Raw genomic sequence first — 70,209 nt, forward strand, 5'->3', positions numbered from 1 at the left:
GCTCAACCTAGCCGTACCTGTGGGCTGCCCTGCTTCAACCCCAGGGATGCCTCTCGTGAGCCTGAGCCTCCACAGGTGCCTTGGGAAGTGCTCCTCACCCCTGCACTGAGTATGCAGGACTCAGCGCTCCTTTCCTGATCCCCTTCTTCATGGGGTGGGAGAACGGATCCAGCCCTGGGCACAAGAAGGTAGGCACCAGGCTTGGGGAGACCAGAGAGATGCCAATTCTGAAGACAGGAGGAGCTGGAAAAATTAGGTCAGTGGGGGCAGGTTGCAGCAGACACAGATGCAACAGGAGAGACCCCGAGGCAGGTCAGTCTAAGGGGAGGGTGGAATTTAGACGAGCAGGCAGCTCCTCAGGAAATAATACTGAAGGCACAAAGAAATCTCCTAGTGCGGAAGGAGGATGTGCAGCATGATGGGAATTCAGCTGAATCATAAATTCCTTAATCCCCTGAAGTTTAAGAAAGAATTACAGAAAGAAAACAAGTTATTCAAATTCCAGGGGATTAATGTAAAACTGCAGCACAAGCATCTGGGGAGCAACTGGAAAGCTGAAGCGCAGATGCCTGTACCGAGGGATGAGAATCACCAGGGGAACACAACTGTAAGCGCTCAGAGGTGCATCTGCTCCAGCACCAGCCTTGGCTTAAGCAGCCTCTGTCACCCCCCATCACCGCTGCCCCCTCCCCAGCCCCCAACCGCTGCACTAGCACAGGGTGGGGGGGACACATGCAGTGGGGGCTGCTTACACCAATAAATTAATAACAACAAAATAAATTAAAAATAAACAAAAATAAATTAAATAAGATAATGCTAACAAACTGTGCATCCTACTGCAGCCTAAATAAACCGGAGGCTTCCAGAGGTGGATTTCATCGACCCAACTTGTCCTAGCACAATGTGTTTGGAATATCGGACAAAGCCATCTCGCAGCCATCCATCGAGATGCCCAAGAGGGAGGTGGCTCCCTGGGCAAGGGCAAGCAGTGCTGATCTTAAAAGAGGGAGAGGAATAAGCCCTGGGGTTATTTCCTGGAAAAAAATACTGGTAGAATTAAAGAGTTTTAAGCATGAGAAAGATACTAAGACAATGCATCAAGATTGTTTTAATCAAATTTGTTCTGCATAAATTTATTTGCTTTCCCTCCATGGCAGGAGTTTCTCCTCCCTGAGAGCAGAGCAGCTGCAGATGTTGGAACTCTTGACTTTAGTAAGGTTTTTGGCACCATCTCAAGTACCATTTGTGTAAATAAGCGAGGTAGGGAGTGTGGTTCCTGCCAGTGCCAAGCGCTGCCCCTGACAGTGGCAGCAGGGACAAGGCAGCAGAGCAGGAGGGTTGTCACTGCTGGCCATGGCTTGGCACAGGTCTGGGGAGCACCGTACATCTCTATGGGCATACAGACCTCGAGCTGGGGGTCTGCTCTTGTAAAGCTTCTGGGAGGCAGACAAAAAACTGGATGGAGATTCATGATCAGAGCAAAACTGCATGGGGTGTTGCGTGTGAGTCCACAGGAGTCTGGTCTAAGCCAGGTTTATTAAAGATTTGGATGTTGAAATGCAGAGGATGCTCACAAGAGATTCAGGGACTGCAAGTGTGGTGGCCACGGGTAGGGGACAGGATCTGATCTTGGAGTTATCTAGGAAAAAAAAAAAATCGACAGGATGCAATTCAACCAGAACAAGAACAGCATATGGCAATGACACAGAAGTAAACAACTGCACAAATACAGGGAGGAAATTGCCCGTTCAGTAATCACTCTGCAAAAACCCAAACACTCTGGAGTAATGACAGATTATGAACGGGTGGCATCAACATATTGCTGTGAAAAAGGAAGCCTCTAGCTGGGACTTGCAAAAAAGAGTGACACCTGGACAACACGGAAAGAAACTCCCCTGCTCCAGCTGTCATCGTTGGAGCTCGGCTACTGTACCGTGTCTGCTCTTGGCACTCCAGAGCCCAAAAGACAAGAGAGAGAATGACTGACAGTCCAGAAACGTGATGTCTGACTAAGCATTGAAGGAACCAACATAGCTTAATTTAGGAAAGACGACTGGGCTAGACAAGATGTTGGCCCTCAAACAGGTAAAAAAAATGCTTCTAGAAAGAAATGTAATAGGGGGAAAGGAGGGGAAGGCAAGGCAAGGCAAGGGCAAGGGCAAGGGCAAGGCAAGGCTGTCTTCAGGGAAGTTCAGCTCCGCTCTGGATTTGATACCAAGCCCTGGTCGCGTGATAGCAGCTCTTCCCCAATCACTCTCAGGAAACCACTCACTCAAGGCTTCCTCGTATGTTGTGAATTCACAAGGTTTGCCTGCAGCTCCGTGCTCCTCCAGGGCCCTGGTTTTTGAGCAGGCAATAGGGGAAACAGTGTCAGAGCTCTGCCCCTCGAGCCCCCATCTGCACCACAGGACATGGGCACTTGGGTCCTGCAGTCACTGTCACCTCTCCTCTCTCCCCACGACAAGTGTCTGATACACAGAGACATTTCCCACTGTTCCCGCACAGTAATCCTGGCCCGTGTGGCTATCAGACAGTCTTGGGGAAAACATCTTGGTCGTGACTAATTTTAATTATGATCTTGTAGCCTGAGCTCCACCTGCCTGGGCTTGTTTTGTTTAAGAAGGATCCAGGAAGGAGCTGCTGACAGGGCTGCTTATCAATGGACATGTGGGACATAGAGCAGGAAACTCATTACATCCCCACCGGCCAGGGACAGCCTCTATAAAGAAACCACCATAGGTTTGGGCTTCGACTTAGTGCACCCTGTTTCTCACAGCGTTTCTCCCCTTGCAGCGCAGACTCCTGCTATGGGACCCCCCCAGGACTGAAGCACCAGCGGCAAGTGCCGTGCACTGGGCACAGGGCTGAGCCGGGTCCAAGGGACAGCCAGGACAGCTGCAGCCCCAGGATGAGCAAATTCCACTGTGGCAGGGGAGTTTGGCCGCAGGGCAGGGCCAGGATGGGGACAGACCTGGCACAGGCTTTTGCCATGGCTCAGGCCCCAGGGAGAACAGATGAGCGAGCTGGTGGGGATTTTCTGGGAGACGTAAGGGTAAGCAGGACGGGAGAAGGAAGCACATCCGCGGTGGCCTCTCTGCCATGGCATAGAGCTGCTTTCGGCGCACTCAGCCTCACTCTGCATTACCCTGGCAGGAGAGATTGGGGGGAGCCTGCCAGCGAGGGACTCTGCAGCCCCCTGAGGACTGGGGGACCGGGAAGCCCACCCCAGGGCCCGCACTGGGTGTTTGGGCAGGACACAAGTATGTATCGGTTTTGCAGTGCTCCAAACAGCCTCTGCAAGTGAGTCCAGCTCCACCATCCTGTGTTTTTAAGCTGAAAGATGGTGGGACTGGGCTCAAGAATAGCACATACCAGTTAGCAAGGGGGCGAGAGTTGGCACCGGGCACGTGTTTGGAGGGAGAAACCCTCCACGCCTTACACCACCGACCGTGCCTGGTGTCCCCTGCACGCAGGTGACTGCCTGGGCCAGAGCGGGACGGTACGGCCCCCGCTTACCCCCAGCAGCGGGTAGGAAAGCGGCCGCAGGTCAGCGCGGCCCCCGGCGGCCCCCCGCGGTGACGGGCATCCCTCCCACGCCGCCCTCCTCGGGGCGCGGCCCTGCTGCCTCCCCGCAGCCGGGCTCCGGGGGGACCCGGCCCGCGCAGGGCCGCCCCCGCAGCACCGCCGGCCCCACGCGTGGGCAGTGCCCCGCCGCAGCGCGCGGCGCCGGGTGTTCCCGCAGGTTTTACCCCCATCTAGTGGCGGGTCCCAACTTCACACGGGCGCCTCACCAGCAAAGAAAGGGTAGCCCCGGACTGGGGCGGGGGGGGGGGGGGGGCGGCAGCTTGGCTTCAGGCTGGGGCAGTCTGTCCTCCTCGCTTTTGGGGGGACGAGGTGACTACACGCAGGGCTGTGTCTGGGGTCTGCCCTGAGAGCAACCCCTCTGCCAGGGGACCTGCTGGCACAGGGTTAAGGGGTAGAAACGGACCTTATTAACAGCTGAAATTAATTACAGGGGAGAGGAGGTTGCAGCACCCCCAGCCCAGGGTCGCACCTTGGCAGGGGGAGGTCTCCATCTTTGCAATTCCCTTCATGCTGCTGCTCCAGAGGAGACCCGGCAGAGCTCACCACCCATGTGTCCTGGCAGCCAGCCCGATGCTACATCCCAGGCACCTGGACAACCTGCAGAAGACGGTTCATCATGAAAGGGTCATGAAACATGGTTACAATAAGGCCCCTGAGGCCATCGCCTTGTAGGTTACTGGCTGAGTCGGCCCCGCTCCGCATCACTGACACACGCTCAGGGGGTACAAACTGTCAGGGAGGTCCGGAGATGTCCAGCTACCCCAGCAGCAATTGCCTCAGTCATCTCTGAAGACAGGCAGGTTGCAGCATGGAGGGGAAGGAAGAAGCTGCAGACAGCTGCTGCCGTCGTGGCTGTGTTCTGCCCGTTGCAGCGTGTGCTTTAGCCTCGCGCCCAGGCGCCATCACCGCTGCCTCGCCACAGCAGCACCCAGGGCAGGCAGCAGGCCTCAGCCTCCCCAGCTCCACTGACAGACCAGCTCCAAACCAGCCCCCAGCTGCCCCATCCAAACAGCTCTGCCTGGAGCCGCAGTGGGGAGACCCACGGGTGCGAGGAGCAGCTCAGACCTGGGGGGACGAGGGTGCCCTTGGTGGTCACAGCCCAGAGCTGCATGCACAGACAGGTGCTGCCACCCACACCAGGCCACTCTTGGTATGTTGTCACCCATCCGGCGAGGGTGAGGCCAGTGACGTATGTGGCAGGATTGCAAAATGCAGTCCTGTGCAATGCCAGAGCTTTCTCCATGCCCATCTTTACATAGGTGCTTCACACCAGGCAGAGCATAGCCATTAGCCTGTGCACAGAAGTACCCTCCCCCTTTTACAGAGCTTTTAATAAAGAGCTCGTGTTTAGCATCTACCCCAGCTCCTTCCTGGGCTGCAGCACCTCAGTGTGGGCTCATCCTTCCCCTTGGCAGACCCAGCTCTCCCTCCCAAGTTTGGTTCATGCTGGATGAGACCCCAGCAGATATAAGCAAAGTGGGCCATGGACCACGTGGCAGCATCAGCAGGAGCCAGAGCTAGTGTCTGGGAATGGAGATTCAGATCTTTCTCAGCACTGGGCAGTCTGGGGGGGAATAAAATGACATCATTCAGCATAGCACAAGCCTGTTCTGTTAGGCACAAAAGATCAGTGTGGAGAAGTTTGGAGGGTATAATCCAGTGAAGGAAAAAAAATCTGTGAACCAAGATTTGCTTTACGTTTTTTCCAAAACCCTGCAAGGATATATGATATAACAAACTGCTCCAGACAGTCTGCTCTTGCAAAAGTCCTTGCAAATACTTTGTCCCAGCCCTGAAACACAGGGGTTTTCCCAGCAGCTGTTTTAAACCCAGCTCATTTATTTTAACTGCTGGCTGACTGGCACCCCTTTCAGAACAGCCCATCTGGGCAATACGCAATGGCCCTGGCACAGGCTGTGTGAGCCAGGGCGGGCAGGACAGGCAGCACCGCAGCCCCATGCTCTCCGCGATGCTGCGGGCAGCAGCAAGCAAACTGCCAGCGAGGGAACGGCTCTGTCTGGTGTGGGCATGGGGGCAGTGGGCAAGGGGGCAGCTCAGGGAGGGCAGCTGGAAACAGGATGAAAACCGCAAGCTTTGGGATGGCAATAGGAGACAGGAGAGTTAGCAGGTGTGGAGCTGGCAGCTGGAGCTCGGAGAGAGTAACTGCCCTAGAGCCCCTGAGAAGGAAAGAGGAGAGGGACTGCAGGACTATTTATTTTGGCTGTTAATTTGCTATCACAGAAGTAGAGCCGACCCCTAGAGCCAACGTGATGGAGGTGGTGGGGAGGAACCCAGGGGTGAGGGCAGGAACCCGTCTTCTGGCGCCAATATGGCCTTAGGTCATATTAAGCCAGCTAAAACCTTATCCTAAAGCCCTTCCCTGCAGCAGGAACCCTGACTGCTGTGGAGAGGGAAGCAAGCAGTTCCTTGGGTCCTAGCTCTGCAGTACGGTCTCTCAACCACTCCTCTGTGCACTCACAAGCTCCAGCTGGTTTTATAAAGCACAGGACACATCCTGACAATTCTGTTCATCGCTTTCTTACACAATCTTCCCATGAAACTGCTGGTTATTTGGCTGGCAGAAATATCTACATGCTCTGTGCATCCTACTTTACACCAGAATTCCCAAATTTTTGTTTTCCTGCAAGTCTCACACCCCGGTAAGGGGTCACTCACAGCCCACACAACTGATATGCCACGCAGGCATATACCCCGTAATACCCCATAACAATAATGAAAATAATAAATATAAAAGAGCCACGGCCCTTTCCGTGTCCCAGTGCCACTAGATGGCACCAGGTGTGTACCCTTCACAGCCCAGGGTGTCGCCAGGGTCATGGGGAAACTGGGGGGACCCATCCCAGCCCTTGGTGCAGACGCCATTGCCTCCTCTTCCTTCCCACATGGACCATGAGGTGCTGGGGTAAAGACAGACATTTAAGCCTTAAAAATCAAACCCTCAGCGATGTGCTGGAGTGTTTCCTCATGGGGGAATTACCTGTGGTGGCTTTTATCATGCTGCTGATCCCACACATGCACCCATGCCCACCCCTGGGTCGGGCATCTCTCCCCAGATGGGTACTGGCAGAGTCCAAGGCTGGAGAGGAAAGCCTCAAAGGTGGGTGCAAGTTATTCCGGTTAATATTGGGATCAATGTACGAGTTTCCCAGCATTGACAGGCTCCTCTTGGGAGGGGGGAGAAAAGGGAATAAAACACAATTTACTACATCATTTTGCAATCAGCAAGTGGCTTGCCCTCTCTGAGGTCTCATGGTTTTAGGGATTGATTCTCCTCGTGCACATTTGCTATCCAGCAGAGCTCAGCATGTCCCAAACCCTCAGTATTACCTGTTTTTTCACCATCAAGCCTTCCATTCAGTCACACATCCTTAGCAAAGCCACTAAGTAAACCGAGGAAGCGCAGGTGGCACCTCAGCAAAAGTCAGGTCTTTCCTCAGACCTTGCAGCATAATTAAGGAGCATTTTCTTTTCCACTCTCTTCAGCGTCAAGTGCTGAAGGTGACCCTCGGAGACAGGAGCTCAAATGACGGGGTTGGCTGGCGAGGCTCTGCCACACGCAGCACTTCAAAGTGGCCAGCCAAACCCCAGCCCCAAGCAGTGTGGAGGACATGGGTGACAAATCGTTGCTCACCACACAACCCATTGGCCCAGTGCAGAGCCAGAGAGGTGATGGATGGTGAGCAGCTCCCAAAAAAGCCAGAGCATCAAACCAGCAGGAGCCATGTCACTCCTTGCTGCCCATGTCGCTGGGGCTGGCATGTCCGGGTGATGAGTGAGCATGGCAGTGGCATGACCCTGGTGCCAAGGGAATCCCTGTGAAACCTCGGGTGCAGAGGGAGTGGGACAGGGTCTTTGTGCAGGGAGCCTCTTGAGTGTTGAGCTCCGAGCGATGCTGTCCTGCTCACAGCGGTGGAGCCGCTGGACACGAGGGCAAATGAGAGATGCTCAGCACGGCCCTGTGGTGGCCCTGGCAGGCTGACAGAAAAGGTAGTGCTGCTCCTGCCCACATCCTGAGGCCATGAGATAATCCTGCAGAAGGATCCTGAGTGTGACCCTGCTTCCCAGCCCTCCGCAGAGTGCAGCACAAATCCCACCCAAGCGCTTTAACCCCAGCCTAGGGTGAAGGCTAGAAAGGAGGAGGCTGGGTCACTTGGCAAGGTCAGGGCACACAGCAAAAGGGGTTAAAATCCCCCCAAATAAGGGAAATCCCTCATCCCTTTCCCCACAGCCTCCCTTCCCCTCCCTGATCACCTCAGAGAGCCCCAGGGAGCGACCCAGCATCCCCCCTGCCGCCGCCTCCTCCCCTCCCGGGGAGCCACCAGGAGCCTCCCCACACACCATCTGTTCTCCCCAGGCGACTCACGGGTGGCCGAGGACATCCCTCCCACACCATCTGCCTCCACGCCAGGCAGCCTCTCCCCATCACCCCCCTATGCCCACCCCAGCCAATGTCCCTGGGCCCTCAGGCTCTGGAAAACCTCATGTGTGCCACCAGCCCTAAACCACATGGACAAACTCAAGTCTTTATTTGCCCTCTCCGTGACTGGCTGCTACACACAGGGTGCAGAAACTTGCTGCTAAGAAACCTCATCGAAAGCGGTGCTTCTCTGCACACACACAGAACAGAAGGTGCTGCCTGTCCCCTGCCCACCCAGCGAGGACAGGCACAGCGGCAGCCATGATGGCGCGGGGCTTGTCCTCAGCCAGCTCATCCGAAGGGTCGATGGTGGCAAGCCCGGCGTCCCCCACGGCTCCCAGACACTGCATGCAAGCAGAATATACCCTCGTCTGACTGCGAATGTCAAATGGCAGAGACGTACATAGACATCAACATGCACGTGGCAGGAGCCGTCTGCATGCTGTGGGATTATTTTTAGCCCAACCGTGATCGAAATGTCAGAGGGGTTTTTATTTATTTTCTCTGGAAGGCTTGTTGCTTGAAATCCCCATCGGCAGAGGCTGACTCTGACCCTGCTGTCGCAGTCGGGTCTGCCATCCTTTCCTGCCCTTGAAAAAAATGTGCAATTAGGCGGGAGGGGAGGGTGACTGGCCCAGCATGCCCAGCAGGGCTGGCACCCTTTGGCGGGCAGGCGTCCACCCAGCCCCACAGCCCGACCCGCGTCCACCCGGCCAGGCTGCAGCTCCGCCAGCTCTTCCAGCCTCCCCACATCCCGGGAAAAGTCTCACTGAAGCTGCAATGGACAGCTATAAAGTGCAAGGGACACAGGAGTTGGGCCTTTGAAGCAGACGTGCAGTCAGGAAGGGCAGGCAGGCCACGGGACGCTCTCACTGCCCGTTAACGATGTGAGGAGTGTATCGATGCCGAGGTCTCGTGGTGCCCCAAAAGCCCACAGAGGACTCCCTGCCGATGGAGCAGCCTGTTCTTTCCCGCTTCTCTGCCACTCACCCCACGCTCAGCGCTGTGCCAGGAGCAAAGCTCATGACAGTTATAAACCTGCCCCGGCGCCTGTCAAGCTCACAGGACCCCATCCACAGACAAGCTGCCTCTGAGCCAAGACACCCGCGTCCCTGGGGTGACGGCACGGCACTGCAGAGGGTGGCAGCACCCACCTGAGTCTGCGCTTTCCCAGGGCCTGACACATCCCCCGCCTCGCACATTGATGGGTTATGCACAAATTTGCCCCTTTTCTTGTTAGGGAAGCAGATTTGAGGGGGAATGGCTGCTCAGAAAAGCACTGGCACGTCTGAGGTAGCAGAGCTTTTTTGCTTGTTTACACGGCCAGAGAGGAGCGGTAATGGCCTATATTAACACAATAGCAAAGGAGGGCCTTGAACCAAATCCAGCTTGGAGGTTGTGACCAGTCCATAGATAACTGGGAAGAAAAGTCAGTGTTTTCCCGGCGGAACTGCCTATTTACATCTGAAAACAGCACAGACCTTGCCTGGAGGCTGGGACAAACAACTCCTTTCACTGCCTGCTTCCCATGAGGCTTTCCCTCCCTCTCCAAGAGGAAATTTCCAGTAACTGAGGTATAAAAATGAATGCAAGACTCTGCTCCAGAGTCAGCTGTAAAAATCACATGGGAAGAGCTTCCCATTCCACAGCTGGCAGCATGGCAGGTTGCCCCCAAAGCAGGTCACAGTCTTCTTGTGTGGGGAGCGAGGGAAGAGGCAGCTCTGTCTGCACCCCTCCTGGTGCAGGTCAGGCTTCGGGGGGTTGATCCAGGTGCCCAAACCCGCAGGCACCGCTAGCACCATGGGCTAGGCAGGATTCCCTAATGGAGGGTCCTGGGTCTCTGGGGAAGTTTGCGATGCCATGTCATCTGCTAGGACACCATGTGGTGCAGCAGTCCCTGGTTTCATGTGAGATTGCATGAAACGAGGGATGGAAACAGAAATTTGGTGAGGGGGAACCTTCCTCCTCCTCCACACACCACCATGCCACATCCTGGGAATAACCAGCAGGACTCAGTTAAGCGGCAATCTCTAGCAAATTTTGAAGGAATGTCTTTCTGCCATATCCCATTCATCTTCCGCCTGGACTTTGCGTAGAAGATTAGGATTGGGGCCACGCGGTTTTCCTGCAAAAGTGCGTGAATTGTATCTTCCACAGCTGTCAGGCGGGAATTGTATCTTCCATAGCTGTCAGGCTTTGTGCACCCGGCTGCACGGGTCCCTGAGGCTTTCAAGGAGCTGTGATTGCAGATGCTGCCACATGGGAGCGAGACCTCATGTTTCTCGCAGCAGGCCTGAGGGAAAGCAAGATAAAAGCTGGGTAATTAAATAGCACTTGTCAGAACACAGGCAAGAGTCAAACAGCAAAAACATCCCTCCTGTGCACAGACTCTTGCATGAAGCTGTATCAACATTTACCTGCTGAAAATCTCTAGTTCCCGGGCTACTCTGGCTAACAATCCATGGGCCCACAGCCATGGGCAGCATCCCCGCTGGTCCCTGCCCACTCTAGCCAAACCTGCTCACTCCTCTTCTGGGAGGTGTCATGGTTTAACCCCAGCCGGTAACTAAGCACCACGCAGCTGCTCACTCAATCCCCCCCAGCCAGTGGGATGGGGGAAAGAATTGGGGAAAAAAAAGGTAAAACTCATGGGTTGAGATAAAAACAGTTTAATGGAACAGAAAGGAAGAAACTAATAATGATAATAATAATAATAAAATGACAATACTAATAAAAGGGTTGGAATATACAAAATAAGTGATGCACAATGCAGTTGCTCACCACTTGTTGACCGATGCCCAGTTAGTTCCTGAGCAGTGATCTCCCCAGGCCAACTCCCCCTGGTTTATATACTGGGCATGACAGTGCATGGTATGGAATACCCCTTTGGCCGGTTTGGGTCAGCTGTCCTGGCTGTGTCCCCTCCCAACTTCTTGTGCCCCTCCAGCCTTCTTGCTGGCTGGCATGAGAAGCTGAAAAATCCTTGACGTAGTATAAATACTACTTAGCAACAACTGAAAACATCAGTGTGTTATCAACATTCTTCTCATACTGAACCCAAAACATAACATTATACCAGCTACTAGGAATAAAATTAACTCTATCCCAGCCAAAAGCAGGATAGGAGGTCATTTCATGCTAACATGAAATAATCAAAGATAACACTTTTCCAGAGTGCTCCCACCTCTGCATACAGAAGGGACAAACATGCAAAACTATTTTGTTCCTGGCTGGGAGAAAGCAGATCATTCCCAATGTACCTGCAGGTCACACCCCCAAGAGTGGCAGCAAAATTGCAGGGCTGGGATGGAAGGAGGAAGGTGACCTTCCTTTAAGCACATGCCATAACTGATTTCACCATTACTGCTACCCCTGAGCTCGGGTGAGGCTACCAACCTGTGCTACACACGTGCTTCCACCGTACTGCAGACTCAGCCAGGTCTTCTGGGATTTGGGAGCCCATTTACCCAGGGGATTGCAGCAAATAGGAGATTAAGTGACTTACAGTGTTTTAAAAACATGTTCCTGAATATCTTTTCTAAGGCAAAGGTGATGCCATGGGTAATTTCTTTAAAGGAGAGTATAAAAGTGGGTGGCTGATAGCCAGTTCATTATATCAGTATATCAGTTCTCATTAGGAAGGAAAAGCTTGTGTGCTTATTAATTGTTTCTCTAATTGCTTTCTCTCCCTGCTACCAGGGTAGCCCGCTGTCTGCTTGTGCCTGGAGGCCCAGGTCAGAGCCCTGCATAACTCATCCCTGATCTGCTAACATGGGGAACTATAAATAAATGGTGACACTGGAGAGCGGAGGAGGAGGTAGAAGGGGACTGTGCTTCTCAACCTGAGATACTCAGGCTAGTCAGCTTATACAATAGAACGTGACTGGTGGTAACCTGTAAATATTAACCGAGGGGGACTATTTCTGATAGCCAAGGGCTCTGGCCTGGCAAAGATAAAACAAAATTCTCTGACTCTGATCTGGAGCTGGACAAATTTGGACCTGAAAGAAGTTGCAGATTACTTAAATTGAAGCAAACAGCTGCACATTCTCCACTAAGAAGTATTTTGAAACCATGAGGACCTGCTTAGTTTCAAGATCTGCTGCAGCTTACCCCCCCCCCCAAAAAAAAAATCCCCAATCTGTGACTGCGAAGGAATCCCTTGGGAAACTGAAAGGAGATTGCAGGTGCTCCAAATGGGCCCTGGCAATTCACGCCAGGGGATTTAAGACCTTACAGTGACAGTCATCCATCTGACTTTTACCCCTCCTCCCTTCTGCCACCGTCTGCTGCTGCCAGCAAGGAGAGGGCACGCTCTCCCTTGGTGCTCGCAACACGGCACGGTCACCTGAACAGGACCGAGCCCAGTTTAATTAATACAGCTCTCATGGAGGGAGCAGCAGTGGGGCTCAACATATCCCTCCCCTCAGCGCCAGGGAAGCAGGAGGACCACAGAGGAGAAAATCCCTCAGCATGCCCTGCCAGGAGACAGCAGCGCTTGCCTGGGAGACCCTGTCCATGCACACATGGTAAGAGCTAGGAGGGAGGGGATGCTGCGGGGAGACCTTGCTGCAGGGACACACAGATAGGAGCGAAGGATGGGGAGGAAAAGCCCTGTCTTCTCCTTTGTCCTTTCTGTAATCTGAATCACACATCTAAGCATTTGGCACCCTGCACTGCCTACAACACAATGCTTCATGATGTGGAAATTTGCAAGCGGAGAGAGGGAAAGAACCAGCATATACAGCAACGAGGACCTCAGGGAGGTGATGCTACAGCCATAGTCGTTCCACCTCCCTGTAAGCAGGAATGCCTATGCCTGTGCAGGTACACATGTTATACACAAGCACGCTCACACACACCCCTACCTTTGCTAACAGCAGAAGCATCCACAGAGTCCATATTTTCTAGGATTTACTTCTATATCTGCAAAAAGCAAGTCTGGTTCTGTTTCTGATTCCCTGCAATTATCGTGAAATGCCTTCAAGAGAGCAGCTCTGTCTTCTCGGCTGAGCGAGTCTTTGATGTCCAGCACTGCACTCAGATGTTCCTTCCTTTCCAAAAGGATAAGAGGGCAGGTCAGTGAACGAGTCAAGGAAAAAAGATTGCTTCCTATCACTCAGTTTTGCTGGAACAGACCAAAGATCGGAAGCTGCTGAGCTGCTTTTTGACACCCTTTGGCCACCTAACAAGGAGGCAGCTGTGTCACAAGAGCTGTGTGGGATATGGCTGAGCTCATGGGTCCCAGGCCCAGTGCACACAGCATCCCTGTGAAACTTTGGAAATCTTCACCTCAGGTTTCTCCAAGAAAAAGATCTGTATCTGCCATAATAGGTTTCGGGTAACACTGCATTTGACCATTTGGAAGCATTTTTGATATCTTTTCTCCCCTCAGATGGAGCTACTTATTGTTCATCTAGAAGGCTATAGGATTTTTGTTCTACATAGCATTGCTTTGCTGAGCGGGGCCATGCTATATTAGTCTGATTAACAAACAGGGCGAAGGTATCCAAGCCAAACAGTTTTAAACATACGGGAATCTGCTGAAATCAAGAACAGTGCATCTGCTCACACCAGGATGACCTCCTCTGAGATCTGGATCAAAAGAATATTATTCTGAGTACTTCCTATGCCCACTTCTTATACTATATATATCCCTATACATAAATATATAGTTATATATATGTATTACTATTTATATGTGTGTGTATAAATATAGTAAGAGAATAAGAATTGCTATGCTGTATCAGATAAGCAGCTTTTTAGCTCAATAGCATCTTCAAAAGTAGTAAATGCTTAAGAAAAGAATATAGAAACCAGATGAAGCATAACATGATCTCTCTTTGTCTTTCTGTTTTTTTGCTTCTGGCAGTCTGCAGTTTAGGGACTTCCTTCGCTGGGGGTTATATCATGACTGTCATGTTGAATAGGAACTGAAATAATTGTCTACCACAAATTGTCTGCTCCCCATTTGAAGCTATTCACACTTTTGGCCTTCACAGCATCCTGTGACAGAGTGCTCTAAACTGTAATCATGCTAACTTGGAAAAATACAGTCAGTAGCATAAGACATCAGAACAAAAGATAGATGTAGTAAACCACAGACTTTGGAACAAACGCAGTTAGCTAACATCTCACCTTCCTAATAAAAGTTGGGTTTCATTTTTGTTAACAGCTTCCTGTGAGGAATGGAAGTGTATATTCTTGCTGAACACACCTAGGATTTTGTGGAAATAGTTATACCTAGAAAAGGATCGGTGAAGCGTTAAATCCAAAAGCTAAGTGCTTGGAAGTTATGAAACACCTGAGTTTAGGATGTTCTTGAAACCTACATTTGGCATACATGTGCCTGTAAATTGTCTATTCGGGTAGTATTTTTCCACAGCATTCCTGCTTTGTTGACAGCCATTTCATCCATCCTTCACCTTTACAGAAGGACATCTCAACTCCACTGGTTAATGTCTGGCAAAGTCATAAACCATGTTAATCAGCATCTGCAAATAGGCAGCACCAAGTGCATTCAGAGGTAAGCATTGTGCCTGGCTCAGCACACTGCAAAAGGTATTGCAGGACTAATATTGCTGTAGGTCTTCTGGTGGCAAGTAATCATGTAAGAAACTACAGAAGTCAAACCAATAAAAGACCTTACCTTAGATCAGGAAATTCTTTGAGAATGGGCAGAAGGGCTATTTTCATCCCCTCAGCATCAGAAGTTTGAATAAGTTCTAAAATTGCTTTTATAGGATCCTTGAGGGGACCAGCTGCAGGACTCTGGGGAGAGAAGCAAAGGTGTGTTCACGATAAGGGAAGCAGCATACAACATTAAAGAGCTGGACTCGTATCAGACTGGGGATCTCACTGTATGGGTTAGGAGCTTTGCAGGACTGTCTGTGCATGTATAGAAGCCTGTTTTCCCTCCAGGGTAGGAGAAAAGAAACTGGGGTGTAGCCATAGACTGTTTCCAGGGCAGCTGGGCAACTACCTTCAGCAGCGCAGAATCCACTCCTGCATTTCCTTTGGCAAAGTGGGCAAAGGTACCTCATTTTTCCCTACATCGCCTGTCCTCTCAAGGCCATTTTGCCCTTTGGGAAGTGGTTTGCTTCCAGAGGTAAGCACAGCCCTGTACCTATGTGAAAACAAGCTCTGTTGGCCAGACATGATGGCATTTCTGCTGCCCTTGAGCAAGCCCAGGGACAGAAAACTGACCTTGGGGAAAGGGTGAGGGGACACCATCCCTGGAAGTGTCCAAGGCCAGGTTGGATGGGGCTTTGAGCAACCTGGTCTAGTGGAAGGTGTCCCTGCCCATGGCAGGGGGGTTGGAACGAGATGATCTTTAAGGTCCCTTTCAACCCAAACCATTCTATGATTCTATGAGTCTATGACACAGTTCCTCTAACAGAAAAACAAAAAAAATGGGAAGCAGGGCTGGACACTGTAAAGGATATGACATGGCTGGTACATGCTGCATATGGTCAGCTCCCTCTAAACTGGAGGACACAGAAGAAGAAAGCCTCATCAAGAAACACACAGGATTTTTAGCAAAGCCTGAGGAAGCAGAATGCAGATGAACTGCCAAGAGAGAGCTTCAGGCCTTGTTCACATTTTTCATCGGTGCAGTAATGCGATTAAATTGCTTCCCTGAATTATTGATGCCATCACGTCAACAGAGACTCTGTGACAAAGCAAACCTGGAGAACAGGCTGCCAAACTGGGGCAGGAGAAGCCCAGGTTCCCCTGATCTCCACGGGGCATTAGAAACAGCAGGCCACATTCTCGGTGCGGCTCACCTCCACATTGAAGTTAAATTTAAAATAATAGTAATATTCAAAGACAGCCTTCTTTCTCTTCCTCTGCACTGCAGACACACAGCAAGTCTAGCTCTGCACAGCGCACAAGCTGTACTCAGCTCCTAAGGTACCAATACTGTATAGCTTCATACTTGGCAAGCTCACTATTACAAAATGCTAATTAATTTGAAGGTGTCAGATTTAGTTAAGCACTATATAGACAGGCAAGGTCAGAGGTAAATAGCCTGCAATCTAAAAGGACAAAAAAGAGGTGTCTTGTCAGCAGTGCTTAAGTGTCTTTGACACGTACTGCTCCGCGGAGAGAAGCAAGGTATTTCCCAATGTGTTTTGAGGACGGAGGGGAAGGAAGAGCCTGAAGAGAGGGCAGAGCACGGCAGGGAGCAGGTGCAGCCTGTGCAGCAACTGCACAATAAATTCAGTCTGCAGCAGAGTACATATTTTGCATGCATAACCATGTACCTCATTTGACTGAGGATCAGGCTGTCCCCTGCAAATCACTTACGAGTTTCCTTCCCGAGGTTTTCGGTGCTCCCACATCAAGTAAGAAAGCAAACAGACTGGGGATGCAAGGGAAACAGTGCCAACTAGATGCAAAATTTTTTCACCCAAGCTGAATGTAGGGGTGTTAGTAGATAATTAGATTTCCTGTATCTCCTTTACACTATAAAACCAGCTTTCCTTGCACATTACATCCAAAGCTGATGCTGAGCACAGCATTACTGGTAAACTTCAGAGTTAAGATTAGAGAATCCTCCTGCTATTCCCAATGGCTCAGTTGCTCAAAGCATTGACTTGTCTGTGATTGATCACTCCAGGAGAGGTGGGTCTTCAGCTAAAAGCACTGGCAGCTTCCAGCTTTCCACCATGAAACTAATGCATTAATTGTAATGAGTCTGAGAGATTTTTAGAGGAGCCTACAGACAATCATTTTGATCTCATTTTATTCTTTGGACAAAGTAAGGATTGCTGAAAAATGACTTGCAGGGCAGCTCGTCTGGGAGAAAATAGATTTCCAGTCCCTAGCACTTAAATTCACATGTCATGAGAATGACTCAGAATTTATGAAATTATTAAAACCAATAAACCCAAGGTTTTTATCTGCTCTGTCACATCTGAGTCCTGTTCCCAGACTGACCTTGCAACTGTTAACGTGATTCTCAGTCCAGCCTCTTACAAAGTGCTATGCCTGGGTATTCTCAGCCTGCGTTTGCAAAAGAGCTGTGGCAGGGGACATTGCATGGCCCCGATTCTCCGGCTGGAGCGGCAGCAGGCGGGTATGATGCTGGCATTGCAGTCCTTGCCCTTGGCTAATCAAGGGACCCATGTGACAGCCTGGTGGCATCCACAGATGCTGTGTGCAGTACTGCCAATTACACAGGATTATGAATTAAGCAGAGAGGCTTTTTTAAGCTTCCGAAGTTGCTTCTGCAAATCAGACCTAGCATTTTTCCACAAGTTTTCTTCAAAGGTGTGGCTCTGCTTTTACACCCAAGCTATCTCTTCTGCAATGCATCTTTACCTCCTAATGGTGTGAGGTGTTTACCCCTGCAGTAAGACTCGCTGCCCCCTGTAACCATCACCTGTAACCACAACAGCATCAGCATGTTTCCGCCCTTGAGAAAAGACTGCAGCACAGGGAAATGGCTCGTGCAGCCATCAGCCCAGCTCTGAGGGGCTGGGAAGGGCCTGCAGGGAGGGAGGAGGCCAGATGGAGGGGTAACAATGAATACCCCATGTCCAGGGAGGAGTAGCCATACAGGGCAAGCCACAGAGAAGGTGAAGATGTGGAGCAGCTGATTTAGTTCATCACTCCAGAGGCTCAAGGGGAACACAGCTCTTCCTCATCTGCACCCCCATGCCACGTACCAAAGTCTTGCCTGGGGCAGCTGACAGCTTTGGAGTTGTCTCACCAGCTCAGAGGAGCGCGCCTCATTCTTATTACAGTGGCAGGAGTGCAAAACTTGCCTCCTCTAGTCACACATTTCAAAACTATAAACTAACAGCTTCTGGCAGATCAGAAGGGCCATCAGCACATCTGATTGTCACTTCTGTGAAGCTGGATACCACTGTGGTAAGACATCTTAAGCTTTTCTGTTGCTTTCAGAGCCTTTTCCTCTGCTGGTACTGTTCTTGATGACAGAGAGCAAAACGGTAACCATATCAAAGACTTACTAAGCACTCTTTAAAGACGGTTTGCAGTATCCTATGATCTTCTTCTATCTTGCTGACAATCATCCTCCTCTGCACAGAAGATGATTTCCTGGAAGTGGTCAGGAGGGCCTGCACATATTCTGTAATAATGATGGTGTTGACAGCCTTGACCAGGGCCTGTTCCAGAGCAAAGACACCCAGATTAACTTCCCTGTACTGAGCAAGGACCAGATCATACCTATAGGACCCTGACCAGTGTAGACAGAGGATATAGGATGGCTGTCCCATTTCTTTGCTTAAGTATCCCTTTAAAATGCCTGGTCTAACACATGGAGTACCTACCTCCAAGCTGTATGTTGATGACATAAACATTGATGATAAGTGTGGAGACATCCAACCAAAAACAATGGGACCAGTTAGCTGAGCCAGAGGTCACTCACACTTCAAAGCAGCAGTGACACTTGGCTTAGCTCCAAGCTAACAAACACATCACTTGGGGACAGCTTGGACTACAGACAAAGCCAGATCCAGCCTCCCTGGAGCATCCCCACTAGACATGTCCCAGGGCCATACCCTTGGGCACACAGTTGTGACTGGGCACAGAGAAGTCACCTGGGCATCTCTGAGCCACTCTACCTGCTGAGAAACCGCAGTGCCGAGACCATGCAGTGCCTGAAAGGGGAAGGGAGGGTAAGCCTTTCTAAGGGGAGATGGGCTGCTGCACAGAAACCACATTTTCATTAGCAATTGAAATCAGAGCAGTTTTAGGCTGCAGTCCAAAGGTACAGGAAATCCCCAGCCCTTTCCAAAACAGACAAAGCAAGAGACAGATAGCTCTGGCACAGCGCTCCACCACCAAGCTGCTGCTTGCCCCAGCACTAATGTGACATAATGTCCAGTGACAGGCTCTGAACAACAGCAGAATAGCTCCTAATTTTTTCTGTTCCATTACTTTTTTCCACATTTCAAAATGTTAATTAAAATCGGCACTGACAAAGAGCCTGCAGACCTGTAAGAGAAAAGGAGTCCAGTGCTTAGGGGCACGTATGCGGCACAGGTAGCAGCAGCAAATCCAACCTGCGTGCAAAAGAGGGTACCCCAAGCACCAATCTCATTGCCGAAGAGAGAGACTCAAGGGTGTCGTGAGACCCTAAACAAATTTTTTAGGCTACTGTAAAGGTGAAAAAACTTAGGTACTCTGTGAGTTTGTTCTTTGCCAAGCCTGGCATATTTAACTGTGCTTGAGAGACTATGTCCTTTGCAGATCTGGACCTTTCACCTCTCCGTGTGTCCACTCTCTGTCAAAGGGATAAATATTCCTTACAACTATGGTTGAAGCACATTAGAAGCTGAGATTTCCAATACAATGGTATTGGGGCAATGGTAGGATGAGAGATGGCTCAATGCTCCCCCTCTGTATTTGGGAGGTACTTTCCATTTCCACATTTCTTCACTTCTTGGTTTCCCTGCTGAGATTACAGAAAGGTCCTAGCTGTCACAGTGAAGAAGATAGCCAGCTCTGTTGGATAGAGGAACTGGACTGAGACCACTAGATCTTTAAAAGCCATTTTAACAACAGACAAAATTGTATTTTGGATTAATGTTCAAATACTGTGCCATCCAGAGGTTCAAGGACTAGTTGTAGTGATTTCCTGAGTAATACCTTGTTCTTACTTTCTTACTTACTTCTTACCTCATACGTGTCTGTTTTTTTCTTCCCAAATGCCAAAAAGCTTTGCTTTAAGGATTCAAGGATGTGGTAAAAACCACTGTCACACTTTTTGAAGTGCTCCTTCAGTGTTCCCTGAGGAAAAGGGACAGAGTCAAAGGGTGCACATGTAGAGACACTGCACAGAAGACAGACATGGATTATTGTGCTTTTGCTCTTTCTGCTCTTGGAAACAGACTCCTCCATGAGCTGCAGCATCCTGTGCCTTCATTTCAAAGAAAAGCAAAACGTGAAAGAAAGAAACAATTCAAACTCAGGAAGGATGTATTACATTCTTAAGCCCAAACCTGGAAGACCAACAACTATGAAAAATGGGTGGCGATAGCTCTGATCCAGGGACTATGTAAAACGTGCCCCAGAAGATGAGGAGTGCAGGAAGAGCCAGCCATTCTCCACCCTTCTGCTTTGGCATCCTGCTCCCACCATGGTTGTTGCCTCTTATTCAATGGGAAAGTATAAGAATCATTTAGCAGGCAGGCAGGGGATAAACTCTGTCTTTCATGATTCAAAGCCTGTGTCAACACATCCAGAGAAGGACTGAAAATCTGAGCCCTAGAGCTGCTGTTTCTCCCCAGGGTTGTCCGTGCTCCCTGTCAGAACCACCTGCAGCTCCTGTCTCGACACGTGGGCCCATGGGACAGGCTGGCAGTGAGCTCTGGAGACCAAAACTGCACAGTGTGGCCAAAGTTTCTTTTGTTATTTTCCTTTTGCTGCCTTCAGCATGCTTGAGGGAGCCTGTGCAATGAGCCTGAAGATGCTTGGGGGAGCTTCCCAAGGAAACACAGAACACCACACATTATTAGGAGCCTGCAATTGTGCGTTACCTAGACATGAAGCCCAGAATACGAAGGTGGGTGTCTGGGCTAATAGTCTAATATCAGAAAGTATGAAGGGAGGGAAACTTATCCCAAGCAAGGGATCCATTTCTGGTCAGCCTTCTCTACATCCTGACTACCCACCACAGCCTTGGGCTCTGTGAGTTACCACTGCCCCGAGAAGATGCCCAGCTGCTGGGGATGAGTAGGTATCAGATGAAGTTCAACCCTTGGGGCCTGGGTGCCCAGGGGCACCATGGGGTGCCCATTTGTAGCACAACAGCAAATACTACAAACAGTGGAACTGGGATCCTAAAAACTGGAAAAGACAAAGCTGTCAATAAACAGCTTCAGACAAGGCAGAGGAGGGTACTGGGCATGAAGATCAAACTATGGTCTCACCCTTTCCGAATCAGGACATGAGAGTGAAGTGCGTGCCTGCCCTACAGTCTGAAAATATTCAGTGTTAACATGGGTCTCCCATACCTTGACTTTAGAAGTGACAGCCTGCAGAAAATGCCCCGAAATCTCATCTTCCATCCTGTCCAGAAATCCATTTACCTTAACATCCTGACCAGTGCTGGCACTGCAAATGTATGTTAGCTTATGCCAGACAATCCTGTAAAAAAAAAAAAAAAAAATATATGGAAAGTATTGATCAGATCAAATCAGGCTATTCTCTCAGATCAAAATTCTTCCTATGGTAACAAACACAACTGCCCGGGTAATTGAACGGACCAGGTCCAGGGCTAGCTCAGTGACCCACATATGTGCACCCATCTTTTGGAAAGGGTCTCATTAAGATGCTGCCACAAGGACAAAAAAGCTCAATGTACACAAATGCTGCTTGTATCCATCACTAGTGATATTTGATAAGTAAAACCTCTAGTATTTTCAAAAATGAGTACACATAAAGTGGCCTTGATAAATGGAAGCTGGGTGAGCATCCTGTGTGCCTCCAACACCCTACAAATACAAGACAAACAATTATCTTCCATCAGAACATTCTTCAAGTCAGCAAATCCTAGTTAAAATGACCACCAGCTTGAAACCAGACATTTTACTTTCTGGAAAAGCTCAGTGTGTAACTTCATTCTCAGTATCACTGTAAAGAATTACATAAAAGAGCCTCATAAGTATTCAGTCTAGGATCCAGCATCAGCAACACGCAAATACAACAAATAAAACAGCTACCTAGGCTCAACGCAAGGCTCCGATGACAAGTAAGCACTGTGCCTATGCTGGATCTGGGCGTTTTGCTGACTCCAGAGATCCCCAGATAATTTTACACAGGAAGAAGAGAAGCAACCTTGTTTCCTCCATCGCTGCAAGCACTTCTGAAATTAGCTCGTAGGTGCAAACAGCCTCCCCCACCCTTCTGTGCTTTATTGCTTCCCTCCTTCCTAGCAACCCCAAGGAAAGCCTGGCATGTTCGACTGGGTTTCACTCAGCAAAGCACTTACTTAAACTTGGGCTTACCTTGAAGTGTACTAGCACATGCATCTCAACGCAACATTTATGAGGCTTTCCTAATGAAGGAGAATCAGGCCAGGGAAAGGAACCACATCGCAGCACATGGCAGGGTTGGCCAGGATAATGTCCCCACATGCAACATGGCATTGCTGCCTGCCTCCTGCTCAGGGTCGTGGGTACCAGGAAGAGCAAGATGGTGGACCACAGGCTACGGCCCCTGCACCTGCAGGGCCTGGGAGCCGGCGAGAAGCAGCAGTATGGTGCTGCTGACACAGCAGTCCTGGCCCTGGCCACAGGCACAGCCCCCACCTGAGTCTCCCTCTCGCTGGGGCAGCCAGGGCAGCTCTGAAGGGGTCTTGCTGACTGCAGCTGGCTCCCTCCATGCTTAAGGGTTGGTGTGCATGGGGTTGGATGACCAGATCCAGCGGGAGGCAAGGCTGATGCCATAGCAGAGTTAGAAGAAGATCAGAAAGCAGAAAATTCATTTTGCTTCCCATGCCACTAGGGTCTGGTTTCTAACCTGAGAATGCAGCAGTTCTCCAAGATTCGTAAGCCGCTGCAGATCCCTGGGCAGCCATCGAGCTGGAGAAAGCTTCTTACTTCATTTTCATAGCTAAATTAAAACAGGAAGACGTATCTTTAAGCTGGTGTGCTCCATAACGCATCTGACAGCGTTAGCCCAGCAGCAAATGGAAGAAATATTCTGTGATTATTTGTCTTTTCAGCACACACAATTTCACTCCCAAGGTGGGATCTACAGCAGGGCAAAGACGGTCTCTGTCCTGCCCAGCTGGCAAGGAAAGAGAGCACAGGAACAGCATAGGGAGAGCCCTCGAGCTGCCTGGGTGCCACTGCTAGGGATCGAGAGGCAGGAGGTTCACTTTACCATTGCTGTTGCTGCAACACTTGCTTCTGGGAAGCAACTCGGGCTTTGCCGATAAAGCTGCAGAATAAAGCCTCAGCATGTATGAATAACCCACGAAGTCTATCGACTGCTTCATCACAGGTTCAGTCTCACAAATGGCTCCTGGATAACTCTGTTTTATAGGAATTTCGTTCCTCTCATAATGTGAAGGGCCAAGGATCTTAAATCAAACCTCCTTCTGAAATATTCACCTACAACCAGCAGTACTGGCATTTTCTGCTGCAGGAGATACACAGGGAGGGAGATGCCCAAGAACAAAAAGCAGATAAAGGGACCCAGAAGAAGTGGTGAGAGGGCAGAACATGAGAAGAAGACATTCGTCCTCCTCTGAGAAGCAGGACAGAGCAGAGCTCCTCACCCTCCCAGGGAGCCAGCAGAAAGCACCATGCCTAGGAAGTGCAGCCAGGGTAGGAAGGACCAAGCCTGGGCACTGGCCACGTGGCTGCCCCTCTTTCTGGTTGTTTTTAAGGTTTGAGCCTCTCCAGAATAAACATCCCCCAAGGCTTTAACCTGTCCAGGCAAGTCCAGGTGCTCCCTCAGCTTTAGTCCAACAGCAAATGCCGAGCACATAAAGAGCAGTGAAGCGCTGTCTCTCCAGTAGCAGCTTGATGGGAAATAGCCATCGAACGAAAAAGGGGCAATGGCAGATCCAGGTAAACACAGCATCACCAGTCGCTTCATCAGGATTTCTTACTTTTGAGCACTGAGGACATGCCAAGGAGGAAAACAGCATCCCTCCTACCTCTCCAGGAACCTCAAGCACTCCTCCAGGCACACAGCTTCCACCTTCTCACTCAGGCTCTCACTGACACGCCAGGCAGCCTCCATCTTCTCTGTTAGTATCTGTGGATTTCAAGGCATGAGAGGAGAATGGGCCAAAGTAATTTTTCCCTATGCAGTGAACAGGAATATATCCCATCCCTCACTCCACTGCAAATCCCTCTGCCATCTAGGCAACGACTTCTGTTCCAGTTTTGAGAGCCCTTGTGGAAATAAAAGTATTTTTTAGGAGCCTGATTTTAATGCCTGATCCTACGCCTTTGCCACTGCTGCTTTCATTGCAGTCAACAGGCTGGAGCCAAGTCCTGCACTCAGGGGAAAGCCTGTCCCTACAGATGTTCTCTGCTAGCAATGTCCAGTCTAGCAGCTCAGTTCATGCAAAGACCTGCCATCTGAGGGAGCACCTGCACTTCTGCATGATTCACCCTCACAGATAAATTTGGGTGCAGACACTAAAAAAAAGATTAGGCAGCTGTGCGTGCCCTGCGCCTCTGCCAGGGTCTCCACCAGCAATGCCTGAGGAAGACGGGTGTCTTCTTCCCAGCCACAACTGCTCACGTCTGACACGGCAATGTGTGTTAAACCCCATGGTGCCTGTCTCGCTCCACTGACCCCAGTTGGGTGGCCCAGGTGCCTGCAGGAGGTGGGCTGTGCCAGACAGCTAAAAATCCACCCCATATTGGGCAGGCTTGAGCAGGTGGCAACTTAATGCTGCCCATTAGTTGCTCTGTGGAAACAAAAGCTTGCAAGGGGAGGAGAGCCAGATGGATAAAAGGAGACAGATGGACTCATACGCTGTGCTCTCCCGGTGCTCTGGGAAGCATCAGCCAGAGACAAAGGGTGACTCACATCGTGAATGGCTTTTTCCACTGCTCACAACAGATGTAAAAGTTCACCCAAAGGGACAGGATAAAATATGCCACCCCAAAGAGTCAGGAAACCATGGCTGATGAGTTTCCATGACACCTTGCTCATTTTCTATCTGATCTTTAAGTGTCAGCCTGAGAAAATTGAGGCGGCGGTAATTTCATAAGGCTTGCCTATTTATCTAGGCTTTTCCATCACCTACCCCAGAGCATTCAAACCTGTCAGTTACATACACAATAGAGCAAAACTACTCGTGCTGAAGCATGGCCAGATGTTGCACATATGACAACAGCATTCAAACCAGGCTTTGGCCTGGTCCCTGTTAGAAACCTTTGCTCTGTCAGCCAGAAGCAGGAAAAAAAAATGCCAGCTCAGTGGCTAAAAGCCACCCTAGCACAGGTACATCACTGAGTACATCACTGCTCCAGCAGGCATATGGCAAGGTGAGGAGCGAGCAGTCCCCTCTGTGAGCTCTGTACTTGGTGCCTGGGTCTGAGTTCGGCCACAAAAGCCAGTTTTTGCCAGCTAAAGCTGTATTCTCACAAGGAAGGCCAGCTGCTGTTGATCTGCAATGCCTACTACCAGCCTCCAACAGGGTGTGTGAGGTTGTCTGCCATCCCAAATGACTATGGGGCTACTTCCCTTTCTCATGACCTGAAACAGGACTGCCACTGGGGTGGTGGCACAGGACAAGAAAGATACAGTCACGGCAGCCCACAATCTGCCCCTGATCTCTCGCATCACTTGAGTGTAACTCCACATGTAAACTCCAGGATTTATTTTAAGCCTTCTGTGGGTCTTGATCCAAACACCCTCTGGCCATGGTATGTACTACTCATAAATCAGCAGAGTGTGCTTCTGCAATGCCCTTTGAGCACTCAGCTTTGCTGTGCTCTGAAGTAGTCCCTTGTGCTGCCTAGCCCATCAGGGCAGCAGTCGCACCTGTACCCAGCACATAAGCAGGGAGCAAGCTGCCTGCATTTGCACTGCCAGATATGGGGACCTACATGGCTTGGCAACTCTTGCTGCTTTTATACAAGTGCTCTGCAGAACTCACACAGAGCAGACCGGTTAACATACACCATGACTTTCTAAAAGGTTATACAAAAATCCAAGTGCATATATGAAAATACAATTGCAGCTTGAATCAGCTAATCTCAGGCTCATCCTTTTTTAGTTAGTTTAGTTTTCTTCATATATGCACAAGAGAAAAACAGATTTAGGAGCAAACAGATGCAGTTTAAGTACGGCAGATAACTGGCAAGCTTTTAACACACCAAGCTTAGCCCAACACACACAAAACTGCGTCTCGCCAAATACCTATGTACTTGTGTGCAAAAACAGGACTGCCCCAAAATACAAGAGCTTTTCAGTTCCCCCCGGTTTACCTGAATGACTGCAGCATCTGCACAAGGGGGTTTCCCAATATCAAAGGCTTCTTTCAGGGCTTTCCCTACTTCCTTCTAAATATTAAAAGAAAAGAAAAAAGAACAGTTGAGATACAATGGCATTTGTAATGAGTTGGATTTCCCAGCTTCTCATTATGCATTTGGACTAGATGAATTTCTGCCTCCATTTTTTGGCCATCTTGTTTAACCCAAAGCCTGGCTATTTTCCAGCTGACCTAATAACATTGTTCTGTTTTGTTCTACATTGTTTGTTTGAGTTTAAATGATTTGCAGCTTCCTTTCATCCCAGTGTCAGCTTGGGTTATCTACAGTCTTCCCTAGTTAGCTTAGCTCAAATGAAGGCGCCCACAAAGCAAAACAACACTTAGACACAACTCTGTGCAGCCAGCTACTGTAGCTGAGATTTTCCACCCTTCCTAGCTACAACCGGCACCCGCATAAACCAGCCAGCGTTAATTAAAAGCATTCCCTCACTTAAGTCAGGGACTTGTGAGTCCAAAGAGGAGTTGGGTTAGTGTTTAGAGCTACTGTCATGGTGAGATGAGCCCCCTGAGGCTGCATGATGGGAAATTTCCCAAGACTTGGCTGGCTTGTGTTATTTTGAATGGACTGTAAAAACAAAACTAACACTGCAGAGAAAGGGCTCATTGCTTAAAACATGATCTGACCTTTATAGAAGCTTTAAACTCAAAAACCTGGCTCGCTTATTAATTCTTTCATTTCTGCATCCTCCTCCAAGGAAATAAAAAGAATGTAAAGTCTGATCTTCCATTTTTGTCTTTGTTCTTTTCTGGCTGATGAATTAGGAAATTTGTGGCTGTCACTGAAGAATTTCATCAAAAGTATATTCAAAACAACTGCTCTGCCATACTCATTGAAAAATGTTAATCAAAGACAAATAAGCAGTTGTAAACAAACCAAGAAAAATTCCTTTCCTCCGAGTGCCATCACCGGACTGTGAGCAATTGTGTGAACACGATGTGCTGAGATAACACATCCCAGCCGAGCTGCATAAACACTTCTAGCCTGCCCCAGTTGCACAGTAAAATGTGTCAGCTTAAGCCAACATGAAGGTCTTGCTCCCCAGTGGGACAAAGCATGCATTTAGTTAGTAACTGCAAGGCAATAACTTGTTGAGCCACTGTACTTAGTTGCTTTGGATCAGATGATGTGTCTGAATTAGCATGAGCGTGCTTGTTTGTAGTTCTCGTGGTGACACCAGCACCTCAGGCACCAAAGCTCCAACATGGAGAGGACCAGAATTTCTGCTGTAACAAACAGGCCCATAAATAACCTCAAGTTTCCTCCTCGTCCCTCCCTGTCTGACCAGGACATAGTACCCCATGCTGTAAAAGCTTCAGATCCATGGATGGCCAGCCCGCCTGTGCTGACTGCCCAGCCAACCGCTTCCTCTTGGAAAACACAAGGGGCTGAGTTATAACTTGGGTCCCTCATCTGTCCAGCTGCTGTTTTAAAACATGGAAGAATTAACATCCTTGAGACCTTTACATAGTTACCGAGTGCGGTCAAAATTCGCTAAGAGGCTCAACACGGGTGGGAGCGCACCACTGACAGACTGGCAGGAAGGTGGGCAGAAAAACTGCACAGCCTTATTTGTTTGGGTAGCAGCAGGTCCTCTGCCCAAATTCTCCAAAGCACATGAACTTCTCAGTCCTCCTTTCATCTACTTGAAAAAATAGAGGAAGGGAGGGAGGGAGGGAGGGAGGGAAGAAGTCACAGACCCAAGCGATCCTTTGCAGGTCAGTCTAAACCCTCCTTGAGCTTTTGTCCAGGTATGCATGTCCAGTCCTGCCATCTCCGGTTTTGGACAAAGAGCCAGTTTTGAGCTGAGGCTGCAGAATCAGGGGACAGAAAGTTCATTTTCTACCTCCCAGTATCAGAATGAACCCTGGCATCATGCTGGAAAGTTTGCCTTGCACTCATGTCAAATTCCCCAGTACAGCAAGGGCAGGGTGACGGATCAAAAACCCAGTCGATGGCACCATCATTTCCAGTTCACCAACCTTGCAACCTCAAAGGGCGCAAAGCCCCCTTGCCCTAGAAGTGTTCGGGCTGAGGGAACACCGCCTGCATGCAGAGCTGGCCAAGTTCCCCGCAGTGATGTTTGGAAGTGGTTTTGAACCCCACGTGGCGTCTGAGCTCTCAGCACCTTCAGATGTGGTCACAGTTCTCATTGCTCATTTCTGTTTAAAGTGCTTTTAGTTTGCACAGGTATCAGGCTGGCATTCCCAGTAACAAGCCAGGTATTCATAGGCAAAGCAGACCATGGCTTATTCTGGTCAGTCTCTTTTCATTTAGAAAAATTTAGTCATCCATTGAAGTGGCAAAACCTGCACCATGTGATTTACAGTCACAATTATATATTACAATTGCTCAGAGATAACTGACAGGGTATTTGCTCAATAGCAGCTTCCTGTATACTTGGAATAATGAAGGGCCGGAGTATCCTGGAAAAAGAAATAGAGGGATAAAGCAGGTTTTATAAGCTATGCCACTGAGCTGAGTGAAGAGACATCTATAATTTTTCCATATGGAGTCAGCTCATGTCCACTTAAGCTCATTAGCTTGAAACTGGAGCTGGTCCTAAACTGGACAGGTTTGAAGTGAGCTGGGACGCTGCTGCACCACACTCTCCAGCAATTCCAGCTCTGTTCTCCCTGTACAATGTGGCACCATGTAGAGCTGTAATGCTTCCAGATCCAAGGTGGCATGAAAAAATGCAGCCAACTCAGGGCAGCATGGCACAAGAGCGCATAACCACTGCCAGATCTACGTGAGCCTGCTCAGCGCATGGTAGATCAGGAAAGCAGAAAGCCCATGGTTAAACAAAAGCTTTCTCCAGCCATTACCTTAGAGGAAACTAAAAAAAAAAAGAGTTAAATTCTCCATCACTGTTAGTCAGCATCTGTAAGGATTTGCCAATGACTCAGTGACATGCTTTAAGATAACCTCACTAGCACTTCCCTGAGTAATCTCCTTCACTGAAATAAGTGCTAAACACAGACCTTAGGAACATGTGGTCTTCCCCAGGGTAATGATTAGAAATAGCCCATAAAGATGCTTAATGTTAAACACTGAAATCAGTAGGTTTTAAGCATATTGTCACCAGCTGGCACCTCTACTCCCATGTTTGTGACTACCTTCCTGTTCTCCTTCAGGGAATAGGTCTTGAGGAAAATCTCTGCAATTTAGAGTACTTTCCCTGGAGTGATTCAGCAGTTTGCCATGGAATTTCCCCTCCTTTGCTCCCCTGAGGCTGGTGGAAAGGGAAAGCAAGAGAGATGAGTGTGGTAACTCCTGCTGCTGCATTTCAGCTTTAGCTGAATCTAAAAGGCCCCGCTGAGTTTTCCAAATAGCATGATTTCCTCTGGAGCTCCCCGTTGCTACAATGCATCTTCCCTGCTTCGTTTGTATTCCACACACTGAGACAGCATTCTTCAAAAGGGAAGCTTTGCTGAGAAAAGAAGGAGATCCCGCAGCCCCGGAGCTGAGGTCACCTGTGGGATCGCAAGGCAGGATGCCCTGCTCTGACCTTACAGGAGGGCTGTGCCAGGGTGCACCAGCTGCACGATTTCTTATGCTGGGCTCTGGAAATAATCTCTGCTATAACCTCAGCAGCATCCAGCAGGCTGGAAAGGGCTGTGAGGGGTCCACATACAGACAAATCCAGCAGCCTCAACATCCTGCACAGCTGAGGCAAAGGGGCTATAAAAAAAACCCAACTGTTGCACACAGCTCATTAACAGCTGGTGAGATGAACAGCATCTTGAAATGGCCCTCAATAAGGAAGTGGATTTCACGCATAGCTTCCCTTTCCTCCAGATACATTGGCTTCTGAGTAGATTGCAGCACTTTGAAGGCGCAGCAATGGGATGAACAGAGATTTGCAAATGTCTCAGCATCTCTTTGCTAAGGAGCAAGGACAGGGCAGCATCCCTTTGGCAGAAGACGGTCATGGATCTTCACACCTGGGCTCTGCAATGAAACTCGGCCAAGATGGAGACCTTGGGGCTCACGCACACCTGAGCAGAGCTGGCTCAGCTAGCAAGAGAGCAGCTAATTTAACAAAGGCATTACTTATTTTAAAACCATGGGAATAAACCAGGCAGATTGGAGTAAAACTCCTGCGTTCTTACCCGGGTGACTGCAAGTAACTTTTCCTCAGTCTTCAATATAATCCACATGAGACACTGTACACCAAGGGAAAGGCTGTGTTGGGGGGTCTCCCTGGGTCTCAGACATGTCTCGCTGCCACTGCGTACAGAAACAAGAGCTCAGCCAGAAGGTCAACTTCCTGCTGGTCCACAGCCCATCGCCCACCTGGCACCCCCTGCTTGGCACCACGGCCTCATGCTAAGCAAACGGGGTGCCCTGCAAGCACCCAGCAGTCGGCTCAGCCACAACATGGTAGATGATCTTTACCATGCCCTTTTGCCAGCTATTCTTTTGTGCCGCTTCTTTTCCTTCTTCCTATATTTGCTGCCCAAATTACACTTTTTGCTCACCATTTCCCTCTCCCCTTCCCTCAGTCCTGCTGCTGAATTCCTCCTCAGGCTTGGGCAGAGTCACCCAAACACACTTGCATGGATGCACAATTTTACAAGCGTCACATATTCTCTCTGAATGGAATAAAAAGCAGCTATATAGCAGGACAACTGCATCTACACTAGAGCTTTCATTAAGGTTGTAACTGTATTTGGAGAGGAAAATCCAAACAGTTACATCTGGCATCTCTGTTCTTCTCATTTCCACTTTCTTCACTACCTTCTGACCATAATACAGTCACAAGCTGCTCTTGCTTTTTTTTGTTCTTGAAGGAATTCAGCATTTGCATAACACATTTTTTCCTATCTTCAAGCTTTTCATCATATATTTATATTATATAATTATTCACCTCCAATTTCATGTAAGTTTTCAATATTTCACCAATCCATTACTCTTATCTAAACCCAAAGTTTTACCATCTTAAACGCATAAAAGTAGCAGTAGAAGGGATGCATCCTCGCCACATGGCTCCCATGTGTCTGAGGACAGCATGCACCAGGATGTACCCACTACCCTGCCTCCCTCCTTTGGGAGCTGGTGAGGGGAAAAGCCCACCTGATGAACTGTTCATGAACTAATCAAGGGTTTACAAGTGTAATTAATACAAAGAACATAGAAGCTCTAGGCTTGGATGGAAGCAATCAAATAACCCAAAAGGGCTGAAAACTATTAGGACATAAGTAGATTGGAGCTGTCAAGTAGCAAAGTAACCATGGACACAGAGAATCAAACACCTCATCTACCACTGTCATACAAAAAGAAATCACAAGAAAGCTTCAGGCTTTGATGATACCCACAGGCTTTGAATTCACATTGGGCCAAAAGGTCCCAGATGTGCCGCTCTTCAGATCATGGGGAAAGCCACATCCGTTTTCCCAGACTTGGGCAGGATTTTAATGATCTGCTATGTGTTTTTCCTGTGATCTGAACACTAATGCAGGAAATATGGAAACAACTGGTCAAACTACAAGCCAGATAAAGCAGCAAGAGAACCAAGGAGACAACAAGAGAAGTCCTCAGAGCACCATGCTGACATAAAAGGCAAGAGAAAATTATTCTGGAGTAATCAGAGTATTATGGACCTTGCTAAAAAAGGCTTAATGTGAGAAAAGAAATTGTTCAAGAAAGCAGGACACTGTGCATGTCCAACAGGAGTCCAGCAGAGAAATACCTGCCTACCTCAGGTAAACCCCGGAGCCCAATACTAAGGATTTAGAAAGAGGCAGTACTGCGATGAAAAAAGGCTCTGATTCTGAGAGCACAGAAGACAAAACAGACAGTGGGCAAGTCTAAACTCAGCAAGAGTCCTGAGCATCATTGCGTTAACAGGAAGCAGGGATGTGCTCAGAACTAATGAATTGAGACATAGAAAAAATGTAGAGGAAAAGAAGTCCTTCAGACATACCTTTTGTACATTTTAAGGCCCCATTCATAAACTGAAAGACATTGGCTGAAGCTGAAATGGTTACTGTCAGTAAGTGTGGAAAGGTGAGAAGACAAAGAGGCATGACAGCAGCGGGCATAGGTGTCAAGCAGTCCGGCTTCCTTGAAGACATCACTTCTGTACTCCAGGCTGGGGAGAAATGTCGATTCCAGCTGACTCAGATGCTGGTGTAGTGCGGTCTTGTCTGTGTTACTAGAGGACCCAAACTGGGGAATCTGGGCTGTCATGTACTGTATTAGTTTTTCCTCCAGATCTTTCCTCCAAAAGTTTGGACTCCAGGTGGAAACAGACTCTGTCTCTTGGCCGCTGCCAAGCCACTCTGGTTCCTTCTGCTTCTGCCACTTCAGTGATTCCCCCACCGACTGCAACGGCTCCAGGAACATCCTACCGCTTCCACTGAGTGCTTCGCCCACCACAGTCCACATTCGTTCAGCCAGTAGCATATAAAGTGATTCAGATTTTCCCACACCATCATTTCCAGAATGTTCCAGGTCATAAATATGATCACAAGCTTCAAAAAATTTTCCTTGCTCAATGAATCCACAGATGGTTTCCTCTGCAATAGAGAGAGTAACAAGACAACTTGATGTTTGTTCACTCCTCTATTAGGACCCATCACTTTAATATCTGAGTCCTGAAGTATGTAGTTTATATGTACCCCAAAATTCCTCAGGATCTACTCAAGATCACCTCACTTAAGGTCTAGCACTAGCACCTCTCAGTTTCCTCAGGGCAAGCACTTTCTTTCCTCTTTCTTTCTTCCATCCTTTCTCCTCCAGGCTAACTAAGCCTGCAGCCTAGTCTTCTGCAGCTTTCTGTCATCATCCCAGCAGACCTCCTCATGTGGGCAATGCAGGTTCAATAATGACAATCTTTCCTTAAGGAATATACCTTTTGTCCAGAAGAAAAGCATTACAGAAAGGACATCTGAAAGCCAACAGCTGAAAGTCAAGCCTAGAAGGAATCCTCTGTCTTCTCTACAGAAGCCTTGGCAGGACCAAAGTGCTGCAAACTCTCTTGTAAGGTCCCCCCCACCTGCTCAGTCTGGCATGGCTACACAGAGGGTGTCACTCCTGCCAGCAAGCTCTTGTCTTAGACTGAGACTGCTCAGTGCAGTCCAGGGCCCTCTCTTTGCTGGGGCTTTTCAACTAGGCCAAACGACTATGCGTGCTATTTTGCCCAAAGGTGAAAACCATAAGGTGGGCTACCTATCTGCAACGTCTCAGCAATGGGGATTCACGTAACTACCCATGACTTCCATGTCTGCAAGAAGCTGTGGTGACTGAGCCACTGCCCTAATCACCAGACACCCCGTCAAGGCAGTTATGAAATCTTTAAAGTTCAGAAGTTGGAAGAAGTCTTTCACCGCTGTTTGTTTCCAAAGTATCTTACCCATCACACCCAGCCCACCACTAAGAGTTAAATGTAATCTCACAACAGCTGCACAGAACTGTGGGTTTTTTCCTGTGCATTTTACAGATGACAAAATTGAGCAACAAAGGGTTAAGAAGATTTGCCCAAAGGTATCTGGAGCAGCACCTAGAAGAAAAATCAAACTTGTTGAGAACCCAGGGAAAAGTTAAGCAAGGCCAGAGGCAGTGGGACCCTGAAATCAATTCAGGATACAGCTTTGGGTCTAGAGTCAAGAATGAAAGAGCATGAGCTTCCATTATCTTTCACCTGCATCCTTCACTTTCCCCTATGAAAACACCTCATCTGTGTACTGAGACTTATATCAAACAGGACTGGAGAGAGGAATGTGACACAAAATGGAGAAGGCTGGATGCAAGGATCTTCAGCAAAGCAATGGGCAAGCTGCTCAAGAGGGGTCTAGCAAGCTGCACTCATCCTGCCTCGATACCTGTAACACTCAGGAAATGTTTACTTGGTACAATTAGCCCATGTACAACTTACCTCCCCCTCCCCATCTGTGGAAGAACAGCACAGTCACACCCGACGGTGTCAGTCACGCGTACCTCGTCTTTCTCACAAGACACATCAGGAGTCTTTGCAGGGATAAGAATAAGAACAGCAAAGAGAAATACTTGTGAGGCAAAGGGAAAGCGAAATACAGATGTTTCCAGAGGAGCAAGCGTACAGTTCAGAAAGGACAAGAACTTGGGTGAAGGATGGAGAGGAGGAAAGCGCAAAGCACCTACTCCAGAAGCTAATGAAACCAAGAGCCTGCAGGGCTGGAAGAGGCAGAGAAGGTCCAGGACTGGACCCAGAGATAACTTCAAGGTTACCTGCAGGCATCTCTCCCTCTGCTCCCTTCCTACTGGTTGCTGTCTTCAGCAAATTCCCTGCCACATCCTCACTGCCAGCCTTATCCTCCGCTGTCTCTTTCCCACTAGCCACGGACTTTAGTAATTTGCCTGCCATGGTTTTCAGTTTCCCTCTCCTCTTCGCTTCCTGCTTCTTTCTTTCCTCATGCGTGGCCTTGGGCAGCATCCTTGCATTTTCCCCAGCCATTTTCTCCCACTTGCTGCCTCTTCCTGCAAAGGCTGCCCAGGAATATTTCATCTTCCTCATGATCCAAGCAGATTCAGATGCTTTCTGTCCAACTGGGAATACTATCAGAAAAAAAAGTTAGAAACATTTTGATGCAAGATGATCTTAGCAGCTGTCTCCCAGAGAAGTAATTTCTCCCCAGATTTAATTGTTTTTCTGTCCATCTACAAGCTTCAGCTGCCTTCGAAGAAGCCTAACCTGGTTCCCACCCGTGCTGAGTGAGGACATTTTTATAGGCTGCCAGGCCTCTTATGTAATCTCTGTCTCTTCGAGGGAAATAATGTCAAAAACCTCATACACAATCTAACCACAAGCACTGGGGGAAAGCCAGCGGGATTTTCAGCATTTTCTAAATGATTAAAACATCCCTGCACGCTGCCAGTTATTTCGATGACAATCCTATCAGTTTCAGGGAGTTGATAATTAATAGTTTCTATGAAGCACACATCATTTTCCACCCACTCCACGTGCCCCATCTGAACCTCAGCTCTTCTTTGGCAAAGCGATCATGCCTGGCTTTGGAGCCAAATTTTTCCCCACCTACCAGCAAGCCTAGTGTTAGCCAACAGGGGAGTAAAGCCCTGGAGAACAGGCGATGGTTTTCAGGTTTTATCAGCACCATTCAGAGGAGATAAGAGCGACCTCAGCTTTCTGGATTGTGCAATTTTCCAGCAACTATATACACTATTGTATATTATTTTATATTTATACACACACACGTATACATAAATGGCATAACATTACAGCAATGCATCATAAATGTGTGCATGTCTCTGTGTGTCCATATGTGTATGTGCACATATAGGTCTATTCACCAGCCAGCCTCTGGAGTGAAGAGAAAGGACATGTATCCCCATTCAACGCAAGCACCGTATTGGCGAGTCCAGGGGCTGTTAAAGGTTCTGATCCATAATCCTCAGAACAAATTCCTACACAGAAAATATCACTTAACTCCAGGAGCTCATGTTTAAAATAGATTTTTAAAAAGTCCCTGCACTGCTGTAAGAAAGACACTACACTTGGAGATAAGCTGAAATGTTGTTCTTACCACGCTGTCTTTGCTAGATAGTTACAAACTGGTTTTTATTTCTCCTTTCCATTATTATAAAAATGAAATCAAGACCTTGAGGATTTTCATCAGCTGAAGAAACAGTCTTGTATGAGCCATTACAAGCTGTATTGATTCAAAACCATATATTATTCAAGAATTATTTTTTGGGGGTATGAATTTAAGGGGCAATTTTTCCACACAGCATCTAGATTAATCCAAATAAGTGCATTCATCTTTCTGGGTTTAACGCCTGCAGCTTTTTCCAAGATTTTCTACATTTTCATGACAGTAAAATTCCACTAGTTTCCCACTTGGAAACTAAGTAAATGTTATGTTGTTCTGGCTCTTTTACTCAGTGCTTAATTCCACCAGCATGTTATCATGGAGCCGTTTGATTCATTAGTAACAATAGGGAGGAGGAAATAAATCCATTTCATTTGGAAGGACAAACAGAAATTCCAGCAGTGGTCATAAATTTGAGCTGTTGCCAGTAGGAAATACTGAGGTTTCAAAATACAGTGTTTTCCCAGGTTGTGAAAAAGGTTGAAAATTGAGAGGCTTTATGTACATTCCATTTTGACCTTAATTTTTAATTGGCTAAAGTTAAAATGTTTCCTTTGGAATATTATAGCTGCACTATATATGAATACAAGACAGACTGAGAGGGTTAGTACTGAAGAGACGCATTGCAGGCATGCTGAAACCCTTCAGCAATATTTTCTCATGAAAATTCCAACACAATGTGTTTGTGTTTCACTTCATCAGCATTTTTCCAACAAGCCCGGCTCTAACAAAAATCATTTCCCCAGACTTCTCTGTGGAAGGAAATTGGATGTCAAAGTGCCAGTCCTGCAGGCAAGATTCTCTGCAGTATACGGATTTTTAACACAGTACCATTGCAGATTGTGCCCTAAACTGAGGCAACATGACGTATGGGAATTGCTGTATTTTCCCAGAAAGCTTCTTTCAAGGGAATACAATATGAGCCTGTGGAAAGCGGCAAGTGACTGAGCAGAGATGGATAGACTTCCTGAGGCTAGGACCATCTCTTGCTCCATGGTCCACTCAATCCACTCAAAGCCATGGTAGACACTCCGCAAGATGAGAGTGCCCTGAGGGCACAACCCATCTGAGCACTGCAGCACCAACAATCCAGATCTCATCTGTTCTACCTTTAATTGGTTCACAAACCAGGGGCAATGTGTGTGTATAGGCAAAGCAGGCAGTTGCCTAGGGGAGCAGGCAGCTATGAACACCCTACGAAGGGACAGCAAGTTGGGGATGGCCTTTCTGACTGTGAGCACTGAGCCCATCAGCAGCATGAGGTGATGCCCCATCCCTCCTGCTGCAGCAGGAGCAGCAATCCATCATCACCCACTCTGCGTACCTCTGCCCACAACTACTTTCCAAAGGCAAGGGTTGAAGCATGGCATCACTGAGGGGAAATGCACTGCACCAGGAGAGGACATGCCACAAAGGAGCTGCCAAAAGGCCACCAGCAGCCTGTTTTTCTGGGTCTATGTGCCTTAACGGCACATGCAGGGTGCACAGGTCTCTCCCCTCTGTCTCTAATGCTATTTTACTGCTCAGGCTAAAGTTCTGCAGCTAAAACATGGGGATGATTTGAATCTCTAGGAACATCTTCTACCACAGTGCTTCCATGAATGGTTTTATGCCTAGACAAGCAAAGTCCCCAGGAAAGCTACAGCTTTACAGAAGAGGAGCTGAGAAGGGTCAAGATCAAACTAGAACAAAGGTCTTTCACCAAGTGTTAACATAATGCAAAGGGGTTGTTTGCTGTCCAAAACCATCATTTTGGGCAGTGGAATTGGAGCACTGCTACATTTCACCTGCCTCTTCCTGGGCTCCTGAGCTGCCCACCCAAGGGGAGCCCTTCCAAGCAGAAAGAAGGGCAGTAGGAAACCACAAGAACACAGCACTGTAACAAGCACAGTTCTGCTTCTGAACAATCTCCTTTGTCAGGTGTACCAAATGACCTTCTTCTTCCTCTAAAGCCACTTCTTGGAAGCCCGCCCCTGCCCCCTCCTTCTTCCTGGTGTTTCAATGCCTCTATTTTATCCACAGTGTGACGTTCTCCAGAGGGGTCATTCTCCTTCCTGCCCTGACCCTTGCTATGCTCACTGAGGACAGCAATTTGTCTTCTGGGAACATCCCCAGTGTTCAGGAGTTTCCCCCGTTGCCTGGAGCTCCTGGGAAAGCCCACAGCCTCCCCACATCACTGAGACTCTGTCTTTCTCTCTCAGAAAAACTGTAACTCCTTTGTCTTTGGAATCTTTCACTAAACAAGTGAATATCTCAGATAAATTTTTATATTGTTTCTCTGTTGACTTAATCTTGCTGCTTCCCATTTCTTTTGCCTATGTAGATAAAATCCCTTCATAATAAGTGGATTGTGTGCCTGCCTTGAACAATAGCTGTTTGGTCTGGATGCTAATCGGATGAAGTCAGACTATTAGCACTTCAAATTAAATGACTTTGCAAGAGTCCAATTACATTAATATTCCAATTCCAGCAATGCAGTGATGCCCCTGCTTGCTTTGCTGGGACTCAGCATGAACACAGTCAGGCATATACAATGGAAACTTTGTGCTCAGTAGCATCTGTTATATGAAATACACTTGAGTCCTAACAGGCGGGCTGGATCTGCAGTATCTGGAGAGAGAGATCTGGGGTTTTTTTACCTCCTTCTTTGTTTCCAGAACATGCTGGTACTCTTCACCACTTTGAACCAAAGGCATGAAAGATGGCAGCAAGAAATCTTAATTATGATAATAAAACATGCGGAGTATGGCACAGAAACATGGTGGTTCCCTCAGATATAAACTCATGCAAAAGCACTTTGTGAAGCTATGCTGTAGTCTGACAACGTGTTCCTCCACCCACACGCAGCATCTTTGATTTCATCAGCAATCAAAGAATGGACAGTCTGTATTATAAGCAAGATAGGCTTTTTGGAGAGAGAGAAAGCAAACAAACAAACCAAAAATGCCTTCCCCTCCAGTTTGACATTGCAGCTGGCATTGCCATAATGGTCATATGCAAGAGGTGACTTTGTTAATTGTGCAAAATTAGCTGTTTATCATTCTGTGGAAAGCATATATTTATTCTTATTTCCTAAGGATAACGCCATTTCCTAAAGAAATGAGGCAATGCAGCCACAGGTTGCATGCATCTCTGTGTTCATCTGATCCCCTGCCCTAGTGCACTTGACTGGGTTTTAAGTCAGTTTTAACAAACTTTAAAGCTAGTTTTAACCAAACTAAAAGAGGGTGACTGGCACAGAATAGTACATCCTTACACACTTCATGAAAATACATGGCTGAGGAGAGAGGATAGATCTTCACTGCTCCTGTTGAGGAACAAAATACAGCATGAACTCAGCCTTTATTAGACATCAGGGACTCCACCCAGCAGCTCAATCTGAAGGTACACAGACATGGTTTCCTTGCCTCTGTTGCTCACCAAATCCCCTGTTTACTCTCCAGCTAACCCATGTGTGTGCAAGAGTAAATAAAGCAGCACAAATATTTAATACAAGCAACCTTTCCCATAGCAACAGCTGAAACAAAGCTGCTTCCCTACAGTGCATCCTCGCCCCAGGCTGCACCCCCTCACCTCCCCGAGATCTGTGTTACCCCAAACAGGCCAAAAAGCTGCGAGTTTGGAGCTAATTTGGAGCTGCTGCTGCTGTCTGACAGCCACGGTTAGAGCAAAAGGGAAAGAAGGAACCTCCTTCCTTTCTCTTACTGACCGCCTTTGCTTGAGTAGCTCTTCTCTGCTCAGCCACTGATTTTCATCCTGTTTTGCAGAAGTTCATCTGAGACTTCTCTCCTGCTCCGGATTTGTCTGAAACTGGAGGAATTCAGTTTATTAGGAAGGGACAGACAGATGGATTGACAGGCAGACAGACAGGCTGCATGGTCCCAGCAGTTTCAGAAACCACACTAAAGTCCTAAGAATAAGTTCCCCAAACAACTGAATACTGCCCCTTCCCCTGCCCTGAATACTGAAACAAAACACATTTGAACTTGATGTACAGTTTGCATTGCCTCTATTTTCCTCCTAATTGTGAGGACCCCATTCCAAACTGACCTCAATTTTCACTTAATTAGTAACCTACTTTGCCATTCCTTTGGAACATTTTTAGCTAATTCCTGGGGATTTTGCCTGATTCTGGTTTTGGGGATTTTTTTTTTTTTTTTTACAGAATGAAACAAGCATTGCTTTAAGGAAGATGTTCCCCCTTTTGACAACAATAATAATAGTAATAATAAATAAATAATCACTCAACCCCCAAAATTTTAAAGATATACTGTAGAAAGTCAAGCAATAGGAATGTTGGAAGTGACCCTAAAAATCCCTGCATTAAGAGTATCCGATCCATGTAGTAAGAGAAGAATAAAGCAATACTTCCTGAAATAGCAGCTTAGCCTTCAGTAAAGAAACTGGGACCAAGCTGGGAATTCCACTCCCTGATTTTGCCCTGCAGGCCTCCAGCAAGGACTGAGGATATTGTAGTAATTGCAACTTCCTTCTGTTTTCCTTCAGCATCAGTGGAAGAGGGAGAAAAATTTATGCACCAGACAGAGTACATAGCACACAATACAGACTGGTTAAAAAACAGTTTCTCCAAACCCCCCAAATGATAATAAAAATAAAAATAAAAATAAAAAATAATAATAATAATAATTCTTCAAAGTAAACTTGTTAATTTTCACATATTTAATCAACCCTGAGGCCCTCTTTGGAGTTAGGTTATATTTAGCTGTGGGGAGGTGCAGAAATAGCAGCTACCAGGAGGAGCAGGAGGCAGTTTCCATGCCACCCCTGCCCTGTACAGTGGCCAGTGGCTGGTTTGGCATTACTGGTGTGGAGGGGTGGGGGCTGCAGCCCTCGGAGTGGCACTGGCACCTGCAGGGGACACAGGGAGAGGACAGGGCCCACAGACCTGGGTCAGAGAGGGGATGGAGCCCATCAGCTCCATCCCCTCGCCCTGTGCACCCCGGTTTGGTAAAAGCCCCCCGCTGCTTGTTACAGCATGGGCTGGGCAGGACATAAAGTTTCTGTAAAGGTTTGAGGGCTATTTTCCAATTTCTTCACAGACAATAACTTAGCAGGGAAAGCAGCTGGCGTGGAAAACATCAGGGCTGCAAAGTGAGGCAGGCTGACAAAATCTGTGTTTGCCCAGGGCCTCTGGAGTCCTGCATGGGCAGCAGGTGAAGAAGAGATACTGTCTGACCTTGTTCTCCTACCATATATACCTCTATATAAACAATATATACCTCATGTCAAACTGAGAAGTACACTGTACCAAGGAGGGATTTGAAGGACAGGCAACCTGGCCTCTCTGCCTCAAAAGGGATCAGGAAAACACGAAGGAAAATTATCCCAGAGGTAGTTTTTCACGCCTTGTCTCCTGTTACTCAGGGTCCACCCTCATCACTTCAGCACTCAGAAAGCCCAAGTCCTGAACAGCAGCTGAGGGAAGTGTTTCTGCCACAGAAATGACCGCAGTGCTACGGGCTGTCGGTTTGGTCGCATCCCTAGAAGAGCAGCCACCCAACAGCTTGGTTTCTAATTCTACGAGCTATCTGAAGAGTTACCCAAGGAAGGCTCCAGGGGCAGGTCTGCCACCAGAAAACTACAACTTAAATGCTGCTTGCTATCCTTGGGATGGAAAGAGCTTTTTTAAAAAATAAATTATGGATATTGTTTGCTAGTGTGGTAAAGAATGCATTACCTCAACCACCACCATGTCTCTTTTCAAGATGATCCATGATTTCATCCACAGGCGGTTTTTTTGGAAAGCTTGTATTATGAATATTCCATCTCCAATTGGACAGACAAGCCTAAAATGACTTTATTCAAGTCTTTTCATTTGGCATAGATTGACAGGATTCCTATGTGCATTTTTACATAGATTCTTTCCAGCAGTAAAAACTTTAGGTTCAACTTTGCAGGAAACTTCCTACACACATCTGTACCCACAGCCCTCACAGAGCAGTATATGCAGAGATTTGGGACTGAAAATCCACATTACATCATTTTCATGTTTCTTCTGCTGCACAGGAGGCCAGTGATTGTGTCATTTCTAGTCTCCAGTGTTTCACCCCCACTGTACTGACATGGCTCCACAGGCACATCTGCCAGACACCATCTGGAGGCTAAAAATCATAACTACAGATTGGCTTCCAGGACATCCTGAGACCTCTCAGTTAGGAGCTGGGCACATTTAAATATTAACGCAGGATCAGAACTCAACCATTTCTCCACTCAACATTCATGGCAGGTATATCTGGCTACAAACTAAGACAGGAACGCCCCATGCACCTGCACTGCCAAAGGAGTTGTTATATGGGATGGGATATATTTACAACACAAATCAGGGCCCCTATCCTCATTGCTAAACACTCTGACACAGCAGACAGGTTATTTAGGAGAGCAGGTGAGAGAAAAGAGATCAGCTTTCATATAGACACTTAAATAGATCACATTTTCAGAAATGCTCAGCACCTAGCATCTCCTGTTGTCACTTCTGGCAACTCTGAGTAAGAACTCCATTCCCAGCCCACAGTGAGCGGGGAGCTGGTTTAGCCACTAGCCCTGGTAAAGCTCAGGATATCCAAGAAGATGCCATGTCACACTGTAAAAAGGTCAGTTTTAAAAGGCTTTTGCAATCTCTAAACATTGGAGCTAGCTAGCTACAATGAGGGGTTTGCTACAGCAAGAGGAACCCAAAGGGTCCTAGGAGAGAGCTAATCATCCTCTGAAACGGTTTCAGAAAAATACCCTGGGGAGGAACTCTGCATGAGCACAAAGAGAAGCATTAAATTTTTATCAGCATGAGTTCAGGCTGAATAAAGCAGGCCTCCCAAATACATGGTGATAAAACATTTACACCGCACCACTGTGTTTTCTTCCAAAACCAGAAAAGCATTTAGAGGAGACGTGGCACTGGAAAATTCAGCACTGCTACATGATGTGGAAGTTCCCTGAGTCTTCAACACTTTGAGCAACTGACATCATCTACCTGGACTTGTCCAAAGCAATTGACACTGTCCCACATGACATCCTTGTCACTAAATTGGAGAGACATGGATTTGGTGGATGGACCACTCGGTGGATAAGGAATTGACTGGATGGTCACACTCAAAGAGCTGCGGTCAACGGCTCAACGTCTGAGTGGAGACCAGTGCTGAGTGGCACTCCTCAGGGGTCAGTATTGGGACCGGCGCTGTTTAACATCTTTGTTGGCGACGTGGACAGTGGGATCGAGTGCACCCTCGGCAAGTTTGCGGACAACACCAAGCTGTGTGGTGCGGTTGATGTGCTGGAGAGAAGGGATGCCATCCAGAAGGACCTTGACAGGCTTGAGAGGTGGGCCTGTGCAAACCTCATGAAGTTCAACAAGGCCAAGTGCACATGGTCCTGCACATGGGTCAGGGCAGTCCCAAGCACAAATACAGGCTGGGCAATGAGTGGATTGAGAGCAGCCCGGCAGAGAAGGACTTGGGGGTGTTGGTTGACAAGAAGCTCAACATGAGCCAGCAATGTGCACTTGCAGCCCAGAAAGGCAACCGTATCCTGGGCTGCATCAAAAGAAGCGTGGCCATCAGGTCGAGGGAGGTGATTCTCCCCCTCCACTCCACTCTTGTGAGACCCCACCTGCAGTGCTGTGTTCAGCTCTGGGTCCCCCAACATAAGAAGGACATGGACCTGTTGAAGTGGGTCCAGAGGAGGGTCACAAAGACGATCAGAGGGCTGGAGCACCTCTCCTATGAAGACAAGCTGACAGAGTTGGGGGTTGTTCAGCCTGGAGAAGAGAAGGCTCCAGGGACACCTCCCAGTACCTGAAGGGGGCTTACAAGAAAGCTGGAGAGGGACTTTTTACAAGGGCATGTAGTGATAGGACAAGGGGTAATGGCTTTAAACTGAAAGAGGGTAGATTTAGATTAGATGTAAGGAAGAAGTTCTTCACTATGAGGGTGGTGAGCCACTGGAACAGGCTGCCCAGAGAAGTTGTGGATACCCCATCCCTGGAAGTGTCCAAGGCCAGGTTGGATGGGGCTTTGAGCAACCTGGTCTAGTGGAAGGTGTCCCTGCCCATGGCAGGGGGGTTGGAACTAGATGATCTTTGAGGTCCCTTCCAACCCAAACCATTCTATGATTCTATGATTTTCTGACCCGTTCTTGTTTCAGAGGAATGGAAGAAATACCGACAAAGAAAGAGGTGGGCAAAACTTGAGGGGGGAGGCATCAGATACAGGCAAGGTAAAGGAAAGGGAAGAGTATTTGTAATGCATTCATCTGCTGCTGGTATCAGGATTATCTCATCTTTCCGTTGCTTCCCACTTCTCAGCAAAGTGGAGGGAGCACTATATAAAGATTCAGAGACACCAACCCATCTCCCGAGAGCTGCACAGCACTGACTGCCAGCACATTGGCAGTGTTCCTCTGCTGCCTTCATCGCAACCACTCTGCCGGTGTTCATCACTCACAGCAAGTTCTTCCCTGCAAAGGAAAAAGATTTGGTCCTCGAGGAACCAAAATTAGGTAACTTGTAAGGATGTTTCTAAATTATCAAGCAAATTAGAAAAGGAACCACTATTTTTTCCCATCCTGAACAAGCATGTTATCTGTACTGTTATGACCTTAGAACTCCAGTGCATGTTATTTACTGGCTGTCAAGAGCCGAGACTCTTGGAACTCAATTAATAAAAGAGCATTAAGGCCACATTCCAACAAAGGATTTAAGTAAGTGACTATTTCCTTTAGTTTCAAAGAGAATATTCAGCCTCTTAGCTGTACACATCTGTTTAGTGAGCAGGAAAGAGTGGTGTGGAGTGGTGTTTGTAAGCTCCATGGCTACATGACAACAAATGCCTTGGAGTCAATAACATCTGAAAATTGCACAAACTGCAAACCAATTTAATATAGCTGATCTTGACACAGCACAGAATCATTGGATTTTAAGGCAGCTGCCTTGGAGCTTGTTTGTTTGAATGAATGGGGTTTTAATGGTATTTTCTGCACAAGGTTTTAATGGGCAGCTTCCAAGCCCAATAATGGTTACATGTTCACTGAGGTCTCCTTGGCTGTTACCATGCTCTTCACAGTTAAATATACCTTAGGCAGGCAAAATGGGTAAAATGGCAGTAAAATATAAGCTTTCATTCTCTAAACCTGTTTTACATCAGGAAAAAGAAGACTGCAATGATTTTGTTGATGAGGATAAGAAGATGAACTGGGCACTCCCTAGCCCTGATTCCTACTAACGTTACCCTGGGTAACCATTTAGGTCTACACAAAGGGAAAGCCAAAGAGCTGTAAAATATCTTCTGGATCAAAATGGCTACGGATCCCACTTTGTACAAATGGGACCTGAGTCCTTCATATCTGCAATTGCCTTCCCTCACCCTTCGCATGCATAAATACAATGGAGAAAAAGCATATTAACATTTTCTTTCCTCTTGCTTCCCAGTCTCGGGGGGCCATCACACACAGACAAATCAGGAACTACAAGCTGGACTGTAGTCTTACATAAAATATATAACACAACAGATATGCCACGGTACAACTAGTTCCAAGAAGCAGCAGATGTACCTTATGATATTAATTTATTCTAACATTTTTTGAAGGGAAGAGATGGGGAGAGATATTGATATGTATGGCAGGTACTGACTGATATTTAAAACCTTTGGCATTACCATATGCGCCTGGAAATAACTGCCAGTGCTATTAGTTGCTGTCATTGATGACAGCATGTAAATGACTATCTAATCTGCATATACAATTAAATAATTAGATGCCATATATAAGAGCAGTTATTTATAGGTGTGGAATCAGAGAAAAAAATTAAGCCCCATCTTCATAATGTGTCACCTCACAAATCAGATCCTCTTGAACATAGGTATAGATCTTCATTACTGAGTGCCCCATCTTAGGTTAAAAAAAAAATTTAAAAATCACAATTAATATTTCATATTATTGATTTTCCCCTGTGATGCACTGAATCAGTAATGCCTGCATCTAGCCTGCTGGCAGGAAGCTATAGCTGCCGTCCACAAAATGCCTGTCAACTTTCGGAGCTCATTATGAACAAAACAAGCCAGGAAAAAAAAACCGTCCTGCTGAAGGCCCGTCCACTGCGTTCAATGAAGGCTTGATCTATTCTTACAAACAGCTGACCTAGATTCTCTGCCTGAATGAGAGCATTTCCCAGCATCGAGGCTGTTCAGGGAGTCAGAAATTCATATATCGCTTATCATGAGAGAGGGGGAAAAAGAGAAAGAGGATATCATCTTAAGGGAAAGCAATGGCATCCGTTAGTCATAAAAGAGCTTTATCCATATCCACACAAAGCACTCCCCGACACGCTTCTGCTCTCATTTCAGAGTCTGGAAAGGACTGCAGCCCTCATTTCAGCACACGCAGCAGGCCAGGCAGCCACGGCTCCATGGAGAGGCTGAGATGTGCCAAAGCCGTGGAGGACATGACCGCACAACGGGGTGGCCAGGTTGCTGCTCCGGAGCCACCCGCGGCTTTCCGGCACCTCGGAGGCAGCTCCTGGCCCTGGGCTGCCGGCAGCGAGGCTGTGCTGGATCAAGGACTGCTGGTTCACGTCATGCCAAGAGGAAATGAGCCAGCGAGGTCTGCTGAGCCCTACACTGCCAGGTCGCGATGGGATCCAGCTGCAGACATAGTGCACATCCATCACCCCCGGGAAGCTAGGGAGGCCTTGACGAGGCAATGCCATGTCCTACTGGTGAACCACACAGGACATGTCTCCATCTGCCAGTTCTCCAAGAGACGGGAAGCACATCCTGTGGCACTCAACAACGTAATGATGGTGGTATGTGGCTCAGAGGGACAGAAAGGTTGGTCAGCCCTGGAGTAAAGGCCTCCAAGTCCTTTTCTTCCTGCCTCTGCTACTGATCCATTTTGTCTACAACCACATTCCTCATCTCCCCGAGATCCTAGCGGGCCCCTCTATAAGCCAGGCCCAGTAACCTTTCATATTAACCAATAATACTCACCAGACCAGTGATCAGGGGACCCTGAGGGTGTCCATCGCTGTGAGGGATGCCAGCTTGATGCTAGCCCTTGACGGCTGCTGTCATTGCTGTCTCTGATGCCAAGCTGCCCACAGGGAGCAGCTCCAGGTCCAGGTCAGCACCTGAGCACCATCCCCTCTGGTGGGATGAGAAGGAGCTGGCAGGCAGGGGCTAGTGCAAGACACTCTCATGTCCTGCAAGTTACAGCTCCCACCCCAGGGCTATGCTGCAGTGCTGGCCACAGGGACAGGGACAGGAGCACAGACCGAGTACTGGGGGTGGGCATGAGCTGGGCAGTCAAGGGAGGTTTCCTTCAATACCAAAACGTTTTGATCTGCCTTACAGATGGAGACACAAGGCTAAATTCACATACATACATTCAGGTCCTCTGATCACAGAGATATTCTGCCCTTTCTCCAGACATGAACATCCTGGACTGAGTCTACAGAAGAGGACTTCTGCTCATGAGGACCCTCACTGACTGCACCACACAGGTGCAACCCACACATCCAGCCCATGCAGAAGGCAAGCAACTGCTATGGGCCATGCTGCCAGCGAGCATCCCCCCTTCCCCTCTTCCCTGAAACTTCCAGAGAGGCCGCCGAGAGGAGAATGTAAGATCTAATTAACCACCTCTCAATTCAGATCTGGTTCAGCAAATGCAAATACCACATCAGGCAATTGGGTTTTCCTCACCAACTTATTTTTGCATGTGGGCAACATGCAAACTAGGTCAGTATTATTCCTACTGAAACGCTCACTATGGCTGTTATTTTTAGAAAACCATGTGATTGTCTGACTTTTATTTATGAGAGCACAGAAAGATCCACTGTATATTTTCCTGTCTGTCTTGTTTGGGGTGGTTTGTTTTTTTAGTTCTTTGGGTGGGTTACTGAGATCTCAGGCCTCTTTTTAAAATGCAAAGTCAGACTCAATCAAGAGACCTTGCAGGTTGCATGCCTTGGCAGTCAGTGAAAAAAAGTACACGCAGCAGTGAGCAAATCAAACCAGACAAGAGCACAGAGAGGCTATGAAAAGGCAAGGCAGTGATGCAGGTAACAAGGGACAAGGATATGGAGCAGAAAAGATGCCAGGGGGTTATGGGAGGTGGGGAATCAGGCAGAGTTTGGAGGATGATACAAAACACTGCACTTACTTAGATCTTCACAACTCCTGAAAAGGTAAACTCAAGATCTCAGCAGCTAGACAAAAGTCAGCAGGAGAGCCAAGTTCAGCAACAGAAAACTTGTCCAGAGATTCAAGTTTATTTCCTGAGACCTCTTCCTGCCTCCTTGGCACAAGCAAAACAACTCGAGGCAACTAAATCCTGTATCAGCTTTTCATTCAGCAGGTTAGTGGTCACAACCCTGATGGATATCCATCGGACAACCAAGCCAGGGTGGATCCTCCCTGAGGGGGAGAGGGCCCCTATGGCCGGGACCTAGCAGGGACCCTCTGTGTCGAGGTCTCTACCTGCCTGGTTTTCATCTGGTCTGTCTGGGGAATCCAGATTCTTTGCCCAGTGTGTGAGTTAACAGGCAGTTCAAGTTCTGGGGATGTGAATCCTTTTACTAACCTTGCATGGCCAGTGTGAGAAGTCTACATCTCTGCTGATAATCCAGACTGCTTTTATAACCAGAAAAAAGGCACGGGCATAGGCAGTGCCCTTCCTCTCAAGCAAATGCAGACATCTAAAATAGGCCAGTCAAGCAGCATACCAGCACTGCCTAATTCTCTCCATCAACAATAGAAGGAATTCAGAATGAGTAGCTCAGACATCAATGTATGTATTTCAGAGCAGACGAACCACAGCCTAAATTTCCAGAAAATTAACCACCACAAAAAGTGCCAGAAACTAGTCTCCAGGCCCACAGGTCTTCTGACTTTCCACTCACATGAAAAAATTCAGATGTATATGATCTGCAAGGGCATAGGGTCAGCTGTATGGCTGATGAGTCACGTGCCTTTATGGGCTACATATCTGGCAACAGCCCCAGCAAAAGTTGCTGCATCTCAGCAGGAGGGGAGCCCCGCATGGAAATCCTGCTTGCCCACCTCCCCAGGTCACCAACCCTAGCCCAGGACTTCTGCACGGCTGGGAGACATTGCTGGCTCCTGGCTTCAAAACCATGCAAGTAACATCAGATTTTGCTGCTGAGAGGATGAAAGCATGGGGACAGGCTACTCCTGCCATGCGGGAAAGGGAAGGGCTTGAGCTGGCTAGGAAGGCCTGGTGCTTGCTGACACCTTTTCTGTTTCTGCCCAGGAACTGCTGCCCCAGGAACTGGGGCCCTTTTGGGGTCCCAATTGCCTCTTTGGCAATCCACCAACATGCTGCACACACTCAAATTCAGAAAGGCTGTTTTCAACTGTCCTTTGTAATTGATCTCAAGCCCTGAAGCTCCCATCCCAGGCAGCCTGCCTCACTGAGCTAACTGCTGGTACCATCTAGGTGACTCCCCCCAAAAAGAAATGAGAACTTCAAAAGAAACAACACAGGCAGAGACAAGGACAACTGGAAAAGATCCAACTCAACTTCCAAACTACAAATAACATTTCTCCAGCAAAGACCACACTGCCACTGAGCATTAGGTATGCACTGGAGATAAAGCTACACAAACTACATCCTCCAGGCAGGGCAAGCAACTGTAGATTTTCCTGCAAATAGAAACAGCACAAATGAATGGGGAAAGGCTAGGCCCTCTTACATGTGGCACAGCTCTGTGCTTCTGGGGTGGTGAGTGAGAATCATATGCAAGGATGCTCAGGGGTGTTTTAAGAACATGGGACATATCCTACAAACTTGCTGGAATGGCCTGGGTGATACAAGCTGGCTGGAGGCTTAGCCATGCATCACTGTGTCATCATCTAATGCTGCTATGCCACATGATTCTAACATTGCTTCCAGGAAAACCAGTGGTTTGGGATAAACATCATGGATATGGCTTCTTATACCCCAAACTTCCCATTTTTTTTCCATCCCTCACATAAGACTCACACATGGGTCACTTCTGCCACCTATCACCTGCAACACATTGCATGTGATATTGCACTGAATTTTCTGTAACTATACTTTTGGGGCATCAATTCATACAAAAATAAAACATACTTTATCAGTCACTGACACATGTGTTCTCCATCTTATTGTTAAAACCAGCAAACTAATACTGCCTTGAAAAAGAACTGAAGGCAGCAATTATTCACTGCACTCATTAGTAGCAGAAACTGCTTTCCAGCCATTTCAGCTACCCTCCCGAAATTACGCAATTAGTTGTTGGTGCCAGATTCCCATTTATCTCAAGAGCCTTTTGTAACAACAACAACAAACAATAGCTTCTTCTTCATTTATCAGGCTTCCCATAAGAGGAAGAACTCATGTTACAAAGGAAGGGCCATATAATCGTGCCTTACTAGCCCAAGGTACATGGGACTTTCACAGGTCCCTTAGAAATTTCAGTATACACAACACCTAGGACAGTTATGAGCAGCCCAAGGAAAACAGTCTGATCTCAGTAACAGAACAAGTACTAATGAGTGCAAGACAATAGGCACAGGCAGGCAGGCGAACAAAAAGCAGAAGCAGAAGTGTAATGGGAGCCAGGTTATCAGCTGTCCTGTAACAAGAGAGCTGGTGCAGGTCTGCTCTGTTGCCCACCAGCACCATGCTGTGTCACTGAAGCTCATGGAGCCACCCCAGAACTGAAGCTATTGCAGAGGCAAGAAATGCAACTCCTCTCTTTCTGCTACTCAGAAAGCATGAGTCCTCTCCTCCTCTAACTGAAATGATGTTCCCTCACTGCTGTTTCCTCATGGGCAATGTGCATGCGTCATTCCAGTGCAAAGCTGCTGTGAAAGCAGATTCAGGGTCACATCAGACTGGCACACTCAAAACAGTCCTAAATTCCCTCATTCTTTAAACATCCTTTCTTTGTGTTTTTTTACAAGCATGAAATGAAAACTTTGTGTCTGTTTCAGGGAGGGTAATGTTTTATTTAAGGTAGCCTGCTAGCACCATGAATTTTACATGACAGAAGCTCCATCCCATAACATCCTTAAACCTCTCCTCATTAGTCAGCAGGGCTCTGATCCTGCAGCCAGGAGATGTGGCATCTCCCACCAGGAGCCCTGGCATGGGGGCTGACTCATGTTGTTCACAAGCATATCCCTTCTCCCTGTCACTACCACTGAAACACAGCCTGCCCTGAAGCATTGCCTTAGAGACCTTCCTGGGAGACAGATCTGCTGCATCAGCTCCCCCTCCCAATGCTGCCCACAGAAATCCCCCCCCACCAAGGCTGTTTGGAGATACACAGATGTGAGCAGATGGTGGGCAGGTCTAGCAGAGCATCCTATCTGCTGCAAGGCCTTTGGAGGTCACAGATAAGCAAACACAGGCAAGGGCAATGCTAAGGGCATAGATACATAAGCAAAACAAGACAGGCAGCAGCTCAGACATACCTTCCCACAATTTTGGGTCTAGTGCAGGACTGTTGATGTCTGTGGAGCTATGCCTGGTAATAAGTGTTCAAAAAAGCCAGGTTTTACAGTAAACCAACCATATTCAACTCTCAATTAGCCATGGAAGATTAGCTGGGTTGGGGATTAACCAGACACTTCCTCCCCATAGCAACCATGGCTACACTACCATGCCACCACACACGTAACACGGGGCACACGAGCCTCTGGGCTGTGCCCCACTTGGACCCCAGCAGATTAAAGCTGTCCCTGCTCAGCACAGAAACCGGCAGGCTTGTTACCAGCCTTTCACAGGTAGAACACCTGAGTATGTTCTTGTCCCCTAACTAACATATAGCCTGTACTAGCCAGGATCTGGTTTTATCTAGGTTACCCCATCCCATATTGTCTTCGATGGCGGAAAGCTGACAATATCTAAGTGAACCAGCCAACACTAAAACAAGAACACACTGCATAGCCTGCAAAAGCTGTCCCAAGCGTTAGGCAGCTGGTGTGCTGACACCGTTGCCTATGTGCTGAGTAATGATGTCTCACTGTTTCTTTGCGCTCCCCTTACCCATCTCTTTCCATCTGTTGTTCCTTGTCTTCCACTTGGATCGTATGCAGTTCAAAGCAGGGCTTTCTGTTAGCACCTAGGAGATAATCTGTGACAGCACTAAAAAATCGGTCTGATCAATTCACATGAGTAATTAGTGAATTGGAGTTGACGTTGTACAGGGGTGTGTGTATGAATGGGTTAAGCACGGTGTGTCTGGATGGAAAACGTGATTCAGAAGTGTTACTAACATTATTTTTTCTCATGTCCATAAACCTAAGTAAGAAATGGAAGAAATGGAGAGGGTAGAAAAAGACAGAAAGGCAAAGAAGCAGCAGGCTGGTGGGCAAGCTTCTCTTAAATACAAATGCACTAAATTATGGGCACACAGATCAGATGCTGAGAAGAGTTGAGCATTTGCAACTCCTACGCACATTCTCATTTCTTCTTTTATAGCTATTAACTTTGCATGCTTCTCCATTTTGGTTTTGCTTCATCTTTCACATACATAGACCAAGAGTTGGACCTTATCTTCGTGTATCCCAGTGACTTACTGGCATATCATGCGCAGGCACAGCTACACCCACAGGTCGAGGCATCTCTTTTGCTGCCTTCTGTACATGATGATAGTGCAACTATGCTGGTCACCAGGACAACAGTCACAGCCCATCAAACCGATAAGAATTTGGTCGGCTGGGTTCATGCTCTGCGAGAGAGAAAGACTGAGGCAATAAATGTAATACACAGCAGTGAACTGCAAATGGCATTTGGTTTTCCCCCTAGGGAGTTGGAATGAGAACTAACATGAGAGCAACAAAGAAAGAAGAGGGTCTGAAGAGAAGAGGCTTGCTGTTTAACTTTTAAAGCTACACAGTTAATGGGAAATGGGAGAGATTCAAGTAAGTCACAGGATTGGAGCTCAGACATGGGGCTCATCTCAGCCCTCCCATGCAAAGGGAACGGTTTTGAGCCCACATAGTCCCAAATTCCCAAAAGTGACCAAAGCTACTGTCATGCCAATGGCCTCAGAGGTTGTCCGTGCTGGACATCAAAGCAAGGGGCAACTAAAAGAAATAAGCGTTACATTCCAGGCATTATTCTCTGTTGCTAGAATTACCTCTTGCTAACAGCAGCCAAGACTGCTAAAGGACTGTACTACCTCATACCAACACCCAAAGTGTCTCCTGGCTGGACCTAAACCCACTGCAGGAGGAGGAAGCTACCTCTTCCCACAAAACAGCCCCACCAAACAGCACCGAGCTGAATCCAGAATCAGGGCGTGCCTTTCAAGAAAACTATTTTGCCAAACAGGCATTTGGTAGATACAGAGGTCAAGTTGTAAATCCAATCTTTTGAATGCTGCCAAAGTTCAGGTAAACACAGAACTGGTATCTCTCATGTTCAGCCTTATGGCTTCAAGGCCCACAGTCCAACCATTTTTCCAGTGCAGAAATAGATACGAAAGACAGTCTGAAAACAAAACTGGTTGTAACTGGCAGTCAAGTCCATTTTATCATGTTATCTATAGCCTATGGCAGGGCTGATGTTATAGACAGAATTTATCAAAGTGGTAAAGTCTTGTCAGAACAAGAAGGAATTGTGCGTATCCAGGTGAAGTCCAAGAACTCTGATAAGACCATTCCTCATAAAATTGATAAGAAATGCTGTCCTGTCTCTTTGAGGGATACTCATGGGCACAGCAGGGCTTCTGCCAGAGCAAGGCTTGCATTAGCTATGTTCAAAATAAGGTCTGGAAATGCAGGCCACACTGGCGAAGCTCTAATCTAAATGGGAACAGGGGAGCAATGTCATGCTGTATGACATGGGATCACGCATACCCACCAGCCAGTGCTAAAGGGGTAGGTGATGGTTAAAGGTCTCCTCCCCATCTCTGCTCCCCGCTGCTTCCTAGACACAGAGGAAGAACTTCAGTCTCTTTCTCCTGTCTCCCAGCTGTGATTCAGCAGTGAATTCTCATGTTAGAAAGGTGCCCCAGCTTTTAGACACCCTCTCTATCCTCTAGCCTGCATGTTAGGGAGAAGGGAACTGCAAAGTCAGCTGCACAGATATCTCTGCTTGGCTGGGGCTGAGATATGCACAATGGTCCAACACATTCAAGGCCTTTCTGAGCACAACAAAGCAATGCCAAGAAACAGAAAAATATCATCGCCATATAGGTGGGTTTCTTGCATTTGTTCTGCATCTCAGTCAAAACAGGCAGGCATAATGCAGGGAGACAAAGAGGCCTTTCTCAGCAAGCAGTGTGGCATGCACTCCTGGGTCACCTCAGGCGGCTGTCTGTCTGCCCAGTCCCCTTTCCCCTGTTTTGATTGTAGCTGCATCCTTTCTGTATCAAGATGTGGATACTTAATGCATGCTCACCTTTGCCCTCAGCTACAAGCTGTTTCTGCTTAGCTAATGCTTTTCTTGGCAGGCTCAGCCAGGCAAGCCAGAGTTCAGTTTGCACCCCAATCAGCTGAAGCACAGATGACTGGCTCTGGGAAATGCTGCAGAGATATGGCCAAAATGAACTGAAGTCACTTACATGGAGCTGCAAATTGCTCTGTGTTGGTACTCAGCCAGTTTCATTCTGGCCCGTGACCAGGCATCCAGCCACAGCCAAAGGACAAATCAAAATAAACAAACCAGGAGTTTCTTCCAGGGACATATTATGAAGAGATTTTCAAAGCAGGATTTAAGAACAGAATCCTGTCTGTCCTTAATGCGTTAGCATGGACTGTGCACAATGACAGACCCTCTAAAAAGCTTTAAACACAGTTAGTATAAGTGGGAAATCGGGAAGATATAAGACACAGGACAAGAGTTAAAACATACAGGGCTTTTCACAGCTCTGGCGCAACTCTCCCATGCAAGTGATGCATGCCAAGCTTTCAAAAGTGGTCAGAGAGAATGGCTGAAGCTTAGCTGGTCCTGAGTAAAGGCTTAAGAATTTGACTTCATTTTATCTGATATTTTTTTTTATTTATTGAGAAGCAGCCATTAGGCAGTAGTCCATGAAAGAGACTGCTATGGCAAACCCATGACTAATAACTCTCCTTTGATTCACTTGTTCTCATTAGCAGATTTTTTTGGAAGAATATATTGCACAGCCTCTTGTGCAATAGCCCTGTGCAGAGTCCACGGATGTAGGGAGACGGACCTCCCCAACACGGATCACGTCTTCCAAAGATCTCTCAGCAGAAATACGTAGGTTGGAATCACTATGGCAAACACAACACTGTTTGCAGATCTGGAGCACAATAAGTACACAGGCAAAAATCAGGCAAATCTGCCACAACCTGAAGTAAGCTACAGAACTGCCTCTTTAAGATCTTTGCTAGGGTAAGAGAAGACGTTACTGAGCAGTTTACTCCCTAGCAGGGGATAAGGTGGTTTGTGCTGACTCTCAAGCAACCTAGCTAGCAGGCTGTGACTTGGCAGCCCACCACTGCTTTGCCCGTTTCCCTGCTGCTCCAGGAACTGAGTAAGCTGTGAGCAATCTGCCTGCACACATCACAGCATATGCCTCCCTGTGCACCAGAATTAGCACACTGCCAGACAAGGTGCAGGGGCCAAGTCATTCACCCTCCTGCCCACCTGAACATTTTGCAGGGTGCAGAACACAGTAGCTCAGGACTCTCTGCCGAGAAAGCGATGGCACTCCCTTACATCCGCAAGGGGAGACATTTCAAGCTGCTTCTGTATGACTCAGTTGTTCACTGCAGGTCTCTGTGGGAGCAGCAGTGGCACTGAGATTCATAATTCATTATCTATAAAGTGAAAAGAAGTTTTATCAAACATGTATTAGTAAACATCCTCCAGAGTGCACAGACTCACACAGAGACTTATCCTAGCAGCAGATAGACTAAACTATCAAAACCCCTTGTTGCAGCACTCCTTGTCTCAGTGCACCAGGGAAAAAAGCAAACAGGGAAAATAAGGGCCTTCTTTAGGCACAGTAGGTGCTACTAATCAAAAGAACTGGATATCTACAAACTAAAAATAACTATTTATAAGCATACATCTTTGAAGACAGAAGTATTGTATCTGTATGGCATAGTCAGGGATAACCACACAAAGCCACTACCAGGAAAGACATCCCAGAGGTAAAGTCTCTGAGTTAAACTGGCACATTATCCACTGCTATAAAATGGTGCATCACCATAGACATGAATGAGCTCACAAGCATTTACATATGACCTTGGAGATCCCACCTGCACCCATACACCCTCCCTAACTTCGTCTAGAATGGAGAATTCATCCATCACCTAGTCATCCATTAATCTGTTGGCTGTGCAAACAATCAGAAATGAGAGGAGCTGTGTATTTATTACACATTTCTGAATAAGTCATGCCCAATATCTAGGACAAACAATACATTAAACCCTAAGGAACCCTTTGAAAGCTTTTTGCCTGCTGGAGACAACAATGAAAAAGTAACATGATAGAAAGGGAATAGTAAATCATTCATGAGAATGATTAAAAATAAACTGTGGGAGAGGTGCAGCAAAACAACACTGAAATCAGCCAGTGTATTCTTCTTGAGTATCTCTTCTTTTAGCGGGTGGAGTGGTTGTAAGCAACTTTAAGAAGTCCTACTCTGTGTTCTTTAGTGCAGGGAAGACATACCAGATACAAAATCCATGGAGAACTGCACAACCGCAAGTTACAGCCTATTCAGATGCCCCATGACAACATCAGGCACCGAAGCAAAAATGCTACTGTGCTTAAAACTACTAGTGCAAAAAACGCTTAACTGGAATGGTAAGGACACTAGTGAAAGAAGGATAAATTAGACTCCCAAGGGCTGAATAATGTTTTACACCAGGGATCTCTCTTACATGCACATGATCACTTTGGAATTCTAAAATCATCCTGAGAGAGTTACAGCACCAAAATGTTCACAAGTACCATCTAGTCTAACATAGTTGTTGATACCATAGTTTCCCAGATGAGTGTGGACAGAGATACTAGCCACAAATCATGTTATTTGCATTTATTTTACATCCTTTCAACTCTATGAAAATACCTGTTTCAGGAAATATTTTTGAAGCTTGTTTCCTAAAACTATTTCAGGTAAAAAGCTCAAAAACAATCAATGCAGACAAGATTTGTTTCTTAAAGAGTCTTAAAATAACATCCTTCAGCTTCAAGGCAAAATTCAGCCTCCGTTATGCATTTGAGCATTCATTGACCCAACTGTGTGTCTTAAGGCCTTTCAAAAACTGATTTTTAAAACAGTTCAAGGTGGTAATACCCTTGGAAGAAAGTTCTGCCATCAGTGTGTCTCCTGGGCTGTTCTCAAAAAGAAAAAACCTACATTAGGTCAATAAAATCATGCTAGACTTTACAGTCAACAACATGTTTGACCTGCATTCACATTCAAGGGTATTTTTAGACTTGTTTCTTAAATAAGCAAGAGTTACGTGATCATGGTGTGTGTATCGGTGTGTGTATGTGCACCTGCCTGTCTCTTCAGCCTCATCTACCCGTTCCTGAACCCAGTGGATAATTCCAAATACACTGACATTCAGGTACGTGAGGCATGGGCAGATGGGTAGAGTGAAACATTATTAGTGCTTCAAGTCGGCTTTTATTAGCCACCACAGAATCCCCATAGGCCAAAACCAGACTTAATTCATTACACCACTCTTGGAAACCATGTGTGTTATCAGCTATTTTAACATTGTTACTAGTCTATGTAATATCCTTAGCATACATAACACTTGGCATGTGCAAACCACAGAACAAAGTTTCTGCCTCTATTTTCTTATTTTAAGTACCACTCCTTTTTTTTTTTTCCAGTTTGGCAAATAATTTACTTTAGTAATATATTTGAACTGCAAACACCAGAGCATTCAAAGACAATCCCTGTATTTTTATTAAGAAGCCCACACCAGCTATACTCTAGCTGAAGGCAAAACCTACCGAGAAAGCAGCAAATTCTGAATTACAACCTACAAATTCAACATTATCCACTATAAGACCTGTGGTGCTCTGCAAAATACCTTCACTGTTGCAAGAGAGGCAACTGTGTAAGGGATATAAAATCAGACTTCGGAGACAAAACTTTTTCTGCTATATGTGTCTCTCTCTGTTTCCAAATGCATGGCTCCACCTTCCCAGTCAAGCAGCACCTTCAAAGGTTTAGTTCTGGAGAATATGAAGATTTTCCTTTGCCTTCAAAACACACTTCTCCTTTGCTTTCAGCACAAGCATCAGGGATACCTTCTCCTCTACTAGACCTGCCAGCAGAAGAACAAACATAATCCCTAGCTGGGCCTCAGTACTGCCTCCAAACCCCAGCTCTCCCAGCAATGCCCTTGTTATTTTAAAGCAAAGAAACTCCTCCATGCTCAAATGAGCAGAACGTAACAGCAAAACATGCTGTAACTAGCAGTGCAGACCCTTAGAAACCAGCTCAGCAGCCACATATTTCTGCCCATGGGAGAAGGGCTTTGAGAGCACTTAAGATCTCCAAGGTCTCCCCAGACTGGGAGTAAGTTCTGGAGACAGGCTCTCAAAACGAGGGGCTACCACACCTTCCTCTTCAGAGAATTGGAAAGCCAATAGGTAACTCTAAGCACTCACTACTTTTTTTTACTGGAGTTAACATCTGCTGGGAAATCAATACTGATAATCACAGCACTGGTTGCCAGACCATCAGAGGCCAAAGAAAAAGGATGAGACAGGAGGTATATGTGGAGGTGTTGGCAAAGCACCTAACAGCTGCAGAGGGCCTGAGCAATTTCTTTAATGAAATGGAAATGAAAGCATAAATCACTATAACGATACTGGAAGAGAGATTTAACTTAACAAACAAGCAGACAGATTTTGATGTCTGAAGCCTGGCTATGATAAGTAGCAGGGAAATGTAAATGCAGCGGTTGCTAATGGGCATAATGAACAGGCAGGCAGCTTTGACAGCGTGTTCTCAGCTGGAAGCTATATTCCCCAGGGACTCCTTATCTTCCACATCCACTTCTTTCAGCAACCATATAAATGTAGCAGGCAGATTTGCCAACCACGAGCATGCAACTGCTGGATAATGCTAGTGGTTGCCAATTAGGCCCGTGGCCAAAGCTGCTACCTGGACAAACTGAGGAAAGCTGTCTTCTCCGATTCCTATCACAAACACTTCCACCTACTGCTGAGACACACGGAGAAAAGACAGCTCTCCAAGTCCAGGGCATCCCTCTTTCACAGACCTCCAAAGTCTGCTGTGCTGAATTCACCTCCTGATTGAACTTCCACCCCATTTGCACTCTTCATTCATTTCTGTGAGTTTGCCTTTGTTTATTTGCCTCTTTAAACACAGACAGCTTGGGTTTATTTGCTCAAAAGGACATTTTATTTTGTCTTTTCATCCAAACAACTACTGTCTGTAAAATTCCCAACAGACTCCTCCCACAGACAAAGAACCAGCCAAGTGCAATGCCAAAGGTAAAGGTACAGTATTGAAAAATCAACACAGGAAAAAACATGCAAAGCAAATCAACATGTTCCGCAATGAAAATCCATGTTATCCTAGCAAACACAGTGAGACCACTCAAATGGCCACTATGTACCTGCAGCCTGATAGCCCAAACACCCACTTTTCTAATGCATTGCTGAAGATATGTACTGCTTAAAATTCAACGATGCACGTGACAGCCTTTAGCCCTTCTCTCAGCCCACATGGATGGGTATTACTCAGCTGTTCATGAAGCTTGCTAGTTCTTCCACATGTTCGAGTTGGTCTAAGAAAAGATACATTACTACTATTATTTTGGAAAGGGTGTTACAGCAAACATACATCCAGATGGAGCCAGGATACTCTCTGCCCACCTTAGCCTTATTCATGGAAGCCAAAGTGACAACAGACCCATTAGGTCTGATGATGCTCTGGGAAGCCACCCCCTACCCTGTTTAATGCAACATGGTGAATGTACTTGGTGTTGGATATAGTGTTGGTACAGGCGGGCAGTGACCCATCTCAGCAGATGACCCAGTGTGTGGGTCTCATATTGAGCAGCACTAACTGGAGAGTCAGGCCCAGCATCCCCTTAGCACTGCTCCCCTACCCAGCCAGCCTGTATTCATCCTCTGCATTGCATCCTGATAGGAAATCCTGGGACATAGAAAAAGCATCATTTTCCCTTAGCATTTACAGCTATCAAACACTAGTTTATATTCTGCAGAGAAAGACATTTTTTTTCTGCTTGCAGAGGCGCCTCCCTTACATAGGCAGACACACACTGGAAGAGAAAGAGGGAGAGCAGGAGGGAGCCGCACTGTGTCTATTGAGACGATAACAACAGATTTGGGGCAGAACCTTCCTCATGCTGTCAGCTAGCACTGGGCCCTTTCAGTGCACTCGGACCCAAACACTACCTGGGAGATTTTAGCATTTTTGCATAGTAATAGGAGGAAGAAAAATAACTACCATAAATAATGGCTGTATGTGTACCTAACATCATACACTTGCTCTCCTTTTTTTCTCTAATTCCTGAACTAATAAAAATAGCTAACAAGAATGACAGTGTTACAGCGCACGGAAAGGAAGGCATTTCACAAAGTGAGTCTCAAGATGAACAGGGAGCTGCTGGTCAGCAATGTGGAGCTCCTGAACAGTAGAGCCAGAATTAACCTCTGCCCTTGCTACTGATCAGTGTCTAGTATCAGTCCCAATGGATTTTGGACTCATGCTTCCCCAAAGGTTGAAACCTGGTGTGTAAATAATTAAACTTTCTCTACACATTGCCAAGATATGAAGAAGAAAGGCTATTGCTATTCACGGTTCAGTGTAACTGTACATGATCTTGGCCCTCCTTCCATCTTCCGAAATTACTGAAATTACAGCCAAAGCCATGAAGACGGCACAACGAGGAATCACTTACTCAGCTAAGTTGATACTGGACAAAATAACAGCTCTGAACCAGCCACTGGGAGATAACACGTACAGCTTGCAGCACAGAAAAAACATTCTTCAAGGCCAAGGTTACCAAGTGGCTATTGAAATAGGGTTATGTTTATAGCCAACCACATCACCAATAGACAACACACTTGCTGAAGAATAAACAGCAGACAGGACACAAAGTTGACTATCAGAGAATATAAACATGCATGATTACAACGCCCATTTTTGAAGATTTATATTTTAAATACAGACCTATATTAAGATTTTCAATAGAATTTTGATTTTGCTGCATTATCACAGGCATTGACTCTTTGTTATTTTTAATAAAAACTGACTAAGGCAACATAGAACAAACTTGAATTGTTCAAGGCTGAACCGAACGACAATAAAGCATTCCTGTGATAAGGAAACGCACCCTAAGGTCCACTGCGGAAAACTACCTATTCTCAGACATGAAACCACTTCCAAAACCTGACTTACTAATGCCATTTAAAATGTCTTAACTACAAAAGTATATATAAAACCTGCTTAGTTTCTACCAGTGAAATGCAAAGCACACAAGTGGTCTGTATTTTGAAGGTCACACAAGTAATGTGAACTATGAACTTCAGGATTCATGAAAATATGACATTTTAAAGTGGGAGGAGAGAAAGTATTTTTCTATCTTGTCCAAGCCACAAAATACTAAAATGAACAAACTATAAATACTAAGATTCAGTAAAAAATATTTGGGATCCAACATTTAATATTAATGAATTGTTCTGGTGAGAAAAAAATCAACAACTAGGCACTGGGAAGACAATAATCCACAATTTTAGTCTGTTTTGTATAATCCAGGAGATTATCATATGACTTCATCTGGATGGGACCTGCTTTTTGCAGAAGGAACACTATCTTAAAAGGTAACTTAACTCTTTAACTTAATGATGTCAATTTATAGACTGTAAAATAAAAAAAGAAATCCTTCTTTGTGCTACTAATCATAACTGTTATTCATGATGTCATTATTCAATATGTCAAATAGCACCAAATCCAGGGTCTCGTTTCCCTTTTGCTGCTCAATAAAGTGCTGTTGGCAGCAGTCTGCTTTAACACTCGTAATTTATTAACTTCATAGGTGGTGTAGCATGGAACTAAAGCCACAGACAGGAGGCACTTAGCAAGTTATACATGCTGCATATTTTCACAGCAAAGGAGTTCCTGCTGTGCTTTTCTTGCCTCCCACATTTTTATGATTTTTTTCCCTTCATGGTAACTGCCAAGCCTCACATATTTTGGAGATGCTTCCTTATTTTGCCCAAACCCTCTTTCTCATGTTTTAAAAAGTGTTGCTGTGTATTTACCAAGGAGACATTTAACATATCCTGAAGAATTTTTAACTTTTTCAAATGCAGATAGTGAAGTCCAAGACAAACTCACATGTTGTTTTATAGGATTGTGTCCTGGCTACAAGGACTTGCTATTCCACAGGCTGAAAGAGACGTATAACTAGGGCAGCAGCCATCATGTAGGAGGATCTTGTTAGAAAGCACTGAGATGTGCATATTTATCTCTGGTTTCTCCAGCTGAGGGAACAAGATTTTTATTATTGTGTGTCACTGGAACTGTTCATAATGATAGCCCAGCTTTTATGATTTCTAAGAAAACCTCATTTATCAGTCACCTTCATATTTGAATGCAGTTCTTTTGCATATCACACCAAAAATGTTCAAGATGTACTCGAAGGTTCAACAGGAGTGGTGTTTCCTTTAACGGTTGGGCTTGATGCTCTTAAAGGTCCTTTCCAACCTAAATGATTCTGTATCAACATGTTATCAAAGTCAGCTGAGAAACCTATGTTTCAAAACTAACTTCAGGCAGAAAGAGATTTAGAGTATATGACATTATTTAATGTCACTACTAGTTTTATCTTCATTTCCTCTCTTTTCCTCTATACACCCACATAGCCATCGAGCCTTCCAACATTGTTCAGTAAGACACAAGTGACAGGAACTGAGTATTGTTCTGCTGGGGAGTATTTATAGGGTGAGAGAGTTGGTTCATCACTCAATTGATAAAAGTCAAAAAAAGTTCTTTGCCACTTGAACATTATTCACATTCTAAAATGTCCAAAATAGTAATTCACTGTGATGCTCGAAAAGTGAATATGGAAGAAGATGGGAAAGAATAAAGCACAGGGAAGAAAACACCGAAGTTTTCTGCTTTTTAAATGAATGCAAATGCAAACGTGTATTTCATCCAGGGTCCCAATTCAGCTAAGGAGAGCTGGCAACATTTTACATAAAGTATATAGACATGGTGATCGTACCATCCTTTGTGAGGTAGCCCAAGCACCCAGAGCTGCCCAAAGCTGAATCTTTGTGACACTTTAGTTTAATAGGCTCCTTCCTGCACCCTGAAAGCAGGCTGTACAGGAAAAACACAACTTATTCAGCAACTTAATTGCTTTAAATTATTTGTAATATAGCTGCTGTGATGTCAAGCATTCAGTCATTGCCCGTCTATTACAAGTCGCAACCCACCCAGACTTTCATTCCTACTGCATTGCAGGCTTCGCTTCCATCAGAAGCGCGGCCCCACACGCCTCTCCCCAGCCCCGGCCGGGCGTGGGCTGGCTGCCACTGCGAGCGGGAGCGCGGCGGGGCGAGGGGCACCGCCGGCCTCCCCGGGCCCGCTCCGCGCCGCCTGCCTGTGGAAAGCGAGGGCGGGGAGCGCGACTCGGGCCCCTTCCCGAAGCGCCCGGCGCCCGCGGGGGCTCGGCCCCAAACGCGAGGGGCCCTGCTAGGCCGCGGGGGCTGGGCCGGGCCGTCCCGCTCGCCTCCCGGGAGGGCTGGCAGCCCTGAGGGGAAGCCGAGGGGCCCCTCCCTGCCGCGGGGCGCGAAGCGAGGCTGACCGCGGCGGGTGGGCACGGGAGAGGTCTCTCCGCACAGCCCAGCAGGAAGGAAGGGGAGGCCGGGGGAAGCTCGAAGGCCGAAGCCCCGGGCCCCGCCGCCGCCCCCCCCGGGCCCTGCCGCACTGACTCAGCCCTCGCCAGCTCCCGCACCTCCCCCCGCCGCCTCCCGCGCCCTCTCGCGAGACTCGGTCGATGTAGACGCGATGTCCTTTGGGGCACCGGCGGGGGGAGGGCAGAGGGGGAGGGAGGCGAAGCCAGGGGTGCCTTGATTGATAGCGGTCTCCGCCAGTGGGTGAGGGGGACGGCGAGGCCTTAGCCAATAGCTTCGTCCCAAGGCGAGCGGCGAGCCAATGGCGGGGCTGGGGGGGCGGGGCACGCCGCTGGCTGATTGATCCCAGCTTTGGCGTTGTTCAGTTAGAGCGAGAACATTCTAGAGGTGAGTACGGGGCAGCCATTGCCGGGGTCCCATCAGCCGCCCCCTTCTGCCTGAGCTGCGCGCCAGCCGCCGCCTCTCCCTCCCCCCTTCCCTTTTTTCCCCCCCTCCTCCTTTTCCCTCTCCTCACAGGTGTCGCCACTAACGATGCCCCTGATTGTGTCTTGCCCGCAGATTGTCCGGCACTGCTGTCCCTGCTGATACCGCCCGCCCCAGGACGCCGGGACCCGGAGGCTGCGGCGTCCGCCTCCGCCTCCCTCTCCGTCCGGATATAAGCGCCCCCACGGCCCTGTTCTCCTCGCACACTCGGCTTCGTCGCAGCCCGGGGCGAGCAGCGTTGGGTTTATGTCTTTATTGGACGAAAACGGTGAGTATCGGCGCTGGGCTAGGGCGGATGGGGACAGCCGGGATTGAGAGGAGGGTTTGGGTTTTGGGAAGGTGGGGGGAGCGGGCGGGCGCCTCAGGCTGGGCTGGAGCGTCGGGTCGTCGGTAAACGGTGGATAGTGGGAGAGGTTTTGTGTATCGAAGCGTCCGGGACCTTGATGGGAGGGGGAGGAGAAAACGACGAAAAAAACCCTAAAAGCCCCAAAGCTTCAGTTATACCTGTTTGCTGATTTGGGGGTGGGGTTTTTTGTCTTTTTTGGTTTGTTTTCTTTTTTCTTATAATTCCCCACCACTGCCATGCGACGAGACAAGATGGCGGCGGCTGGGGCCGCGCCTCCCCGTGCTGTGGGTGGGCGGGGAGGGGGCGCGGGGAGCTGTGGCGCAGTTACAAACCCGGGGGGGGGGGGACGCCTGCTCTTGAAGGGTTAGCCCCGGGGGGTGGGGGGGGAGACGGGGGACGAGGAGCGGGGGGGGGCAGCCGCGGAGCGTCCCCCTCTCGCTGTTGGAGAGCGCACGCGTGGCTGGAGGTGATTCCCCCGCCATGTCTTCCAGGGCTGACTCAGTGCTTAATTGCTGCATTTATGACTCATCACAGGCTGAGTGGGGCGGGGAAGCGGTGCTTTGAAGCAGGGATTCTATCTGCCTTCCCGCTCTTTCCTCTGTGCATAGCATACGGGGTGGGGGGGGGGGGGGGGTGGTGCTTGGGATGAGGTGTCCTAGGGACCAGGAGAGGGAGCTTTAGTCTACAGCAGACAAAAGCTGTAATCTGGAAGGAGGGGAAACGGCATGTTCTGCCTGAGAGCTCATGCTCAGTCACCGAGATACCTGCTTCCTCAGTGCTTCTGCAGGCACGTGGCCAGGTCACGTGGTGGCTTTTTTTAGATACCTTGGGGAAGGAAGGCTCGAGCTTGAAACAGAGTCCGTGGTGCACTTTTTGCTGAGGAAGGGCAAAACTGCATCTGGGCTAATGTAGAACACAAGGCACGTACAAATCTGCTCGCTTTTTGTGTGAAGAAATTGTGAGCCTGACCAGAGGGACTCAGACCACGTGGAACCAATAGACTGCTCTTATGTATAAATACTAGGAAGGCTATTTTAATGTGTCAACGCTTCTGTCATTAATGATAACATGATGACGTGTCAGAATAGCCATACTGTAGTCAGGGTTGCCTGTGTAGTCAACCAGTTGTGGCTTAAGTACTCTTAGATCTGATTATAGAGACACATGTTAATTTAAATATGTAAATACTGCTTAAGGCAACTTTAATAATAGGATTCATCCTCCTTCCCCTTCCTTCCCCTCCCCCCTTCCCCTAAGAAAAAAATCAACTGGAAAAGCTGCTGCACTGCTCTGTACCTCTGCATTGCTAGGCTTTCTACAGTGAAGCAACTTATGTCAGACTTTATCAGGCTTATTGTTAAGTCAAAACTCAACAGAAGCTGCTATGAGAATCCATAAGTGAGAGGGAGAATTACCTAATTTTCAACTCTTTTCCACTCCGATCCAAAAAAACTGGTAAGCCATGTAAAAGTTATGTTGGGCTACAGATTGGTGCTGCTTCATCTTGCTGATATTTCTCAACATTCTGACAGACTTCCGTTTATGTGATGGGTTCATGCTATGATGTGGAATTTGAAACTGTTTTCCAGATCTTTCTCCTGCTTCCTGCAGCCTGAAATGTATCACATGACCTTCTCAGTGCAAGACCCACTGGTCTCCATAATAAATCAAGCAGTGTTCCTTTCCCTTCCTTATTAATTGCAGCACTCCTCAGGAGTTAATTGTACAGAAAATAGCTTTAAGCTGTTCAATGCTTTGGGTAGTAAGAAAGAAGAGGGTGGAAAGCTCTGTGGTGTAGTTGAGGAAAAGTTCCTTAGCAGTATACAATTCAAGGCTGTTGGTTTCAGTTCCACAAGTTGAAGAAAGCCATAGCATAAAGAATGTTTGGAGTTTTTTTCTTCTTTTCACCCTATAATATAGTCCCTTATATAGCTCTGTAGCAAAACCTGATTGGCTCACATTAAGATAAACTTCCTTTCTTTTCTGTTTATTAACACTTGCAGAGCTGTTGCGCAGCCACTGGTACCTGTATTGGGGAAACATAGCATACAAGCAAGAACCTTACAGCCTCAGTGGCGAAAATTTTTTCATGTCAGAGACCGAGAACTCTTGCAGTCGTTTATGTCATCCCGTCTTCTCCAGACAGAAGATACCAAAAAACTGCAATCAAAGATCTCTTCATCTTATTGATAAAGCTACTAATAAGGCAAAATGTCTGTCAACGTCAACCGCAGTGTTTCAGATCAGTTCTATCGCTACAAAATGCCCCGTCTGATTGCCAAGGTAACTTACTAACCATTAGCGGTAAGTAGGTAGTGTTTCACACCACTTGCTCTCTTGATAGAGAAGGAAGAGAGGTGTGAGGTAATGATAATGTTTAGCCAGTCAGAGGGCAAGGAGGATGTTTGCTCCTTTCTGTCCAGACTAAGTGCACATTAGCTCTTCTAAGAAGACACACTGCAAAGCAAAACTTAGATGTAGTGAAATGGGGAAAATGCACACTGGGTTTGGCTGTTGCAGTCACTTGATCTTAAAACTTTTCTTCTTCTTCTTTTAGGTGGAGGGCAAAGGAAATGGAATAAAGACAGTTATAGTCAACATGGTTGACGTTGCAAAGGCGCTTAATCGGCCTCCAACGTGTAAGTAGTCTAGAGTGACACAGCACTTTTTTTTTTTTGTGCTTTTGTGTTCAAAGTGGTAGTGTTACATAGCTAATAAGCATTAACACTGTTTTTTCGAGATTTGTAAGAAAGAAATGTGACTATCTCAGGGTGAAATAGTGAACAGAAAGAAGCAATGGCATATTTAATTGCTGTTAAAAATCACAAGATATGAGAGCAGTGGTGATTATTATACTTTCTTTACAGATCCTACCAAATTTTTTGGTTGTGAGCTGGGAGCACAGACCCAGTTTGATGTTAAGAATGACCGTTACATTGTCAATGGATCTCATGAGGCGAATAAGCTGCAAGACATGTTGGATGGATTCATTAAAAAATTTGTTCTCTGTCCTGAGTGTGAGAATCCTGAAACTGATCTGGTGAGTGCACTCAGTCTATTGGGGGTAGTGCTATGGAAACACTTCGTTAGATGTTTATGGAGGTGGTGTGAATTTAATAGCTGACTTGAATATCTATGAAGAGAAAATCCAGTACACACACACCCCCTCTTTGGGCAAAGCTTCACATTTGTAACAGTTCAGAATTGTAAGCTAAATTGTTACTTATAGACTTGCTGTGTTGGGGTTGATATAAAGTATTTAAACCTCTGGCTTAAGCCTGTGGGGATGATAATGTAAACATCAGGTTTAGACTTTAATACTTAGTTGTTCTGTAAGTGGTATGTTAACTGGAGGTTGTTCTGTTTTACAGCATGTCAATCCTAAGAAACAAACTATAGGTAACTCTTGCAAAGCCTGTGGCTATCGAGGCATGCTTGACACAAACCATAAGCTCTGCACGTTTATTCTCAAAAACCCACCTGGTAAGTGTGTTTCCTTATCTAGTGGGAGTAAAGGGAACTTCTTCAGTGTGAGTGAGGTTAATGGAAGCAGAAAAACAAATAGCTCACATATAATTAAAGTGTAAAAAGACTCCAGCATACTCATAGAGTATGTTTGTGGGTCAGGATGAAGCAGCTGTGTTCATAGTTTCAATATGAGGAGTCTCTTCCCTTGTTATCCTGTATTCTTCCCAAGTAGAAGTATTTGAAGAGTTGAATTTGCCTGTGCAGGACAAGACAAGAGGGGAGCTAGTCAGCCAGGAGCTCATTGCAGTTTTGCCTTCAAGTCAGTGTGAAGTAGAAGGGTAGGAAGTAAAAGCAGTATAGTAAATGCTAACTGTAATGTACTTGTTCTGTGCAAGCAACACTCTGTAGTAAGCATCTAGTTGCCTGCTGCAATTTAAGCTTGCTAGAATAGAAAAGTCTAACCTATTCCAGGGGTCTCTGCATTGTGAGGTCACCTGTTATATAGACTTGGACAACCTTATGTCTTGAGAAATGAGGCTTGCACCAGAACCAGGGGTTTGCCCAGCAGATGTATATCTGCCCTGAGTGTATCTGGGGATGGGTACTATACATAACTTGCTGCTAATAAAAGCATCCTAACTCACTTGGGGATTTGGCGGAGGTGAGGTGGTGCAGGGACTTCGGCTTTCACTAGTTCATGGAATAAAACATGAAAATTGACTTGCAGAAAGTGGTGACACTGGTACAGGAAAGAAAGAAAAGGAGAAGAAGAACAGAAAAGGCAAGGACAAAGAGAATGGTTCTGTGTCCAGCAATGAGACACTTCCACCCCCACCACCAGAGGAGATTACACCTCCACAGGTTGTGGTAAGTAGAAGGGAAAGCAGGGAGATGGGAGTGTGTGGTGTCTTGCTCTAATTTAAATCACTGGTATTCCCTGCTAGTCAACATTGCACCAAAAGTTCTTACTGTATCCAGAACTTCATTGCTGGAATAGAAGTATCCCTGGGTCTTCTTTATAGCAGCTTTATCAACTCTTCAGTAGCAGTGTTTGTGTTCCTTACGAAGTGAAAGCTGCATACCCTTTACAGTCCAGGTCCCTGAAAAGGAGTATCTCATGAGCGTATTAGAGTGGTAAAACTGCTCTTCAAGTCACCCTGCAGATGGCTACAAACTCGTGTCTAGCTTACATTACTTCTTCCCTACGTCTACCCTTTCTCCATCATCTTTGACTTCCAAATAATAGTATAACCCTTTCTTTAGGGAAAGATCAAAAGTACCTGTTTAAAAATGCTCTCAAATCCGCATTTGGAAAAGACACCTATTGCTAAGCTTGTAGTAACATTGTGTGAACCTGTTGCTTTGGTTTTGTTTTTGAGGAGGAGGAGGATGATGATGATTGGGGTGAAGACACAACAGAAGAAGCCCAGAGGCGTAGAATGGATGAAATTAGTGACCATGCGAAGAACCTCACACTTAGTGAAGACCTGGAAAGAACAGTGGAGGAGAGAGTCAACATATTATTTGACTTTGTGAAGGTGAATATTCTCTGGTGGTTTGCTTGGTAGTCAGTCTGCTGCAGTTGTATAAAATGTTGGTAAGGAGACTAAGCGCAAGCTGCTTAAGCTTCTACCAAAGCAGTTCCACCAGTGGTGGGGAAGGAAGCGGTGCAATAGAGCATTGACGCAGACCTCAGTAGCACTAAAATGTTTCTACCCGTTACTGTCTTTGTAGAAAAAGAAGGAAGAAGGTGTCATTGATACTTCTGACAAAGACATTGTAGCAGAAGCAGAGAGACTGGATGTAAAGGCTATGGGCCCACTAGTTCTCACTGAAGTCCTTTTTGACGAAAAGATTCGTGAACAGATAAGGAAATACAGGCGTCACTTCCTTCGTGTAAGCAGCCTCTTCTTTTGCATCCAGTGTAACAACTGTTGGGTTGGCTTTTTGTAACAACTGCTTTTGACTCAGTTCTGGATTGCTTGGTACTTTGGGGAAGAAGGCTTTTTGTAGTTTGTTTTTTTTAAATGCCTCCTTAGCTAGGGAGAACTGCTGGGGGCGATAGTATGAGCTGTTGTAAATTTCGTTATTATGTTGAGAAGCAGCAGTCCTTTCTGGAGAGGGGGGAAAAAAAAGCTAATTTAATTGTTTGCTCTTATCGTGATTTTAGTTCTGCCACAACAACAAGAAAGCTCAGCGGTACCTTCTCCATGGCTTTGAGTGTGTGGTAGCCATGCATCAGTCTCAGCTTATTTCTAAAATACCACATATTTTGAAGGAAATGTATGATGCAGATCTTCTGGAAGAAGAAGTCATCCTTGGCTGGGCAGAAAAGGTAAGGGGTAGTATTTCATGTACTACACAAGCTAAGTACCTGAATGTAGTATACTGTGTCTGGTTTCTCCCTTCTGGTGTAGCTTCTCGTGCAGATGT

The 70,209-nt window shown here is 47.1% G+C and overlaps 2 protein-coding genes, 1 long non-coding RNA gene and 1 other non-coding gene across 8 annotated transcripts in view; 2 read left to right on the forward strand and 2 right to left on the reverse strand.

Annotated features, from left to right (window-relative positions):
• Positions 1–1,158: 1,158 nt before the first annotated feature.
• On the reverse strand, positions 1,159–7,129 carry LOC128140246 (uncharacterized). The gene is made up of 3 exons (XR_008234665.1): positions 6,934–7,129; positions 3,989–4,182; positions 1,159–1,639 (listed from the first exon to the last, which is right to left on the reverse strand). It is a non-coding gene; the product is annotated as an uncharacterized LOC128140246 (long non-coding RNA).
• A 984-nt stretch (positions 7,130–8,113) lies between these two features.
• LOC128139996 (exocyst complex component 3-like protein 2) lies at positions 8,114–52,394 on the reverse strand. Of its 3 annotated transcripts, none has more exons than XM_052783263.1 (12): positions 52,193–52,394; positions 31,952–32,546; positions 30,138–30,255; positions 25,960–26,034; positions 23,667–23,767; positions 22,520–22,612; positions 21,013–21,145; positions 19,676–19,786; positions 18,004–18,159; positions 14,673–14,794; positions 12,892–13,077; positions 8,114–10,316 (listed from the first exon to the last, which is right to left on the reverse strand). In XM_052783263.1, the coding sequence occupies exons 2-11, from the start codon at positions 32,431–32,433 to the stop codon at positions 12,897–12,899; spliced, it is 1,572 nt and encodes a 523-aa protein (XP_052639223.1). In that variant the 5' UTR covers positions 32,434–32,546; positions 52,193–52,394; the 3' UTR covers positions 8,114–10,316; positions 12,892–12,896. The 3 variants fall into 3 exon arrangements, with proteins under 3 accessions (XP_052639223.1, XP_052639221.1, XP_052639222.1); XM_052783261.1 differs by lacking the exon at positions 52,193–52,394 and adding an exon at positions 34,237–34,633; XM_052783262.1 differs by lacking the exons at positions 22,520–22,612; positions 52,193–52,394 and adding an exon at positions 34,237–34,633.
• An 11,344-nt stretch (positions 52,395–63,738) lies between these two features.
• The window catches only part of EIF5 (eukaryotic translation initiation factor 5), an 8,016-nt gene continuing 1,545 nt past the window's right edge, over positions 63,739–70,209 (forward strand). Inside the window, exons 1-11 of one of the 3 annotated variants that reach the window (XM_052783265.1) lie at positions 63,739–63,866; positions 64,038–64,230; positions 65,566–65,763; positions 66,312–66,591; positions 66,866–66,947; positions 67,176–67,348; positions 67,680–67,791; positions 68,504–68,643; positions 69,156–69,314; positions 69,511–69,672; positions 69,947–70,111. In XM_052783265.1, the coding sequence (XP_052639225.1) occupies positions 66,520–66,591; positions 66,866–66,947; positions 67,176–67,348; positions 67,680–67,791; positions 68,504–68,643; positions 69,156–69,314; positions 69,511–69,672; positions 69,947–70,111 (1,065 nt within the window). In that variant the 5' untranslated portion in view covers positions 63,739–63,866; positions 64,038–64,230; positions 65,566–65,763; positions 66,312–66,519. Of the gene's footprint in view, positions 63,867–63,886; positions 64,231–65,565; positions 65,764–66,311; positions 66,592–66,865; positions 66,948–67,175; positions 67,349–67,679; positions 67,792–68,503; positions 68,644–69,155; positions 69,315–69,510; positions 69,673–69,946; positions 70,112–70,209 lie in introns of those variants that run through there. The other 2 variants (XM_052783264.1, XM_052783266.1) reach the window with 2 other exon arrangements.
• LOC128140264 (small nucleolar RNA SNORA28) lies at positions 68,169–68,292 on the forward strand. The gene has a single exon (XR_008234678.1). It is a non-coding gene; the product is annotated as a small nucleolar RNA SNORA28 (small nucleolar RNA).

The sequence above is a fragment of the Harpia harpyja genome, chromosome 3 (assembly GCF_026419915.1).
Source record: "Harpia harpyja isolate bHarHar1 chromosome 3, bHarHar1 primary haplotype, whole genome shotgun sequence".
Classification (NCBI taxonomy): Eukaryota; Metazoa; Chordata; class Aves; order Accipitriformes; family Accipitridae; genus Harpia; species Harpia harpyja.

Bases quoted from the DNA above. Each gene is read 5' to 3' on its own strand.
- LOC128139996 (XM_052783261.1), bottom strand. From the start codon at position 34,522: ATGAGGAAGATGAAATATTCCTGGGCAGCCTTTGCAGGAAGAGGCAGC. The intron at 23,768-25,959 runs GTAAACCGGGGG...TGAAATCCACAG, and splicing joins CAGATGCTGCAGTCATTCAG to ATACTAACAGAGAAGATGGA. The intron at 21,146-22,519 runs GTTAGAAACCAG...TTTTTTTTACAG, and splicing joins GAGAACTGCTGCATTCTCAG to GATTGTCTGGCATAAGCTAA.